This window comes from Bemisia tabaci, chromosome 9 (assembly GCF_918797505.1).
Source record: "Bemisia tabaci chromosome 9, PGI_BMITA_v3".
NCBI classification, from domain to species: Eukaryota; Metazoa; Arthropoda; class Insecta; order Hemiptera; family Aleyrodidae; genus Bemisia; species Bemisia tabaci.
In genome coordinates, this window is record NC_092801.1 from 1,388,844 (window position 1) to 1,457,412 (window position 68,569).

At 41.0% G+C, this 68,569-nt stretch overlaps 3 protein-coding genes across 4 annotated transcripts; all 3 read right to left on the reverse strand.

Moving 5' to 3' along the window:
• Window positions 1–954: 954 nt before the first annotated feature.
• Window positions 955–24,524, reverse strand: LOC109038245 (uncharacterized). 2 transcript variants are annotated; one of them, XM_072304636.1, is made up of 4 exons: window positions 24,162–24,524; window positions 20,704–21,169; window positions 11,434–11,767; window positions 955–4,237 (listed from the first exon to the last, which is right to left on the reverse strand). In XM_072304636.1, exons 2-4 carry the CDS (start codon window positions 21,143–21,145, stop codon window positions 3,820–3,822), a joined length of 1,194 nt encoding a protein of 397 aa, XP_072160737.1. In that variant the 5' UTR covers window positions 21,146–21,169; window positions 24,162–24,524; the 3' UTR covers window positions 955–3,819. The 2 variants fall into 2 exon arrangements, with proteins under 2 accessions (XP_072160737.1, XP_018908794.2); XM_019053249.2 differs by lacking the exon at window positions 24,162–24,524 and adding an exon at window positions 21,730–21,915 and having other exon boundaries at window positions 20,704–21,167.
• A 537-nt stretch (window positions 24,525–25,061) lies between these two features.
• LOC140225505 (uncharacterized) lies at window positions 25,062–36,515 on the reverse strand. Its single transcript, XM_072304639.1, has 4 exons — window positions 36,046–36,515; window positions 34,777–35,240; window positions 32,336–32,669; window positions 25,062–26,756 (listed from the first exon to the last, which is right to left on the reverse strand). The coding sequence occupies exons 2-4, from the start codon at window positions 35,216–35,218 to the stop codon at window positions 26,354–26,356; spliced, it is 1,179 nt and encodes a 392-aa protein (XP_072160740.1). The 5' UTR covers window positions 35,219–35,240; window positions 36,046–36,515; the 3' UTR covers window positions 25,062–26,353.
• Window positions 36,516–40,907: 4,392 nt separating this feature from the next.
• Window positions 40,908–58,004, reverse strand: LOC109038225 (uncharacterized). Its single transcript, XM_019053211.2, has 7 exons — window positions 57,909–58,004; window positions 54,616–55,044; window positions 51,525–51,941; window positions 50,542–50,763; window positions 49,703–49,982; window positions 44,700–45,113; window positions 40,908–41,376 (listed from the first exon to the last, which is right to left on the reverse strand). Exons 2-7 carry the CDS (start codon window positions 55,001–55,003, stop codon window positions 41,001–41,003), a joined length of 2,097 nt encoding a protein of 698 aa, XP_018908756.2. The 5' UTR covers window positions 55,004–55,044; window positions 57,909–58,004; the 3' UTR covers window positions 40,908–41,000.
• Between the last annotated feature and the right edge of the window lie 10,565 nt (window positions 58,005–68,569).

The following is a 68,569-nucleotide window of genomic DNA, read 5'->3' on the forward strand; positions in this document are numbered from 1 at the left end:
CTCGTTCCGGTATCCGGTAAATCTCTGGACTGCAATTTAGTTGGAACATGAGGCGTCCTGATCCAAAGCAAATGATCTTCCTCTGTGATACAACATAGCTGGTGTTTCTCCCAAAAGAGCATCAACGCCACAAAAGACATCATTTGAAGGTAAATGTCTTGATGAATAATGATCTTCCTGGCCGGGGCGTTTGGTTATAACGTAACGTCGTCTGGGAGGTTGTCCAACAGTTTTCAAACAATAGGGGATGGTACTTGAAATCAAGGAAGCAGGTAGTCCATCTCCAAACGCGCAAATGTGGAGGGAGGGAACATTTTAGGGGCCAAAAGTTGAAAATCAAAGGGAAACAGGAGAAAAAGTCATATTTTTTAGATTTGTGGGAAACTTTGAGGAAATCCGATGAGAAAAGTGTTGAAAGCCAGCTGGCGGACGCGGAAAAATATGCGGAAGCTTGGAAGATTCTGCACCCCTGGTCCCGATAGGTAACCCCTCTCTTGAACTTGTGAAAATCCCAATGAAAGTAAAGCTTGCAGTATTTGAACGCAAAATTCCGTCTACATTTGAAAGGGTCGGATGTCACTTTCCTTACATTGTCATCCTCGTTTGATTTTTTTTAATCATCTTGGTGTCAGAGGTTATGCACCTTCGAATGGGTCAGTTACTACTAAAATTTACCTTCATCCTGCGTAAATTAACGTCTCATATTATTACTAATTTGTTCCTACATGATGTCACAAACTAGTTCTACTTTTTCTCAATTAAAAAAGTAACTAAAATCTATCATCTTGCGTAAATGAATGATTTGTTACTAATTTTTCTTTCCAGAAACGTACATCTTTTACAAACTATTTTTGTTTTTGCTTCTTAAGTATAAAGGGGAGCTAAAATTGACCTTCCCAGTGTTAAAATCAACGTTTCTCTGGAAAAACTTTTCGCATCAACGTACATTTTCTAAAACAATTTTTACTTTTCTCTATGTGAAGGAGAATTTAATCTATAGGTACCTTCCTTGTGTAAATTTATCATACATATACACCAGTGAGTCAATTGCGATGGTCAAAGAATCGTATTTTGTCGTTTGATCCCTGTCGATCAGCTTAAAAGAATAAGGTCCGTCCAAGCAGCAAATTTCTACGTTCAATATTAACCGAGGTATCGCGCTTTGAAAAATTCGGTTTGTGACGTCATTCAACGCGGTAGTGACGCCCTTAGTTTCTTCGACCTGGTTTTCATCCAAGTGACACGTTGAGTAACCAGAGCAAATGTGTGTTTCCCTGACTGATGTAAGCAAAGTGGAAGAAACCAAGGATGTCACCACCGCGCTGGATGATGTCGTAAACCATATGTTTCAAAGCGCGCTTTCTCGGTTAATACCGAACGTAGAAAGTTACTGTTGAGACAGATCCCATTATTATTAGCCGACCAACAAGAATCAAGCATCAGAACACAATTCTGTGACCAGGGGCAACTGACCCGTAGTGCCATTGAGGCTTGAGCTGAAAAATTTAGAGATGCTCTTTGTACCTTTATTTTGGTTAGACACACTCCTGCCGATTCCATTAACACTAATGCCAGCTCTGCCTGTAAAGACTGTCCCGAGTCTTTGATACTTACTTTCCAAATTTTTAGACATGATTTCTAAATTACCAGAATCAAATTGTTTTGATGTACGTAAGCGGTATCCTGACGAGTATGATACCTATTTATGCGGACTGTATACTAATAGTAAATTCAAAATACTTTATTGTTAAAGTTAGTATTGTCTGATCCACTCACAAAACATGTTTCTCTGAAGAATAATTTTGTATGTACAGATAATTTTTGAAAATGTTTTGTTGTGGAATGTATATGTGATAAAATATTTGTAAATATGCTGGCGCGTTTTAAACACTTGTGATGTTCATCCATTTTACTCTGGTTTCGTTGCCGTAATGTGCAGAATTTTCCACAAATTGTTGTTCATTATAAATTCATACGCTTAAATACAGTAACAATGATTTGTCAATTTTTTGTTATTTTTTTCAGCATGATTTTACCTCCTTTCTTAAATTTGAAGAATACGTTTTGAAATGAAGAAAAAATAGGAATATAGGCACTCAAGCCTTAAAGAATCCACCAAAAGATGAATCCATTTAAGCCCTTAAATAGAGTAATATGTGGTAATGATGATAGAGAGAAAAACTTAAGTTTTTGTAAGGAATACGTATGTCTAGACCAAACGTATTCCCAGTTTGCATTCCAAGTTGAATTGCGGCTATACTTCGCAATAAAGTTAAGCCAAGAAATAGAATTCTTGCTTGAACACTTGAACAGTCTCCTTGCGAAATTCTGATGACTAATCATGCAACAGAATGCACGATATCGAATGTTCTAAGAAATAGGTCTCGATAGAGGTATCAAATATCGGAACTAATTGTCGGGAGACATCTGTCCTAAAATTTTTACTTCGCTTTATTTCCAAATGAATTTGGCAGAAATGTTCCATGCGGCCAGAATTGACGAATCTCGACACTCAGTTTTAATCAAAGTTGGACGAGCCGTTCAATTTTGATCAAAGAAGAATGTTGGATGGTGACCAGCAGTCATCAAATGGTTCATCAATGGTTTAGATCGGAACCGGTTTGAAATTTGGACTTAATTTTTCAATTAGGAGCTTTAATTTCTAGCTCATCTGTAAAAAAAAATTACGTGCATAGGGAGACCAATGGTACACACGTTGTTTCTAAACTGAACCAGAAATTGTAGTTCCGAAGTACAAAATGTAGTCCATTTGATCTCTATCGAGGCCTTAATGCTGTCACAATATCCACTATTAGGTACCTATTAAGAACGTTTGATCACCGATTGCTTAATTTTTGTCCAAGATTGCGAAAAACCATTCAATATTTCATAGACCATAAATTTTTACTGACAGAGGTGCATCATCAGATATAACATACAGAGTGATTCAAATATCCCGCACCACTTTTTTAAACCGTGGGGTTCTTGCACCTTTCAGGGTACTTAGTCCCCCGAAATTTAAGGTCCCAAAAACCTGTTTCTTCGGACCTGGTAGCACTCAAAAACGTTTTAGTCTCTATCTCAATTTGCTCAAAGGTTACAGGGGTGATAACCGGTGCTGGCGATGCAGGACTTTTGGATCACCCTGTCTGAAGAAAAATCGAAAATAGATATCGTCGGTGTAAGTCGGCAATCACATAACACGGTTTGCGACGTCGCAGACTTCCTGTCATACTTTATTTTTTAAACGGAAAACGACTCAACGGCACTTCTTTAAAAGTGCCGTGATTTTTCTTCTCTGTGCGAAGAGAATCTGCAAAAACTTCAAGGAATGATGTCACTTTGTTCTCCTTTAAAAGAACAACATAGAGGCGGAGACTTTCAGACACCGCAAACGAGGTATGTGATTGCGGACTTACCCCGTCGAGATGGTTCCACCCAAATAGAGTCTTAGTCAAATAGCGAGAATAATGGGTCTGATGAGTTTTGTTTAAACTCATAAAATCAAGTTAACACATAATTTGTTTAAAAAGTAAAGTGGATTACATTGAAATTAAGTTAATAGAATAACTCAATAAAAAGGGATTTACAAGTACCTAAATTAAAATTAAGTTTTAACAACAGGTTTTTTAAGCATAAGTTCGTTGTTACGGTAATTTTATTGATACTTCATCACTTAAATTTTACCTCTTGGAAATGTTGCCTGAGAAGGTATCAAACCAGAGGTCTCCTTTTCTTTATGTTAATGTATCATTTTCTTTTATTCTTTTTTGAGAGAGCTCTCTTTTTAAATTCATTTTTTTAAAGCTTATTAAACATCTATTGCTTCCTGGGTTTAAGTCCCACTCCCTCTGAACCAGGAAAGCCCCTAAAGTAACTTCTGGCCATCTTCGAATCGAACCCCGGCAGCTGCGAGCAATCGATTCCAAGCGTCGAGTTGGGGAGTGCTCCAAGGCCCCCATTGATGATATCCAAAATTGCGGCGACCGTTTGTTCCGTGAATTTTGGCGTCATCTTCAAAAGCTGGAAAACGAAGCAAGCGAAGTTGTCCCCTTTGGCCAGGTCCTGGAAGTTGAGCACACCGCCGGTTAAGTCCGTGAGGTCCGCGCCTGCGAAGGAATCGACTTCGCCAGTGTTGCCACCAACTGAAAGGAACTCGGGGTGTTTGGCGGCCATTGCCAGAATATCCAGCAGGAAGGGAACCTGCCCGTATTCGAATCCCAGCGGGCGTCGGTACCTATGAATGAACCATGTAGAAATTAGTGCCCTGAAAAAATCGTCACCTCCAGGCAAAGTATCACAAGCGCCATGCGACGTTTAAAAATTTCCGCCGCCATTTTATTTTTTTACAGAGAAATTGTTCAACGAAGCTGTCCGAAAATTTCACTGAATTTTCTTTGTGCTGCCGATAAAATTTAGTGAAATTTCCAAACAGATTCAACCAACAATTTCTCAGTAAAGAAATAAAATGGCGTCGGAAATTTTTAAACGTCGCATGGCGCTTGTGATACTTTGCCTGGAAGGTGACGAAATACTCCAGTCGTGAAAGCTGTATTTATGGTAGGGTGTCCCTTATTTCTGAAAGTTGAGGCAAGTTAAACTTCCCTAGGTCTCAAAACGTGCTACGAGGTGTAAAAATAAGGAATGTTTTTTGAAAAAAATTTATAATTTTTTTAGAGCCCTCTCAAGTGCCTTGAAGGGAGCACATATAAAAATAAGCATTTTGGTAAAAATAGTGTCGACATTTTTGCCCCAAATGATCGCAATTTGATGATTTCCATACAAAAACGACACTATTTTTGCCATAACACCAATTTTTGTTGTGCGCCCTTTAGGACGCTCGAGAGCACTCCAAAGGAATGTTCTAAACGAAAAACATTCCTTATTTTTACACCTCATAGCACGCTTTGAAACCTGGGGAGCTTAACTTTTCTCAACTTTCAAAAATAAAGGACACCCTTACCTCAGTGGCGTGCCGTGAGTGATCGATTATCGATATTCCCCCATTTCAAGGCATGGTAAAGAATCGATTATTAAGGTGTTCACAATGAACACCCTGTTCATCGATTCTTTTCCATAGAATTACATGGCAGATCAATCGATTTATCGAAAAGCACGCCGCGCCACTGCCTTACTTACGGGCCATTTAGACATACCGCCCGCGTTCCGGGTTCAGAGGCCGAAAGCCCCCGGCGTAGCACCCGAAGTAATCACAGCTACGGCTCCAGCACCCGAAATGTTTGGCCTCTGAGCCTGGAATGGACGGTATGTTTAAATAGCCCGTAACTTTTCTTTTCAGCGTGAGTAAAATGGGACAGTACCTAGGTAACTGGACCAGGTTCAGCAGAAAGGAACCAAGCCACATCAGCTATTGCACAATGTAACTGGACAGTTAAATTTTTAAAGGAGAACCTTTGCGCAGATGCCTTTGAAAATCGGGGTTGCCGCAGTCAGGGAATACCGGGAAATGTTAGGGAAAAATTTTCAAGTCACCTTTATCTCCCTCCTACAATGGGTTTGATGTTCCAAACAACCAATTTCGCCTGAAAACCATTTCAAATTACGTCTTTTTACGCATCCAGCACATCATCAATTATTTTCAGGGAAAATGGACCACTAGACAGGGTATGAAATTCAGCATTCTGATACATGTTTCTCAGCCAAAATTTTACGTAGAATACGTTGCGCACAACGAAAATTACCGAAATCAACTCCTTACGAAGATATTTATTGATTCTTGATGCGTGAATTCAAACCACCCGCTCATGAAAACTCAATGCTCTACGTGATTCACATCGCGCGCTAAACGTTATCATGACAGTCTCTGCGATATAAAAATCTAGCGACCTCAATCTTGACGCTTTGGCTCAGTTATAGCAAATTGCTAATAATTTGAACAACACATGGTGGGAAATGAACATTGCTCGATTGAGGAGCTTGCTGAAACCGTTGTAGTGGGCGATTTGACTCACGTAGAGCTTTGAGTTTCTTGTGAGCGGGCAGTTCAAATTCCTCGTAACCAATGTGAAATAAAAACGTTAATATCTTCGTTAGGAGTTGGTTTCAGTAATTTTCGTTGTGTGAATCATTTTCTACGTGAAATTCTGGTTAAGAAACACGTATCAGATCGCTTAAATTCGTACCTTGTCTAGTGGTCCATTATCAAAATGCAACGGAGAAATCAGGGATATGTCGGGGAATTTCATTTTCTAAATTCTGTGGCAACCCTGGAAAATTTCAAGGAATATTTCCTTTGTGATATGCAGAAAATTGGCACAAAAATCTGCTTAACTGTTTTCATGTACTAATTAAATTGCCCAGGTAAAATTGGCAACAACTGACGTGGCTTGGTTCCTTTTTGCCGAACGCGGTCCAATTTGCCTGCGGCTGGATAAAAAAATACCTTACCTGAAGGGGCCTATCGGCGAAACTACGTGTAGTATACTTCAGAGGCGGATCCAGAAATTTGGCAACACCGGATTTCCTTCATTTAAACCCATGCTGAATAATCGATTCTTGTCGGCGCACCTAGCCCCTCCAAAAATCGATACATTTCCACTGGCTTAAATTAAGACAAACAATGTTGCCGATTTGCTGGATCCGCCAATGGTGTAGGTACTTTTAGAGAAGAAATAAGGAAGACTTCTTCCTCATCAAAAGTTAATTCCATGAATGATCCTAGGAAGAGCCTGGGTCCTCCCACTTTCGGGGGAAAAATCGTTGTAATTTCTAAATTTTGTGAGGGTTACGAACCCAAAACTGAAATGGACCTCTTTTAATTTCTAGTTCAAGGAATTATGTCAAATACGACAAAATCTAGGAATTTTGCTGCGGAACTTTCTTCCTTCCATCGAAAAGTTGCAGTTTTTCGTTTTTAAGGTACTTCGCTCTCAGAATTATCTGTGATAACATTTTTTATCTGCAACCGTGCCCAAAAAACGGAAAAACCAGGAAAGAGTCAGGCGGGTTTTTTATGTTCGAACAGTCGGAAAGTCAGGGAACTGTTAAGTATAAAAAATTCGTTATCTTTTAAACAGCGATGATCAATTTCAGTTGTGATTCCGATCGTCCTCAGACGACTATCCTGAAAATGGCACTGTTTGGCAACGCCGCGCCGTGCGGCGAAGCACGCAAGATGGTACAGACTTATTGTGATACGATATTTACTTCCAAGTAAATTAAATGAAAAGATTCAGAAGAGAGTCAAGTGTGTAATTGGTAAAAGTAAGGCGGGTAATCAAAGCATGAACAGTCTCCATTTTATTTATATATTAATGATCAATATACGTACCTATTTCTTCTTTTTTAATTTGATTGAATACTCTGAAAAAAAAACACATTGGATCTAGAGTCCAGGCTCTTAAAAACATCGACAAGAAAAAATACTCTTGACTCAATCGGATTTTTCCTTAAATCAAGAACCAAGCCTCTTAATTTGAGCGGATTTCCTTTTGATTTAAGCAAAAATCTGATTGAATCAAGAGTATTTTTTCTTGTCAATGTTTTCAAGAGTCTGGATTCTAGATCCAATGTGTTCTTTTTTTTTCCCCAGTGACTCAAACCGCCCTATTTTCGGGCTAAGACGACGCACAAATCCAATGAGTGACACACTGACACATGGACTTACTTCTGTCAAATGGAACCATGTGCATAATGACGTGATCCCTGTTATGTATACATTCTTATGGGTCTCAGGGCTCAAGTCTAAATGCACTTAGTTCCGTTTGACAGAAATACGTCCACATCATCACAAGCAAGCGGAAAAATTGAAGGCGCCGCGGCCTTCTGCAACTATTCGTGTTCTCGGGGTGACCGTGTTGCATACACAATCTATTCCAGGCGCTTTGATTCTCTTATAAGCAAAACTTCTGGCTGCGATCGTTGGTTCTCAAGGGTTTCCTCACCTCAAGGTTTTCCTGGGGGGGGGGGGGGGGGGTTGGGTTCAAGGGTTTACAATCACGTTCAACAGATATGACTTGTTTTTTGTTTTGTTTAAATTACCTACCAGTAATAAATAAATGAAATGGAGGTTGCTCGTGCGGCAATTTTCCCTGAATAGAACAGCGATTTCACACACTTGACCTTCTTCTGAATTTTCTCGTTGAATTTACTTCGAAATAGATAATGTGAAACCCGTACTTTATTAATCATCGGTTATCTTTCGTGAGTGCAGCGTTGTCAAATACTTCAGATTGCGGGACCTTTATCCTTTATCGCCAATTGGACAGCGTTAAACAGAAAGGAACCAAGCCACAACAGCTATTGCCAAATTTAACAGGGACTTTTCATTTTCTACGAGAGAACGTTAGTGCGGATTTCTTTGAAAATTTTCCGGAATTCGCTTCGCACTGTGAGGAAAGTCCTCTGAAATTTGCACGAAAATCCGCACAACCGTTTCCATGTAAAAAATTAAATTGCCCCGTTGAATTTGGCAATAGCTGATGTGGCTTGGTTCCTTTCTGTTCAACGCGATCCAATTGACCTTATCGTCGCTGGTTTTAGGGTGAAAAGTTTTCTCGGATTCAAAAAATCCCTGACCTTTCCATGGTTTTTAGTGTTTTTTTTTTTTTTTTTTTTTTCTGGCATTCACAAAAAGGTGATTCGATGGACGCCATATATTTTGTGTCAGACCGGCATGCGATATATCGCATCAATTGGTTCCATCTTTTCAGCTACTCATCATTTTTCTCCAATTTTGAGATCGCAATTCTGTTGTCAGGAGACTTAAGCACTCTTTTACCAATTTTGACCAAGAAATTCAACGTAATAAGGGCGTGGTTTTTTTAGAGAGAAAATATCGCATTCGAGTGCAGTTTCGATATTAGTATCGAATGCGATGTTTTCTCTCTAAAAAAACCACGCCTCTATTGCGTTGAATTTCTTTGTCAAAATTGGTAAGTAAGTGCTTTAGTCTCCTGACAACAGAATTGCGATCTCAAAATTGGAGAAAAATGACAAGTAGCTGAAAAAATGGAACCAATTGATGCGATATATCGCATGCCGTTCTGACACAAAATATGGCGTCCATCGAATCGCCTTAAGTAAGGTTGAATTATGTTCGAATTGGGTGAAAAAAATACAATATTTTCTCCCCTGATTCGGCTACTTACCTATACCAGCCTTTTTTGACAATACCCTTTTCCATCCACAAGTATAGCAAGGAAATGAAGAAGAAGGATGAATAAAGCTTCGGTTCCGTAGTCAGCTTTCGACGTGAAAGAGGCCGTCGACTCACCCAACGGCAACGTCAAACTGATCAAAATTTCCCCCTCTTCGAAGCCGCAACTCGTCAATAGACCACTGGACAAGGTACGAATTTAAGCAATCTGATACACGTTTCTTAACCAGAATTTCAGGTAAAATACGATTAACACAACGAAAATTACTGAAACAAACTCCTAACGAAGATATCAACGTTTTAATTTCACATTGGTTACGAGGAATTTGAACTGCCCGCTCGCAAGAAACTCAAAGCTCTACGTGAGTCAAATCGCGCACCACAACCGGTTTCAGCAAGCTTCTCATTCGAGCAATGTTCATTTCCCACCATGTTGTTCAAACTATAGGCAATTTGCTATAGCTGAGCCAAAGCGTCAAGATTGAGGTTGCCAGATTTTTAAATCGCAGATACTGTCATGATAACGTTTAGCGCGCGTTGTGAATCACGCAGAGCATTGAGTTTTCATGAGCGGGTGGTTTGAATTCTCGCATCAAGAATCATTAAATATCTTCAGAAGGAGTTGATTTCGGTAATTTTCGTTGTGCGCATCGTGTTCTACGTGAAATTTTAGTCACAAAACATGTATCAGAATGCTGCAATTCGTACCTTGTCTAGTGGTCCATTTCCCATTTAAATGCTACGTACCTTTAACGTAAAGGCGAAATTTTATTTCGCCTCTTTGAGCGTTGTGCGCCGGGTAAAGAGTTTTCTTTTTTACTTTCTCGCTCCCCTAGTTTTCTTTTGGAAAGGTTAGCTCTAACTTAGTAGAGGTTAGGAACCCCATCTCACAAATTAAGCTCGTGACGAACTTGAAAAAGTCATCTCTTAAAATTCAGCTGAAGCCTAGTATAGGCAATGTCTGTGACAACGGACAGGTTTCAGTAAATGTAATTAAGATAAAAATCGATACAAGTCTAAGAACTAGTTAAGTCTAATGTCGGTTTTTTTTAGGTTAAATTCATATTAAGTAATGGAAAAAAAAAACCGGACAGGTTCGAAAACATTGCACCTGGTTGTACTGCTAGACATCTCGGGCCTTCTGCCGAGCTAAGGAAAAACGCCGTATAAACTTTCACGCTTTGCTACATTTCCTTTGATAAAGTACAAATTTACTATGGAAGTTGAGAATATTTTTCTTCCAATTTTTCGGACAATATTGTTTGCAATTTAATCTAACTCATCTGAAAATTTCAAGGAAAAATATGCATGACTTTCCTCCAAATGACCATTTTATTGGAGGTAATTTGGCAACTCTCGCATGTCCATACGGCAATTTTCCTTAGCACGGCAGCTTTGATGTCTCAAACCGTCCGAAATATTAGGTAGGTATACACTATACAGGCAGGCCCGCCACAAGGGGGGGGGGGGTATACTGGGTCCCTGGTTCTGCCGACCGCAGCTGAACGCACTGTGTTGGACGCAAAGCGTGAAGTATTTACGCAGTCTTGTAGGCGCTAACCGTTTCACGCTGACCGCACTGTGTTTGGCGCAATGCGTGAAGTATTCATGCATTCTTGTAGGCGCTAACCGTTTCACGCTGACCGCACTGTGTTTGATGCAATGCGTGAAGTATTCGTGCAGTCTTGTAGGCGCGAATATGTGTTACATGCCGATCGCCGCGCCGAGGGCTTCTCCTTTTCATCTCAAGCCCGCGTTATTATTTCTCTCTAAGTCGCGCCGTTCCAGGTCGAATTGCGTGTTGGTCTCTCTCTTAACTGGACTTATTGAAGATGCTGTCTCTTGTATCACTAAGATACGAAAAAATTAGAAATTACTATACTCTCAGCTGAAATGAGAGTTTTTGTCGCTTTTTCTCGTTTGTAATTTTGTTTCTATAAATCCGATTTTTTTTTATACCTACACTTTAAAAAATTGCAGATTTTTGCCGCCATGGGCCACGGCCCATGTGACCATCCCCTTAATCCGGCCCTGGATATAACACGACTTTCCCGGTAAACTTATGAAGATTTTTCTTCCAATTTTACGGATAATTTTGTTCGCAATTTCACCCAAAGTCCCTGAAAATTTCGGGGGACTATAATCATAAATTCTCTCAAAAATCAACATTTTAGTGAAGGAAATTCGGCAACTCTCGAATGTTCATACGGCGTTTTTCCTTAGCACGACAGTACACGTGTCTTAACTCCCATTACAAAAGGGCTCTAGCGCTGCTCAGCGTCGCGCGCTGTCTGTGGAACCGTCGCTTGAAGTACCAATTATCAGGGATCCGCTCGTGGCCCTCGGTGTAATTGTAGGTGCCGTTGTCTGTCTGTTTCACGGCGAAAAACTGGAGCAGCACCTCCCGTGTGAGGTGACCCTCGGGGTGTTCTGCGCTGTGATTGGCCATCAGCCGGGGCATGAAGGCAAACGCCCCGGGATTCACCAAGAGCCCTGAGAAGGGTCCCCAGAAGAAATACGGGTTGGTCTGTACGCTGTGGTCGCGCCGATCTACGCGGAACTGAGTTATGATGTCGAACGTGTAGTTATTGTCCGGTGATCGATCCAGAAACTGTTCGAATTTGTCAACATGAAGTTTGTCTACATTGCCTTTATGAACAGAAAGAATTGATTATTGGATTAGGTTCATGGGCAGAACTATGAAGCCAGGGGGCGACCCCTTCCCTCTATTATCAGCTGCCTCCCCCCCTCCCCCGCCCTAGGAATTCTAGATGGTGGAGAAAAAACCTTTTTCAAGGACAAGTCTCTATCTCGGTGGCCCATACTGCCGTGCTAAGGAAGAACGCCGTATGAGCGTTCGAGAGTTGCCGAATTTCCTTCGATAAAATGTTTATTTTTGAGGAAAATTATGAAGATTTTTCATTGAAATTTCAGAAGTCGTAGACAAAATTACAAACAAAATTATCTGAGAAATTATTTTCCTGAAAATTATATTGATTTGCCAGGGGAAATTTTGCAACGCCTAGAGGCTCATACGGCGTTTTTCCTTAGCATGACAGCATAAGGGGCCGTTCAAATATTACGTAAGTCGTCTTTGTCAACTTGTTGACCCTCCCCTCCACCCTGTAAGGCACCCGTAAGAAATCTCTGACACCTCTTTTGAATTACGTAAGATTGGCCGGGCACCCCCCTCCCCCCTCCCCATTTTTTCAGAAAAAAACGGAGAAAGTCTGGTAAAATAGCTGGAATAAATTGAAGGCTTTTGTACAGGTATTTTGATGAAAATCGGCAAAAAAAGCAAATAATTGAAATTTAACTGTCGGGGCGTTAACAATAACAAAACCAAAATTGGGGACTTTTAAGGGTGTTTGTTTCACAGCGGAAAGATTACGGAAGACCCGGCTTGACCCCCCTCCACCTTCGTCAGGCTCCATAAGACAAGCTCGGACCCCTCCCCTCCTTAGTGCCTCACGTAATACTTGGACGGCCCCTAAGAGAATGCGTATCCGTCGAATTGGAGGAAAAAGTTGATAATTTGTTGCAAAGTTTTCCAGAGAACGCGACACTTAGTAGGGTAGGATGGGGTCAGTCCGCCACTTTTTTGCCCCAAGATTTTTCCTGAGTTCCCTAATTGATGGATGAACTTGTTTGAATGCTAGGAGTGATCTTTGGACCTTTGACTATGCACAAAAAAAAATTGGATACTTTAGGTGCATTTTCCCCCCCTTTTTTGAACTTTTTTTTTTTAAAAAAGAAAGTGGCGGAGTGACCCCACGAGTAGGGTCAGTCCGCCACATTCTTAGGGTCAGTCCGCCAGTAGCAAATGAAGACATGAGAAGTGCTGGAAAAAACAATTTAATTAAGAAAAATGAAGGAAAACAAACATATCTGAACTCAGAACTTCAGTCAGTACAAAAAAGTCTATAACTATAAGAACGAAAAGTTAATTTTAAGGGTCTAATAAATTTCAAAATTTGAATTTTTTTTTTTTTTTTAAAAAAAAGTTAAAATATTAATAAAAAGTCGGTGGTTTTGAAATTGAACTACATACATATAAAGGACTAGCCAGTGTAGCAGCACCTAAACCTAAAAAGGGGTCACTTAGCCAGTAGCAGAATGACCCTCGGCGTCACTGGCGGAATGACCCCATCCCGGCTTCGCTGCACAAAATTGTTACCTGACATGACAAAAGTAAAGATATTTCAAAGATCAAAAACGGAATCAATAGCCTTGAGTGAGTAGTTTACGATGATGTACTTCCCAAATTTCGATCACCAAACCACCAAAGTCCAGACGAAAAGTTCCAAAAAAGAAAAAAGTTACGATCGGGAGCAATTTTAACACTTGCGCCTGTAGGTTAGTTGTAAACAAATGAATCATGCCTGGAACAACATATAGTAGACGAGCACTTCCAACTGCTTACTCCCATGCTTTGAATTTCCCAATTCGACCACCGCTAGGGGCGCTACGGTCGACTGGCGGACTGACCCACCCTGGCGGACTGACCCCATCCTACCCTACACAATAGGATACGATTTTTACATACTTCCAAGTAACTAAACTAAATGGGAAAATCAAGAAGAAGCTGTCCAGTGCGTGATTTCCAATAAAGTCGAGCAAGTACTTGTCGCATGAATGGAGATGCTGCATGTGTGAGGGATTTGCGATTTGAATATTGATTCTTTTGTAAAAGTTTGCGAGAAACACGATGGTGCCACTGGTTTTCTATGAAATCAACTCCCAAGCTCAAAAAAAGCTCTCAAGTTGAGGCCAAAATGGAGGGGATATCCCACGCTATCCTGAGAGTCCACCGCTACATCAAGACAAACTCTCCATGTAAAGAAAAGGAGCAAATACGTTAGCAGTGATGCCGTGTTTTCAGTTTTAGAGTCCCCAAATAAGGTGGCAGCCCTGTCAATGTATTTGCTCCCTATCTTTGCATGGAGAGTTTGTCTTGATGTAGCGGTGGACTCTCAGGATAGCGTGGGATATCCTCTCCATTTTGGCTTCAGCTTGAGAGCTTATTTTGAGCTTGGTAGTTGATTTCAGAGAAAACCAGTGGCACCATCGTGTTTTGCGCGAACTTTTACTTAAGAATCAACAGTCAAATCGCAAATTCCTCACATGTGCAACATCTCCATTGTCTTTATTTTATTCATATATGTACTATTAGTTTAGTCATTTCTTCTTCTTTTTTCAATTTGGTTAAATACTCAAACTGCCCTATCTTAGTGCAACGACGACGTATGAATGCAATGAGTGGTAGACTTGGTTATCACAAGCGGAAAGAATTGAACGCGTTCCAGTTTTTTCAATAGCTAGGTCTAGATGCAACAATTCGATTTCCCAGGACGTCCGTGTTGCATACACCAAAAATTGCGGGCGTTCTGGTTTTCTCAGACACAACGTATGGCTGCACTTGTCGTTCACAAGGGTTTCCCACGTCGTGTTCACCGTGATCTCCTTGAGATTTGGAAGAATTGATTCGGATGTAACACCACACCATGACAGCAAGCAAAATGGCTACTCTTCATTGGAGAATTTGCATGCACATTTAGGACGTATTTATACGAAAGGGAACTAAGCGCCAAATTTCCAAATTTCAGTTTTTAACGGATCTGGATTCTCCATGTAATAGGCTGCTCTCACACGTAAATATGCCCCCAAAATACTAATTTCATCCCCTGGAATCAGCCCCTGAAAAATCGCAAAACAGGGAATCAGCGATTACGAATAAAATCAAAAGGAACTATATGTAATTCCCTTTGATTTAATGCGCTAACCCGGATTCCGAATTAAATCAAAAGGCGCTATCTCCACTTGAATTATTGATTGACGCGCGCGCGGCGAAGCTTGGTGGAAACTTGGTGAAATTTAGTACCGGGGGGTATTTTTGGACGGGAAACTCGAATTTCGGGTCAAATTTTGAAAATTCAGAAATCCAAGATGGCTGGACATGGCCTAAAATGCTATCTCGGCCCCTGACCAGCCGATCTTGGTGAAACTTGGCATCGGGGAGTATTTTCGGACGGGAAACTCGAATTTCGGGTCAAATTTTGAAAATTCAGAAATCCAAGATGGCGGACATGGCCTAAAATGCTATCTCGGCCCCTATCCAGCCGATCTTGGTGAAACTTGGTATCAGGGGGTATTTTCGGATGGGAAACTCGAATTTCGGGTCAAATTTTGAAAATTCAGAAATCCAAGATGGCGGACATGGCCTAAAATGCTATCTCGGCCCCTGTCCAGCCGATCTTGGTGAAACTTGGTATCAGGGGGTATTTTCGGATGGGAAACTCGAATTTCGGGTCAAATTTTGAAAATTCAGAAATCCAAGATGGAGGACATGGCCTAAAATGTTATCTCCTATTTAAACGCGCATCGCCAAAAAATCCCAGATGTCGTCCCCAGAGTGACGGTCACATATCGACCGTGCGTTCCCTCTGGCTCGATCGATGTCAGTGTGCACTGACATGGACAAGGGGCTTTTAACGAGCGAACAAATTAACGAACCCATCGGAATCACTTAATTTTCATTAAAATCACTGTTAGGTACTTTATTGGAATCGGAACAGTATTTAGAAATTCATGAGTATTAAGAGCGCGCTGGAAGGATTACGTGGTCAAAAGCGTGACCGTCACCTAGGGGTTCGTCAGGCCCCATCTTGACTTCCTCGGAGACGCGAGTTTAAATGGGAGCTCAGAATACGCAACTTCGAACTTGTTTTCCGTGGGTTAATAATGTTTCAAAAAATCGGAGAAAATTCCAGCGAACTGTGCGTACTCAATCCTCCAAAAAAATGCAAAAATTAAAAATTACTGAATAACCTCATTGTTAAAATTTTAAACTCCGATATGGCGGATGTGGCCTTCAACAATAGCTCAATGCCTGAATCGTTTGTGTGAAGTTCGGTATTAGGGGCTCAAAATGACAACAGAAACTGTTTTATTTAGATACGAAAATTTTAACATAGGTAATCAGCACATGAAGGGAATTCACGATCCGACGCTGCTAGGTAAACCACGCACCTCGACGAGGCGGTGTATTGTGAACGTACACGGAGAAAAAAACTTCGTGCGTGGGACCCGAAGTTTAGGTCATATGGATCTGTGAAGTTTTCGGATTGAGCATCTGAACACTTTCGGTCCAGCTGCTGAGGTTTTGATCACACATCTGAAACTTCAGTTCTTACATCTAAAGTACTTCGGTTTTCACATCCGAAAATTTCGGTTCTCACATCCGAAAAACTTCGGTTCTCACACCTGAAGACTTCAGACGTAAGAACTGAAGTTTCAGATGTGTGATCCGAACCTCGACAGCTAGACCTAAAGTGTTCAGATGCTCAATCCGAAAACTTCAGAGATCCATATGACCCAAACTTCGGGTCCCACGCACGAGTTTTTTTCTCCGTGTAGAGTGCCATATATTTAAAGTTTACAAACGTGGAAATTTCCACATCTCATCCACATTGGCAAGATGCAGCGGGAAAGCAGATTGAGGTTAGGTAGGTATATTTGGGCTCCCACCACCTCCGGCCTTCACAACCCGGCCCGTGCGCTTTACGCAGGTTCATTGGCGGCCATTCTAGACGTGTAGTGCGTTTGTTTAAGAAATAGATATCATTTTAAGCCACATCCGCCATCTTGGATTTCTGAATTTTCAAAATTTGACCCGAAATTCGAGTTTCCCGTCCGAAAATACTCCCCGATGCCAAGTTTCACCAAGATCGGCTGGACAGGAGCCGAGATAGCATTTTAGGCCATGTCCGCCATCTTGGATTTCTGAATTTTCAAAATTTGACCCGAAATTCGAGTTTCCCGTCCGAAAATACCCCCTGATACCAAGTTTCACCAAGATCGGCTGGATAGGGGCCGAGATAGCATTTTAGGCCATGTCCGCCATCTTGGATTTCTGAATTTTCAAAATTTGACCCGAAATTCGAGTTTCCCATCCGAAAATACCCCCTGATACCAAGTTTCACCAAGATCGGCTGGTTAGGAGCCGAGATAGCATTTTAGGCCATGTCCGCCATCTTGGATTTCTGAATTTTCAAAATTTGACCCGAAATTCGAGTTTCCCGTCCGAAAATACCCCCGATGCCAAGTTTCACCAAGATCGGCTGGACAGGAGCCGAGATAGCATTTTAGGCCATGTCCGCCATCTTGGATTTCTGAATTTTCAAAATTTGACCCGAAATTCGAGTTTCCCGTCCGAAAATACACCCTGATACCAAGTTTCACCAAGATCGGCTGGATAGGGGCCGAGATAGCATTTTAGGCCATGTCCGCCATCTTGGATTTCTGAATTTTCAAAATTTGACCCGAAATTCGAGTTTCCCATGCGAAAATACCCCCTGATACCAAGTTTCACCAAGATCGGCTGGATAGGGGCCGAGATAGCATTTTAGGCCATGTCCGCCATCTTGGATTTCTGAATTTTCAAAATTTGACCCGAAATTCGAGTTTCCCGTCCGAAAATACTCCCCGATGCCAAGTTTCACCAAGATCGGCTGGATCAGGAGCCGAGATAGCATTTTAGGCCATGTCCGCCATCTTGGATTTCTGAATTTTCAAAATTTGACCCGAAATTCGAGTTTCCCGTCCGAAAATACCCCCCGGTACTAAATTTCACCAAGTTTCCACCAAGCTTCGCCGCGCGCGCGTCAATCAAGTGAATTCAAGTGGAGATAGCGCCTTTTGATTTAATTCGGAATCCGGGTTAGCGCATTAAATCAAATGGACCTACGTGCAAAAATCCCCTATATCTCGCTTAATATGCATTTTTTCCTAATTTTGGCAACGTACGTAATTAGAGGAACTCTTCAGCTTTCAAACAAGCTAAAGTAAACCAAAATCGGTCCATTAGTACGGAAACGCCAATTGTTTTAGTCAAACTTGCTTTACTGAGAAGTTTGGAAATGGCGTTTAGCGCCTTTTCGCATAAATACGTCCATTTTTTCTTGCATCATCTGTAAGTGCTTAAAGAGGTGATTTCACAGTTTTTATCATAATTCTTTCTGATATGGGAAATAGTATAAAAATAGATTTAAAAGTGAGAAAATGCACCGCCTAGTGACGTCGTCTGGCGGCATTTTCCATTTAAACACACGTATTCTAGCAGATTAGATCAGTTTGTCATATCTCCTCCAATAATTGCTCAATTCATGAACCGAGGGTATCCTCGTAGTTCAGTTCACTCAGTAGTTTCCACCCAACCCCGAAATTCATCAAATTCCAAAAACCTCCAAATTCTCTGTTGCCGGAAATTTATTTTGAGACTTTGACACGCATGCCTCTGTGGAAATGCCTACGGTGGCGGAAAATTTTCACCATTTGGCAACGCTGCCGTGATGCAGCACGGCTCACCCGAGCTAGGAGAATTTTTTGTTGAACAAGATTGTAAGTGTAACATGGAAAGCCCTTGAGAACTAACAACCGCAGCAATACGGCGTGCTTAAGAAAACCAAAGCGCCTGCAATCCATGGTGTATGCAACACGGACATCTCGAGAGCACGAATAGTTGTATCCAGACCCAGCTGCGGGCCGATTATTGAAATGGATAGACAAAGCTATTGACAAAGATGACAAAAGGGATACGGAGGAAACCTATTGGTGGAAGCGGGTGGTTGCAATGGACAAAGGCAGTAGGTTATAGACTAACTAACGGCAACTCACGAGAAACCCAACAGCTACTCCGTATCATTTTTTCCTTTAGTCTATAAGCGCCACACATTTCAAGCAATAGGACCGCTCCATACCCCCTATTTCTTCTTTGTCTATCAATGTCAATAATCAGCCCGCTGTTGACAAAGCCGCGCGCCTTCAATGTCTGCCGCTTCTGATACGAAAGTGTGTGACTCATTGCACTTACGCGTTCCCATACCATCGTGCTAAGGAAGAGCGCCGTATGAACCTTCAGACGTTGCCATATTTCTCTCAATAAAACCTAATTTTTCTGGAAACATTTTGCATTTTTTCCCATTATTTTCAGACAATTTTGTTTGCAATTTAATTTAAAATATCTGAAAATGTCAAGCAAAAAAACGCATAACTTTCTTTAAAAATACATGTTTTATCAGGGGGAATTTGGCAACTCTCGAATGTTCATACGGCGCTCTTCCTTAGCATGGCAGTATAGCGCGAAATCAGGATGGTTTGAGCATTTAATCAAATTGGCAAAAAAGAAATGAGTACATCAATCATGAATATATAAATAAAACTGAAATTACAAAAGCGGTAATTATTCGCCCGTCTTTATCAGCATAGTTAAACGCATGGCCATATTCTGAATCTTCTCATTTAATTAACTTGGACATAATTGCATGTAAAAATCGTATTTTATTATTTATTGACTATCATCCGTATGTGACAGCGTTGCCATACAGTGCAATTTTTTTGTTGGACCGTTGATGGTAAGAACGAGCGGATTCAACACGTATCGTGATTATCGCTGTTTGCAAGAGACAAATTTTTTTGGATTTAAAAATTCCCTGACTTCTAGCAATATAACCTAGCTACGACAATGTAAAAACTCAAGACAGAAGCAGAATTATGCCTGATTGTAAAGCGTGAGTTATTGATATATGCCGGCGAGGCCCGGAGACTCAGGGTGATTTTAACGCATGAGTAGAAAAGTAGACCATGGAGCTGAATCCATAAAAATCTGTGATATTCACTAACTTTTGCACTAAATCCAAAGCAGCTCGATGAATTGAGTGGGTTCGGGATTAAGAACATGGCTAGCCATCAGACATAAGAATTGAACAAAAGGTTCCTCTGGAAACAAGTCTTTAAAGAGTTATGGATTCAGCTCCATGGTTTACTTTTCTAGTCATGCGTTAGAGTTGCCGTAAGTCTCCAGGTCTCACCAACATATAGCAGTAACTCACGCTTAACAAGCAGGCATAATATACTGCTTCTATCTTGAGTGTTTTCATTGGCGCAGCCAGGTCACTTGCTACAAGTAAGGGAATTTTTAAATCCATCGTGATTTTCGCGGTTTGCAAGAGACAAATTTTCTTGAATTTAAGAATGGGTAAAAAGGGTAAAAAAATTCTTCAATCGATTTCCTAACTTTTTTATGAGAAGAATAAATTGATTTTATCTCTTCGCGGATTTACACTCTGAAACCCTACAGCAGCGTGGTGAAAGTGGGCACGTTTGGACATGATGAGGTGGGTGTGGAAAATCTGTCATAACTTCGCACAACGTGCATCTTTTAAAAACTATAGCTTGTTAGAAAGCTGAAGATATACCTGTTTGAGCGCTGGTCTGCTTTTCTTTCTAACATAAATAGTTCTTGAGATCTAAAATGGGTAAACTTACTTAATAGTCCACCCTCGTATTAATTTTAACATTATCTAATGCAGTTCATCATTCCAGCACGTTCCAACGTATTGGAAATGACTGAACGGCCTTACTGTGACCCATTGAACTTGAATCTACAGCCCGGCAGTTTAACCGAGGAACACCCCGTGCATATGAATACAATACACCCATGTACAATGTACACAAATACAATATACCCATGTACAATGTACACAAATACAATACACCCATGTAAAATGTACAAAAATACTGTATACCTGTAGTATATCGATCACCCCGGAAGGGTGAGCTGTCCCCTTCGTAATTGTTGTGACTGCCTGAGAGACCTCCGGAAGTAGAGAAGATCAATTTGACCTTGTCTGTGTCCGCTCCGATACTGAATTGTCGAGAATCCCCATCCAACAGTGCTCCGTATACAGAGAGAACAGTAGCTATGATGGGGCCCAGTCCAAAGATTTTCACGGTGGCAATTATGAACTGTCCAATGGTGGCGACGCCGTTGTGCGGCAGGTAATTGTGATTGGCCAGTGCGTTGAGCCCTGGGCACGGACCCCTCTGATCGCCGGCCTCAAAATTTGGGGGCACGAATTCATGTTCACCAGAAGTGCTAATTAGTTGGGCGTCTGCGTTGAATGGGAGTGATAGGGAAAGTGCCTGGTCCGCTAGGGCCAGTGTCAGTGCAGCAATGTGGGGCTTCATGTTGGAGATATCAGACAACGCCCTCTATAACATACGGTTCACAATTTTATTTCTTTGGCTCAGGCAAATTAAAATTATTAAAACACGTATCTGAGCTTGTCTCGCTTTGCGACGTTGCAAATCTCCTGTCACATTTGAATTGTTGAAAGAAGGCCTGATCATCAGTTTTGCCCAGCATTCCGTTCGATTTGTCTTTGTTCAACTATCGTCTCTAAAAATTTCGCGCAAAAATGGTCAAATGGAAAAATTTTTGTACTGAACTAAGCCTAGTATCTATAATTTTGAGGTTTATTTCCTGAAAATTGAGTTTTCCCCGGAAAACCCTCTGTTTTACAAGAAAATTGAATTTCCGGAAAATCCCGATATTATGGAGCGGCTTTGCATCATTTTCGGACTCATCGTCAAGAAACACCCCAAAAAAACATCCGTCACATGTTGAGGTTTATTTCCTGTATACTGAGTTTTCCCTGAAAAACCTTCTATTTTACATGAAAATCGATTTTCCGGAAAATCCTAATGCAAAAGAGAAAAAAATGGATAGCATTTTCTGACTCAGCGTAAAAAAGTACATGGTGAACACCTACCATATGTTGGGCTTTATTCTCAGATGCAGACCTATATAATTATTTGAGATTTATCGACGTCATTTTAACCTTTTTAAGCGTTTCCTAGATGTTTCAGTTGTTTCACAGCTATAACGAGGGGTAAACATTTTTTTTTGAGGTGTCGAATGCACCTGTCCTACTCAATTTTTCCTGCTAAAGCCGAGTACGACCTCAGATTTTTTCTAGAATTTGAACATGTTCCGGGAAATAGATTTTACTGAAAACAATTTTTTTTCGATGTAAAATCCCATGTTAAAAAGATGACTTTGTCGGTACGGGTTAATATTATCCGATTTGGCCGGAACTTGGCAGAGAGTGTTTTGTGATCAAATGGATCAGTTCTAGGGGGCAAGAGGTAAGACCAAAAAAATTCGCAAAATAAATTCTGCCGTGTATAATTCTGCCTTGCTAGGGAAGAATGCCGTATGAAACCTTAGACGTTGCCAAGTGTCCTTCGATAAAAACCGAATTTACGGGGGAAATTGTGAATATTTTTCAGACTATTCTGTGCGCAATTGAATCTAAAATATCTGAAAATACAAAAGAAAAATTTGCATAAATATCGTCAAAAATACATGTTTTATCAAGGAGTAGAATCAAATAAGTGTTGCTCTTGGAGCCATCGTTTTTTAAAAAAGTGACTTTAGTTATTTTAAAACTTCAGCATGTTTTCTGAAGTCCTCATACTCTTGGAAAGTCGATTTTAATAGTGGTCAATATTCGTTTTCAACAGAAATTTTTTTTTGGCCTCTTTTATCACTGGAAGTTAAATTTTTTGTCCGTACCGTAGACCAACTAAACAGGCTTGTTTTCCTATCAATACGTGCGATAATAAAACCGTTTTAAGTTTTTTTGCACTCATAGAGCTATATTCTTGTAGAAAAATAAAACAAAATATCCTTCAAAGTTTTTACTTTCAAAATTTAGCCCCCAAATTGCTCTAAAGTGCGATTTCTAGAATTTTGCGCCATCATTTTTCTCCTAAAAAAGCCAGGAAATGTAATTAAACGCTTAATTTTAATTATTTTTTTAGAACTAACTTAGTAATAAATTGCTATGAACTTCAGACGAAAAAGAGGACTCAAAGTTCTAAAAGAAAAAATGAAAAAAATAAAAAGATGGCGATCCTTATGCAATCATCGAAAAAAAAGCCTCCTTCTTCTAAGTCGCGTCGTACTAAAAAAAATACGTTTCTCTTTTTTTTTAAATTCCAAATTTTGGTGATGGATAAAATAAAGTAAAGTGGGATGATCTATCAAACAGCGCACAGATTTTTGGATGACTTTCGCATTTTGTCCGTACTTACCGTAGACCCGGCCGCATCGCGCGTCAGCTACGGGCTACGGTACCGGACGGCTACGGGCTACGGTACGGACGGCTACGGTGCGGACAAATCGTGTGATTATTGGCAACGGTTCTCGGGCATATTCACGCATGTGCTTGAAATTCTGGATTTGAGGTTAAGATATCAGAGCGTATCAAAAAATACCAAAATTCGAGAGTTTGAAGTGATTTATGCATTTAAAAGGTAGGTATACGGTAAGGACATCCTAGATGGTCGTTAAACCTAGAAACTCATAAAAAACGGTCAAAATTTACTGTTTCATTGCGGTTTTTTTTCCTCTGCTCGACATCAGCGTGTGATAGTCACGATAACACAAAAAAAGTAAACAAAGTTCATAAGTGCTGCACTCTAACGGACGAAATGATGCTGAAAAAAGGGGGCTACGGTACAGGACGCAAATTCCGCAGACAAGGCTGCTTGACCCTTGACGGTCAATATTTTCACTTATTTGGATGAATATAACTGAAAATAATAAGTTAGGTACAAGTTGAGTGTGAATTTACAGCAGAAGTGGAAGTATTTAGATGCAAGATGATGGTTATGAAGCGTTAAAGTTGCGCACTCGAGTCGCAGACAGGCTACGGTACAGGACATTTCAGCTGTTTAGGGCCAAAATTCTGATATTAAATGGCAAAAACTGCCTAAAGCGATGTTGGGACCTGATTAAGCGTAAAATTTTGAACAAATTTTAAAAAAAAAAAGGTCAGATTTTTCCATTTTGAAGGGCTAAAAAGTCGGGAGACATGGTAGAGCAAAACTTATTTGATTCTACTCCAAGGGAAATTTGGCAACTCTCGAATGTTCATACGGCGTTCTTCCTTAGCACGGCAGAATTGGGCCACCCTAAGGCCTCAATCTCGTACGTGCTGGGTGCGGGTGACCCCCCCCCCCCGGTCCCCCTTTCAGCCGATTTTGAAATTTGGCAACACTGTTTTTCCTCCACTTAAATCCATCGAAACTATCGATTATAGATGAGGCAGCGTAGAAATATGTGTTCGAGCGAATACGGTTTGTTTCAAATTTTACTTTGATCTGAGTGCGGGCACTCGTCTAACCAACAACTAACCTGAAAAATCCAAAGGTTCTCCGGTGGAACTATACATGTAAATAAACAATTCAGATAAACTGAAAGTCATGGCCTGATGAACTGAACTTGCACGTTACGCGCCGCACTGGATATTTCACCGTTTCGCACGAACGTAAGATTTTCCTCGCTTCAAAATCATGGTCATCCCGAATCGGCACGCCCACGTTTACCGTCCAAACATGCATCTTCATGAAAAATATCAACTTGTCCACCCACGCAAATTTTCAAAGCGCCCTCCTTAGGTCCTCATTCTTTGTTTTTCGCTGAATGCGTGAGGAGTCGATTTTCAGATCACGCGTCTCGCTTCAACCCTACCCAAGGAGCATTTTTGGCTTGATCCGCGCCAGAGTATGCCCCACACTATGCAGCTTGAATAATGCCGCAATCAGACGCTGAATCTAGCACCTGAATGTGGAGGTCAACAGTCATCGCCCAACGGCTGAAATGTAGCAAATTCGAGTTATTTTCATCCAGATGTGTATCAAATCTACTCGAATAGTTCAGACAAATTCAAAATTGGTCCGATGGTTGCTGAGAATCGTTGCTGAATTTTGCGCGTCACGCGCAAAATTCAGGCATCGGGCCGATGACTTCCACATTCAAGCCACATTCAGCTCCCACATTCAGCGTGTGATTGCGGTGTGTAATGTCCAAAATTGTTCCCACAGATTATGGCGGAACATAACGAGGCTCCCTTTAAAAAAAACGTATGAGCCATGAGTATACTCTTATGCAGATGTGTGCTTTTATGGATGCAGCATTGCAGCGTTAATAGTATTTCCTTATTACAAAATGTAGTGCAATTGATTGAGACTACAGCCACAGGAGCTCACCTGCATGACGAGTTTTGAAAAACCACGAACCAATAGCTAAATGAGGGGAACGGTCAGTAGGTATGCAAATTTTAAAAATACTCCGTTTATTACTGTTTTGTTTCCGCACAAGTATAGACAAATTAAAAATTTTAACCACCAGCCGTAGAATGAGTCACTTGCGCTGGTCGTAGAATCGTGTTTTGGTAGTTAATTCTTGTAGATTAGCCAAAAATAATCAGTCCAAACCGCAACTGTCTACGTTCAATATTAACGGAGATATTGCCCATTGAAAAGTCGGGTTTTTGACGTCATCCACCGCGGTAGTAACATCCTTGGTTCCTTCCACCGTGGGTTCATCAATCAGTAATAGACACATGTGCACTGGTTGCTCGACTTAAAACACGGATATAACCAAGGTGGAAGAAACCACGGGTGTCACCACCGCGATGGATGACGTCAAAAATCCGACTTTTCAAAGGGCGATATCTCGGTTAATGTTGAAAGTAGAAAGTTGCGGTTTGGACAGATCTTATTATTTTTAGCTAATCTGCAAGAATCAAGGGTGTCAACCGGTCCCCAATGTCCCCAACTATCCCCTGTTGTGGAAGGGTGTCCCCAATTTTCTTGTTCAGGTCCCCAAAAAATGACCAAAATCGTCGTAAACACCGGCATTTTCAAATTTTCCCGCCAGCCGCGGCGGCGCGGTATAACCAGGAATAAAAAAAACTGAAGTGTTGCTTCGTTTTTTGTATGTTTCCATCGGTTTAACATGACTTGTAAAATTAGTCTTATAAAATACGCCTTTCAACGCTCTAACTATAGCTCCATTTCTCTTACTTCTTTCGGAAAAAAGTCCCCGATTTTCTTGAAAAAACACCCTTTAAAGTCGTCGCAAGTTCCCAGTGTTCTTTTATAATTGGTAGACACCCAAGGTAGATTTACACAGGTATGGAAAAGTTGAAAATTTCCCATGAGCCTCAGTACGTGTCACATGACTACGTGACGTAGGTTAAGGGGCCCGTTTTTTAATTAAAGTACAATCAAATTAACATTCAAACGTTTGTGCGTTTAAACGTTAAAATTAACATCGCATTATCAAAATTGTGCAAAAAATCCCACAAAATTTTGACAAACGATAAACCGAACATAATAAATCAAAATAATCAAAACATTCAAAATGGCTGACGTTAAGGGGCCGCTGGAGAGCCAATCAGAGGCCAGTTGTTAAGTTCTGTCCATACCTAATGTGTCTAAATCTACCTTGGTAGACACCCTGGAATCGAGCATCAAAACACGTTTTTGTGACGAGCGCAACTGACACATAACCACCGCCACAGACAGTTACTGCTACTTTAGCTACAGTCCCGATCCCCTTCGACCAGGGAATCTCTGGAAGTAACGTCTGGCTATCTCCGGATCCCATTTCGGCAACTGCGAACAATCGATTCCGAGCGTCGAGTTGGTGAGTGTTCCAAGGCCCGCATTGGTGATATTCACGACTGCGGCGACCGTTTGCTCCGTGAATTTCGGCGCCATCTGCAACAGCTGGAAAGCGTAGCACGCGAAGTTGTCGCCTTTGGCCAGGTCCTGGAAGTTGAGCACGCCGCCGGTCAAGTCGGTGAAGTCCAAGCCTGCGAAGGAATCGACTGTGCCGGTGTTCCCGCCAAGTGAGAGGAACTCGGGGTGTTTCGCGGCCATCGCGAAGACATCCGAGAAGAAGAGGAATGTCCCGTACTCGAAGCCCAACGGGCGTCGATACCTACAATCGAATCGCACAGAAATAACTGAGGTTAAAGAAAATGTAATGGAGAATTTGCTTGCAAATTTTGTATTGCCTCATCTGAAAGTGCTTACAGAGCTGCTTTCGCAGTATTTTTACTTTCTCGCTCCCATAGGGTAGAGAGGAAGTATTGTCATCCTCCAAGAAAAAAAAAAAAAAAAAAGTTGAAATTTCATCATTTCTAGACGTTTGAAGGTCCCAGGAGTAAAAATAACCATACTTGAAAAAATGTGTGTCCGTCCGTGTGGCGTCCCCCAAATCTGTGTACAGCGATATCTCAGAATCTATCTGTTCGATTTCATTCAAAATTGGCACAGGACACCATATCTATGGTCTCCTTATGCACGTCCAACGATTTTGAGGTACGCTAAAATTTGGGGGGGCTACGCTCAATTGTCCATTTTTAGCAAAATCACACGGAAAGCTCATTTTGAGGGACTGTAAATTTTAAAAAATGCCTTTAATTCTTTAAAATTGGGCATCAAGCACATCACCTGGGTCATTAATTTAAGATCCTAAAAGATCTTTGGACTAAACTCAAAATTCAAGGGATTACAAGGCCCAAAAGTAGGGCACTTTGCTCCGCGACATTCCACAAACAACTCATTTTCAAAGACTGTAAATTTGAAAAAAAATGCCTTTCATTTCTTCGAAAGTTGGCATAAGAGCACCACCTGGTTCAATAATGTAAGTTCCTATGAGGTCTTTGGACTAAACTAAAAATTGAGGGGTTGCGCGTCATATAGCGAGGAGAGCACTTCGGTCACACGGAGAGCTCATGGACTGTAGATTTTGAAAAAAATGCCTATAATTCTTTGAAAGTTGGCTCAAAAGCACCATCTGAGTCATTAATTTAAGTTCCTAAAGGATTCTTGGACTAATCTCATAATTGCAGAGGGGCCGATAGGAGACGCTCAATTCTCTGATAAATGAGTCGGAACGCTTCTAGATAATAGCAGCAAACGCTTTGAGTCAGGTGAAACCTAGGAATTCAAATGCATTATATAATGCATCATATACTATTTCCAAAATTACTCCGTAGGTATACACAAAGCAAAATTAGACAACTAATTAGGTACATACTCACATTACAAAGGTTTTTTTTTTTTTTTTTTTTTTTTTTATTTGCACAAAATAAAGAACAATGTACAAGAAATTGCTATTAGACTTACTTGAGTCTTTTAACAGCTTATTTTAAATCTTAGTGGCTAAATTATACTATGAATACAACACAGTACAATGAATCATCAAGCTAACGCCAAGAACTGACACTTAGATCTTTATTAAAAACTAATATGTTTGTTGTTAATGAATTTAGAATCCCGGCAGATTCCATCTTTTGCGGTTCCTTTTTACGAGGTACTAAGCACAAATATAATATAATAATTCGGCACAAATATGACTGATTTAATGCTTGTTAATAAAGGAGGTTATAATTGTTATAACCTGTTACCTGTTCGTTGACGTTTGTCGACCAGCAAGGAGATCGCGCGCAGCGCTCTCTATTGTTTTCGCTTTGAATTACGGGAATACGCGGTAAGGAGATGGCGCTCCTGGCGGGCAAAAGGTGAACCTTCCAGCAGGTAGATTCGCCCGCCAAATTTAAAATTTGGGAGATGCTAAGCGAAAACCGTTTAGTTTTAAGACTATTTGAACATCGAATAGTCATTCTACCCATTCAAGTAGATATTTGATGGCTTTTGACCGTGCTTAAGGAGAGATTATAATATAAAATCGTATCTGAAGTATGATGTCAATGAATCTAATGGATCCTAATGAATCGTAGAAAAGCTAAGATTTTTACGGATCGCCATCTTTGACAGGAGACTTTGTTAATCAATTACATATTTAATTGAAGATGCCTCATAAAATCAACAAGTCGAGTCCGAATATATGAATTCATCACATATCGCGAAGACATTTACAATAAAGTTCAGTGGTTTGAATAAAAATTTCATAACTATTATCCTGTGATCAAAATTCCGATCAAACTTTATGATTTTGTAAAATTGGCAGTATTTTTCTAAATATTCCAGTAAAAGTGTCTATGCCGGCGCGAAGCGCCGGCTCGAGCGAGAAAGTCCCGTGCGGTCTCCGCACCAATCCGCTAAGCGGATGGGGGGGCGAAGCCCCCCAAATGCCGGCGCGTAGCGCCGGTACGCGGCGCGAAGCGCCGCGCATAAATTGGCCGGAGGCCAATTTTTTATTATCTTTTTCTGATATGGGAAATAGTATAAACATGGATTTAAAGAAGAGAAAATGCACCGCCTAGTGACGTCATATGGCGGCATTTCCCATTTAAACACACGTATTATAGCAAATTAGATCATGTTGTCCAATAATCGTTCAATTCATGAACCAAGGGTATCCTCGTGTTCAGTTCACTCCGTAGTTTCCACTTAAACACGAAATTCGTCAATTTTCAGACACCTGCAAATTCTCCATTGGCTTGTTACAAACTCCAGCTAGAGTAGAAAGGAGAGTTGTTTTTTTATGGAAAATTCCTCAAAAAAAAAAAAAACAATGAGCGCATCGAGAAAGTCTGGAATACACTCTTAACTTCACGATCTGCGTGAGAAATATGCGTTTTTTAAGCTTCCCGCTTCCAAAACTATACTACGACACAGGTGAGCACTTTGTCAGAGGAGTCTTTCCATCTAACCCTAGCGCGCTAGGATACTACACAATAATCATCATTGCTGTCGCTTTCACGCGCAAATCGTCCTGAAGCACTTTGACATTTATCAATGAAATGAAAGCGTAAATATAAACACGCCGGTTGATAAAATACCATCTCGTCACGTGTGTTTTGGCGAGTCAGTGTCGGTCATGTTGAATTTTGCATAGCATCTTAGTGCGGATGGAACGACTCCAGGGCCGGATCTAGGGGATGGCCACATGGGCCGCGGCCCATGGCGGCAAAATGGGGCGGCAAATGTTGTAATTTTTTTGATATGGGTATAAAAAAATCGGATTTAGAAAAAAAAATTACAGACGAGAAAAGGTGACAAAATCTCTCATTTCCTGAGAGTATGGTAATTTCTAATTTTTTAGTCTTTCGGTAATACAAGAGACAGCACCTTTAATTAGTCGAGTTAAGGAAGAAACCAAACACGCAATTTGGCCTGGTACGGCGCGGCGCAGAGAGCAATGATGACAAGGACTTGAGATGAAAAGGAGAAACCCACGGCGCGGCGGTCGGCATGTAACACATATCAGCGCCTACAAGACTGCATGAATACTTCACGCATCGCGTCAAAAACAGTGCGCTCAGCCTCAGCTGCAGCGGTCGGCGTGAAACGCATAGCGCCTACAAGACTGCATGAATACTTCACGCATTGCGTCAAACTCAGTGCGGTCAGCAGCGGGCGGCGTGAAACGCAAAGCGCCTACATGACTGTAGGAATACTTTACGAATTGCGCCAAACGCATTGCGGTCAGCGCGGCGCGGCGGCGAAGGTTAAAATTATTAAATCACATTTACGTTTGTTCCTCCGTAATTTTTTCGCTCATTTCTTTAAATGGAAAGCCTCGTCCACACCCGGATAGGTATACGGAACTTAACTTTTACGCAAAGTTCTGTGAACTTTTGCTAGTAGTGTTGACAGGGTTTTCGCAAATAATGTGTCCAACAAGAATGAACGCGTCTAATGCACCCTCTCCCTTCGGCACGTTCGCTTGGTGGTTTTTAATGATGTTTCAAAACGAATGATAAGAATGCGGCGAAATACAGGCGGCCCATGGGCGGCAAGTTGGTAAATCCGGCCCTGAACGACTCCTCTAACAAAATGTTCACCTGTGCCGTGTTTAGTTTTTGAAGCGGAGAGCTTAAAAAACACATATTTCTCACGCAGATTGTGAAGTGAGGAGTTTATTTCAGACTTTCTCGATACGCTCATCTCGTGATTTTTGGGCAGTTTTCCATAAAAAACAACACTTGTTTCTGCTCTACCTGGAGTTTGCAACACGCCCATTAAGAAATCTTGGGCCGTAATTCCTGGAATCGTCAGAAAGATAATACTCTTCATCACATTTTATGTAATTTTCGATGAAGGCTCTCCCGGATTCCTTTCCTCCATTCCATCTCTCATTCCGTTTCATCCTCGACTCAAGCCTTCATTGGTCCATTCTAGTTTTTGCTTTTTGCAACTGGCGAAAATGTAATATCCGTGAAACCATGAAAGCTTTAAATTGAACCGTGTATAGCAGAAAGGAACCGAGCCATGCCAGCTGTTTCCAAATTTAACTGCGCGATTTAATTTTTACGAGGAAATGTTCGTGCATGCGGCACGAAAAAAGGCAAAAAAAGGGCAAAAATTGAAAATTGAAAGGCATTTGCCTCGCACTATTAATTGTGGCGACGGGTCAATGCACCTGCGATGTCTAATCGACACTCTTGGGGGAATAAATCTGTCTACTTCTCTCTCAAAAGCCGAGCGCTCCACACCAGCCCTCATTCTGCCGTGCTAAGGGAAAACGCCGTATGAACCTTCAGGCGTTGCCAAATTGCCTTCGATAAAATACGAATTTCCTAGTAAATTTTTGAATATTTATCTTCCGATGTTTCAGATACTTTCGCAATTTCACCGGAAAGGTCTAAAAATTTCAAGGGAAAATATTCATGGCTTTTTATTTTTCTTAAGAAATGAACATTTTATCGATGGAAATTTGGCAACTCTCGAATGTTCATACGGCGTTCTTCCTTAGCACGGCAGGATTCAACACCGTTCCTAGCGTCGTGAATTTGAGAGAGGGTTGTCGACGTGGAAAATATATGAACGTGAATAAATGAACGGAATAAATGGAGAAAAGAGAATCAAGCAAAACCCAAAACTCCCTCTCATTGAGAGGTCGGTACCGGACTGTCAGACCACAGTCCGATCCGCGCCGGTCGCCAGGAAGCCCACTATGTGCAGAAAATTCAATGAAATGAGCACAAAAACCCGCACAAGCCCTTTTTATGTAAAAAATTAACTGCTCAGTTAAATTTCCCAATAGCTGATGTAGCTTGTTTCCTTTCTTTAGCGGAGTCCCAATAAGGAAACCAATCATAAATGGATTACATTTTGCAGCAAGGAGCCGCTATTTCTGGCCCATTTTAGAAACGACATACATGCCATTGGTTTCCCCATGTAGATAGGTGCTTTTATGGAAGAGCCAGAGATAGTGGTTCCTTATTCCAAAATGTGATCCGAATATACTGCCGTGCTAAGGGAAACGCCGTATGAACCTTCAGGATTTGCTAAATTTCTCCTAGCCAATCACTAATTTTAAGGAAAATTGTTGAATATTTGTCTACCGATTTCTCAGCTAATTTTGTTCGTAATTTGATCTAAAACTTCTGAAAATATCTAGGAAAAATATTCATAATTTTCCTCAAAAATAAACATTTTATCCAAGGAAATTCGGCAACTCTCGAATGATCTTACGGCGTTCTTCCTTAGCACGGCAGTATACTCCGCGTATCTTAATTCCCAGTGTAAAGGGACTCTAGCACTGCCCATCCGCGCGGCCAATTCCGCGTCGCGCGCTGTCTGTGGAACCGTCGCTTAAAGTACCAATTATCAGGGATCCGCTCGTTGCCCTCGTTGTATTCGTAGGTGCCGTCGTCTCTCTGCTTCACGGCGAAAAACTGGAGCAGCACCTCCCGTGTGAGGTGACCCTCGGGGTGTTCTGCGCTGTGATTGGCCATCAGCCGGGGCATGAAGGCAAACGCACCAGGACTCGCAATGACCCCGGGAAACAGGCCGTAGAAGAAATACGGGTTGGTCTGTACGCTGTGCTTGCGCCGATCTGCACGGAACTGAGTTATGATGTCGAAGGTGTAATTATTGTCCTTTGATCGATTCAGAAATGCCGTGAATACGTCGATCAGGAGTTTGTAGTTATTGCCTTCGTGAACAGAAAGAATGGATTACAAGACAATGTCGGAGCTTAAGTACTCGCTATGGACTGTATTCGATAGTGGTTTGATATATCGTTTGGTTCAAAACAATAGAACATAACCTCAAACAAAAATTTTAGGATTTCAGTTGGAAAAGCTAGAAGTGCGAAATTTTTTAACAATTATACACTTTTCATTGGCATTTGGTACTCAAAAGAATAAAAATTGTATCTCAGAAGTCGTTCCCTCGGATTTCTAAATTTACTTTTGAGGCTGTGTTTACATGTTGAACCAATCGATTTCGATATAATCTCACCTGTTTGATGTATCGAATACGATCTTTAGTGCCTCGCCAAGGAAGAACGCCGTATGAACCCTCGGGCGTTGCCGAATTTCCTTAACTAAAGTATGCATTTACATGGAATCTCGTGTACATTTTTCTTTCAATTTTTCAGAGAATTTCATCCACAATTAAATCTGTAATACTTGAAAATTTCTCGTGAAAAAGTTGAAAAATTTACGAAAAAATGCATATTTTATTGAGAGGAATTTGGCGACAGACGAATGTTCATGCGGTACCTTTCCTTAGCACGGTAGTATGATGCACGTTTCTGCCTTGAAAATCAATTTGGAATCCATATTGAGATATTCCTAACAATTAACAAGAGTCTGTAATTTTAAAAAATAAAATCTCCATCACCATGGACCATCAAACCTAGAAAAATGTTAAGGAACGTAGAGTAGGTAGTAATCATAAGATTTGAAAAAAAAAATCAATTTTAAGATGTAACAGTAACTCAGCGATTTCAAGCATTCCATGTGCTCAAGATTATTTGAAGGGTTGAGAGTACAAAAAAAAATAAGGAACCATCTTTGAAATAAGTAGAACGAATCAACGATATTTTTGAAATACAAATGAGTTGTGACATTTGACCATCGAGTCATGCATTTAATTAATTGCCTGATATGGATGTTTTTGAAGGATTTTTAGAATGTCCCCGGGTCAAACCACCAGACTGCAAGATCGTATTCAATGCGTAAAAATAAGCCTTTTTAACTCAATAAAGGTTTTGCCCCCCCAAAGTGCCCCCGATCTGGGGTATAGCCTCGGCATTAGTGGGCGGGATGTGTTTTTTTATCCCAAAAGTTCCAAGACCTCCTAGATATACCCCTTTAATATGACCTTTTAGTAATAAGGGTACTCATTATCCATGAGTTTTGGTGCGAATCCGTCGTGAAAATTCAGAAAGACCGATGATTTTATAAAAATTTACGATTTTCCAAAAAAAATTGACGGGAGGGAGAGGCGTTTTGCCGACTATAAATTTTATTCTATTTAACTTTTCTACCTCGCGTTAAAGACCCTGGAGCAGCGGAAAAGATACAATATTCTCCTTCATTTTGTGAGCATGCAATTTCAACTGCTTGGAGGTCGGAATAGTTGTATCACGCGTTTCGCGTCATCCAACTTTTCTACTTTGCATTAAAGTCTCCAAAGCATCTGAAATGAGACCATCAGTGGCGTGGCGTGCTTTGCCACATATCGATTGATCTGTCATTTAAACCCGTGAAAAAGGATCAATTAAGGGTGTTCGCAAAGAACACCTTAATAATCGATCTTCTACTATAGCTTCAAATGGGGAACTATCGAAAATCGATCATTAACGCCTCGCCACAAGAGACTATATTCTCCTTCATTTTGTGGATAAAACTATGTGCAGAAAGATAGTCCTTCTTCGACGCACACGGAAAAAATTAAATTGCTGATTTAACAGTTAAATTGCTAAAAAAAAAAAAAATGACGGCAATGTTTCAATGTAGATTTTACAACAAAAAGATGCTACTTTAATCATCCCCATGGTTAAATTAGCTTACAATAGTGGTTAAAGTAGCATTTTTGTATGAAATCTACGTTGAAATATCGCGGTCACTTTTTTTAGCAATTTAATTGTTAAATCAGGAATTTAATTTTTTCCGTACACGGAATGCGAGCCTGCGGTCTGTTGGTTTAACCTAGGAGCTCTCTATGTTTATAAATATATTATAAAGTATATATATCATGTTTATATATATCTATATTATATTATATGTTTATAAATATATTACTTCAGGTACCTGTAGTATATTGGTCACCCCGGAATGGTGAAGCATCCCCTTCGTAATTGTTGTGACTGCCTATGAGACCTCCAGGACGAGAGAAGAATAAATTAATCAAGTTCGTTTTCCCTCCGATACTAAGCCGCTTATAATCTCCGTCGAAAATCGCTCCGTACACAGAGAGGAAACAAGCTACAATCATGCCCAGTCCATAAATTTTGACGGTCGCAATTATCAACCGTCCAATGGTAGCGACGCCGTTGTGCGGCAGGTAATTGTGATTGGCCAGTGCGTTTAGCGCTGGGCACGGACCCCTCTGATCGCCGGCTTTAAAATTTGGGGGCACGAATTTGTGTTCACCAGAAGTGCTGATTAGTTGGGCGTCTGCGTCGAATGGGAGCGATTGGGAAAGTGCCCGGTCCGCCAGGGCCAGTGTCAGGGCAACAATGTGGGGCTTCATGTTGGAGATATCTGACAACGCCCTAGACAACACACGGTTCACAATTTTATTCCTTTGGCTCAGGCAAATTAAAATTATTAAAACACCATCTGGGCGTAACTCGGTTTGGGACATCTCCTGTCACATTTTAATTGTTCAAAGAAGGCCTGTTCATCATTTTTGCCCAGCATTCCGTTCGATTTGTCTTCAATGTACAACAATATTCTCTAAAAATTTCGCGCAAAAATGGTCAAACAGAAAAATTAAATTTTTGTGCTGAATGGAGCCTAGTATCGATAATTTCAGGCCTACCATAGCTGAATTTCTTCAACTCGACGATTTTTCGCCCATTGAAGGTCTATATTTTACGGAATGCGTCATGATTTGGTAAGGTTATGTTTTTTTGTTTTTTTGTTTTTGGGGGGGGGGGGTGGCTTAATACTGGCCTCAGCTTGGGTCGGAAGGTCGATTTTTGCGCCACTAACGCCAGTGTCAGGGCAACAGTGTGGGGTTTCATGTAGAAGACATCTGATATTGACAAAAATGGTCAAATAGAAAAATTAAATTTTTGTGCTGAATGAAGCCTAGTATCGATAATTTTAGGCCTACCATAGCTGAATTTCTTCATCTCGATGATTTTTCGCCCATTGAAGGTCTATATTTTACGGAATGCATCATGATTTGGTAAGGTTATGTTTTCTTGTTTTTTTTTTTTGTTTTTTTTTGGGGGGGGGGGTGGCTTAATACTGGCCTCAGCTTGGGTCGGAAGGTCGATTTTTGCGCCACTAGCGCCACTGTCAGGGCAACAGTGTGGGGTTTCATGTTGAAGACATCTGATATTCACTTACCACAGAAATTAATACCGATTCGAAAAATTCAACCTGAGAAATCATAAAGTTTAAACCGAGTGAAAAATTTCGTTAAACAAAGTAAGCACTGACGCCATTCTCGAAGAAAGCCATCGATCGATGAACTGAGCTTGAGCTTTACGTGACGCATTAGAAATTGCGCTGTTTTTGCTCAGATACGTGATTTTCCTCGCTTTTAAATCATGGCTATCCCCAACTGTCACGTCCGTGTCAGTGGCGTGGCGTGAATAATCGATTATCGATATCTCGCCATTTGAAACTATGGTAAAGAATCGATTACTAAGGTGTTCGCTGCGAAAACCCTGATAATCGATCTTTTTTCATAGGTTTAAATGGCATAACAATCGATATATCGCAATTCACGCCACGCCACTGGTCCGTGTTCTATTACTTGTATTTTCGCGAGTGGATTACTGCCGTGCTGAAGGAAAACACCGTATGAGCTTTCAGGCGTTGCCAAATTTACTTTGACAAATCACTAATATTCAAGAAGATTTGTGAATAGGCGTATTTGTCTTCCAATTTCTCAGGTAATTTTGCCTGTAATTCGATCTGAAAAGTCTTAAAACGTTAAAGAAAAATATCGACACTTTTCCTCAAAAATGAATATTTATTCGGAAAAATTTGGCAACTCTTGAATGTTCATACGGCGTTCTTCCTTAGCACGGCAGGTTAGAAAAATAGAGCCGCGCTGAGCACTAGAATCTGCACCTCAGCACCTGCGGTGGATGAAGATTTTGCTTTACCATTCCAATCCGTACTTCGGCACAGCCGGCGCACAGTGGACCGAGTCAATTAGAGAGGTCGGACATGAAATTTTTGACTAAAACTGCAAATTTTAATTTTTGTATCGCCGCATTTTCAACTTCAAGGGGTGCCTCTCGAAGAAAATTTCACGAGGAAACCGATGAAACCACTTTCAGAACTTCAAAGCTTTGGATAAACGGAGTTAAAAGCGTTTAAAGTTTCCAAATTTTGTCCAACCTCTCCCATTGACTCGATCCATAGTGCGGCGACTGTCTTCAGTACATTCCTCCTGTACTTTCTTCCTCTACTAGGCGCCATGTTTCCCTGCACTCCACCACATCTGGTGGAAGTTAATCTTGCTAAAAAGGACGAGTAGGCTATTCAGAATTCGGCAACTCACATGAGTAGAACTTCCTATTTATTCATTTGACAAGAAGTTCTACTCATATCACGATATTCTACTTGTAAGAGTAGAAAAGTTCAACTCATATGAATTCAATTTTTTTTTCATTTTTCAGAAGTGTGTTTCTGACCAGGAGACACCGGCATAGTATGTAAATTTGAAAAATAAAAATGTTCTTATGATTTTTTTGATGCGGTGACTAGTTTCTGAGATATCGGACACGGTAGATTCAACGCTGAACTCATGTGAGTTGAAATCTCTAGTCACATGAGTTGGCGAAAACTGGATGGAGAAATTCTGCTCATATGAGTTCAATTCTATTCATATAAGTCGAAATTCTATTCATATGAGTTAATTGAAATTCTTTTCATAAGACTTTGATTTTCTACTCATTTGTACTCACCATTTCTAGCAGGGAAGCAAAGTTGGTGCTCAGCGCTGTTCTATTTTTCTCCGTGTATGGTCAAATTTTTGAATTATACTGTCAGCCTCGGTTACAACAAAACGAATTTCCCTTCGTGTGCGCTTACAACATTTGGTTTTCATGCTGCCAGCAATGACGACTCCATAAAATATGGACCAGTACCGGTAGACAAGGTACGAATTTCAGCATCCTGATATCTGTTCGTAGTCAAAATTTCACGTAAGATACGATTCGCGCAACGAAAATTACTGAAATCATCTCCTAACTTAGATAATACATATTTTTAAAATACACTGATTTATCGAGTATTTTGAATTTCCCGCTCTTGAAAACACACAAATATGGGTGAGTCACATTCACATCGCGCGCTACAACAGTTGTCTTAGTTGTAGTGGTACTTCAGGGCATCATAAGCTACACGGTCGTCGGAGATAGGGAAGACGTAATTAAGCCTTATTTTGCAATTTCACTCCCGAATCCGAACGACTCCTCATTGGCAGCATAGAGCGAAGCATTGCGAGTTCACGCCTCGCGTTAAAACGCCTTCAATTTTGCAGATGCAACATGGACATCCATCAAGCACGAATAGTTGTATCCCTGCGCAGTCATCCACGGGCGTCATTTCCCTTGCTCAGTTTCGATCCCGTGTTGGTTCCGTTTGTCTTACTCATAGTGGTGCTTCAAGGGCTACGCGAGCAACACGACATTCGAAGATAGAAGAGACGTAATCGGGCTTGGTTTTTTAACTTTTCTCCGGAATCTGAGCGACACCTCATAATCTCACTGGCAGCATATGAAGAAGCATTGAGAGTTCACGCCTCGCGTTGAAACGCCTTCAATTTTGCAGATGCAACCCGGACATCCATCAAGCTCGAATAGTTGTGTCTCTGCGCCGTCATCAACGCTTGTTGTCTCTTATTCTTAAAATTTGAAAAAAGTTAAGGGTAAGCCTGCTCAAAAAATGCAATATTTTGTCTGAATCAGTAATCATCATGGAAAAAAAAATTAAAAATGTGTTGAGTGGTCTCTCGACTGTTCTAAAGAGCATAGTTTAAAACACGCGTTTTCAAATTTCCTGCGCCTGGGACAGTTTTCTGTTCACCGGAAACGAGACAACGGCAACTTCAAGCAGCCTTGGTGGTTGCCGGTAAATGCCGAAAGTTGCCGGTTTCTTGTTTTTTCATCGCTTTGTTTAAAAGCAACACGTGACGTTTTGAAAGTGGTTCATGCATTGAGTTGTCACAGTGTATTTCATCGATCTGTAGGCTATTTTTGTTTTATATTATGTTTAGTTTTGTCAGCTCTTGTTATCTCAAGTTACGGTTGCTTGTTTTGAGATGTTATGACTGGAGACTTTGCCCTTAGACGCGGGAAATTTGAAAAAGCGTGTATCAAACTACAAAAATAATTGCTCACTAAGGGGATGATCTCTGACATTTTTCGATTTGACAATCGTGATTTCCTTGCTACTTTATCCCTTTAAAGTTTTTTCACGTGGCTGTATCTCTTGCGCTTGCGTGCAGCAGGCCCAGTTTAGTAATTTTTGTTGCGAAAATCGTGTTTTGAATGAAATTTTGAAGAGAAATCACATATCAGAATGCTTAATTTGCGCCTTGTTCAGTGCTATCATGGCCATTCCTGAGACCGCTCCTTTTCACAGGAAGCTTCATATATGTCTCCTCCCTCTGATACGAGGTACCTTTAATCTTGTCAAAAAAAAGTTAGGATAAAGGAAAATTTTTCCATCGTAAAATAAACCGAAATGTTAGTTTAGTGCTCGAATTGACTCGAGCTTAACAGTGTTTTTTTTTTTTTTTTTTTTTTTTTTTTTTTTTTTTTTTTTTTGCGCGAGCCAAGAAGTGTGAATTACCGTAGACAAGGACCTACATTTACCAACTTATCAGTTGATGGAAAAATTTGTATGCATCATTTATATTCTACATATAAATGTTTTTACAGAAACATATAGCTTATTGTGATGTCTCATTTTGTAACCTGCCTGGTCCATTCAAATTTCCCACTGCCTAAAAACTAGAAAATTAACTCGAGTCAAATCCGCCCCTGAAAGTGACCGCTTCGTCAGAAGGGTTCAATCCAGAATGGTGCAGTTCTTAGGTATACTAGCAGTCCATCTCTTAAATTCTCAAACACAAGTATACGCCTTGACTTCATTTTACACTATTACAGAGTCTCGATTTTACTCGCTTCGGTTTATCCACGGTATCTCTAGGTGGAATTTTTTTCTTGAGTCATGAAAGTACTTCTAAAACAATAACATTTATGATAAAGTTAATGGTTTGATGTTTGCCAAGATAACTTTTTTCCAGGTGAAGTTCATTCAATCTCAACTAATAATTACATTTCTGACCAATAATTGACGAGTGCTAAATCGAGCATTTCAAAAATACAACTTTTTAGATTATTTATCCGTAATTTTCATTAGTTCCGAATAATCTGCGATTTTTCATTACACGCCGCACAGTGGATTGAGTCAATCAAATAGGTCGAACATGAAATTTCTGACTAAAACTGAAAATTTTGACTTTCATTTCGCCGCATCTTTAAATTAGAAGGGGTTTATCTAGAAGAAAATTTCACGAAGAAATCAATGTAGGCACTATTAGAACCTCAAAGTTTTGTATAAACGGAGTCCTAAGCTCAGAGTTGCTAAAAGAAATTTCATCGAATAAAATTTCGTGAAATTTCACAAGAAATTTCATGAAATTTCTTCTTCCTCATTTTGTACCAAGAAATAAGGTGAAACTATTAGGGGGTACTAGAATTCTTTATAGTCAAGAAATTTGTTTTGTTCCGAGTATGAAAGCTAACGTTTTACTTTATCCGTAAAATTTATTTTGGTGTTCAACCAAAATTTGAGAAAAAAAATTCAAAATTATGTTTTTGCTGTTTTACTCAACTTTCTGGACATTTCTAAAGTTCCCTTTCACAGTTTACCACGTGTGTATAAAGAGACCTAAGGAGATTCATAAGTTTCTAGGGTTTAATCCTGAATTCTGTGTGTTAAATGAAATTTCTTGAAATTTCCTCATGAAATTTCTTTTTATAATCTTTCACGAAATTTCTTAACTCTGCCTAAGCTTTTAAATTTTCCAAATTTTGTCGGACCTCTCCCATTGACTTGATCTACCGTGCGTTGTAGCTGCGGTCCGAATCATCGCGGATAATCGAGGCTCTGTATTGTAATTTTATTTTGTAATCTCATTTTATTTCGGGGAGAGAAAGTCGAAACATTTTTTAAATCTTTGGTAGTTTATTTTAAAAAGGAGAATTAATGATGACATGAGGTTACTTTAGTTTTTGATTATGGCTCAACAAGTTATTAGACTTCAGCCTTAGTCTCTACCCCTTTGAATCTGTAAGTTTCAAAGCTTTCTTCTTAGAATCTTGAACTTTCTTTTTATCATCTTCGATTTCCGCCTTTGTGGGGAAGAGACGGTCGTCCTCGCGGAAAAGTTGATCCAGCTTTTTGTTGCGGGCGAGGAGCTCGAAGGATTCCGGACTGGCGTGGTAGACGAGATACGCGCCGAAATAGAAATGTGCCAGCTGCTGTTGCAGGTCATGCCAGGCTTTCACGTCCAAGTCGATGATCTCCGAGTGTAGGATTCCTCCACCATTCGTCCCTTGTTTCGCCAGAATAAAAACGCATTCTTTCACGCGACTTATCGCCATAGAACCTTGCACTTGGTAATAGTACTTCGAGCTTTTCCTCAGCCACCTGTTGAAATCGTAGGTAAAAGTTATATGAAACTGGGAAAGTTGGCACACTGTTTTCCCTCCATTCAAACTTGTGTAATGCCGCAATCACACTCTGAATGTGGCTTGAATGTGGAAGTCATCGGCTGAATTTTGCGCGTGACGCGCAAAATTCAGCAACCATCGGACTAATGTAGGATTTGTCTGAGCTATTCGAATAGATTTGACACACATCTGGATGAAAATAACTCGAATTTGCGAAATTTCAGCCATTGGGCGATGACTGTTGACTTCCGCATTCAGCTGCTATATTCAGCGTGTGTTTGCGGCATTAAACAATCGATTTTAGGCGAGGCAAGTTGCCACGCCTGGAATCGATATTTTTAGTGAATTTAAATGGAGGAAAATCGATGTTGCCAACCACAGAGCATCGCCACTGGCCCACCCGCAGAGAGCGCTTCGTTGCGCTTTCTATGGTCTTTTCACGGGCCCTTGTAAGTTGATCTGAATAAAGCGGGCTCATGCAAGGACTGTCTCCTATCGATAAAACCGGGCTGGTTGGTACATCTTAAGGGCGAAAACAAAAGTTGAGCTATTAGCCGACTTCACAAATACCCCACCTATAATCCCACCTATAATAGTTACCCGACCTATATTGTCAATTCTTTCGTTCACGATAACTACCGTTAGATTTACGTTAGCTGATTCAAATTTTGTAATTTTGTCCATTTTGGTCTGATGAAGAACTGTATAGATTTTCGGTTAAATCGCATTTACCGATTATAAACGGTAATTAACGTAAGTGCCCTACATACGCTGTTTTCCACTGATCTGTTTTTATGAAAGTTCCATTCCTTGGTTTCCTTGGTAACCTTTGTTTGCTATCAGCTGATGTTTTAGTTCAATTTCTTTTTTTCATTTTTTCAATTTTTTTTGTTCTGTTAATAAATCATTGCTAGGTTGATTTTAATTTTTTTGCCAGCATTTATTCTACCTCCTCCTCTCCCCCCCCCAGCTCATTTTTCTAGCTCCATCACCCTCTTCCCTCAACTCATTTTTCTATCGATTTTATCATTTTTTTACGGCATGTCTTGCTCCCCTACCACCATTTTTTCGGGGTTATAGATATTTTAGCGGCCTCTAGACCCGTGACTGCAGTCACGAGCATTTCGCTGGTATGCAATAATTGCGACTCGAGGAAACGACACTTGGACGTATTTCTACCAAACAGACCTATGTGGAGGTGAGAAATATGGGGTGTGCTCTAGGAAGCTGCATAAGAAGCAATGTGGTCAGTGGGCGTGATTCCTTTTGAAGAATTGGAAAAGCGGGATTTTACATTCTATCAAAGAGACCTATGTGCCAACTGAATGCGGAACTCATGAGCCACGGGCACGGCAAGAGAGCGTTGTGCACAGAGCTCATGAGTTAAAGAGTCCCACCAACGACCCTCCCGTCGTTCCGGAGCTCCTTCGTTGCCGCTGACGTCACTGGCGCACAATTATTCTCATTCACTCTTACGCAAAGAGAACTAACGAGCACACCCCATATTTCTCACCTCCACATAGGTCTCTTTGGTAGAAATACGTCCACTTGTCGCTCCTCTGATGTTAGGGCGTTTCTCTATTTCCGTATGAGCCCCGGGAAGCATAGAGTTGTACGGAGCACAGGGCTCAAGTGTAAAGTGAGATACGTCCTTACGTCAGAAGAGCGACGACAAGTGTCGGTTCATCGAGTCGCAATCCTTGCATGGATTTGTAGCTCAAATTTTGTTTTCGCATTATGAGTAGCCGGAAACCGAAAAATCCTCTTGAGGACGAACAGAATTGTGACAAAAAAAAAATATGAAAATTTACATTGTTTGAATGGGAGAATTCACGACTTCTTCACGTGATGTAAAAAACCCGAGTCATTTTCCCAAAATCTGAAAAAATCCTGAATCTAAGGGACTGTCACATTTTGATAGACGCAATGACCACGAAAATTGGGTCAGTAGAATGATTAGGAGGATAGGGGACTATGGCGGCTGGGTGTTGCAGAGCGCTGAAGAGCACTATGAAAGCGGCATGTATATGTAGAATGATTAAACGAACTGAGGCAAAAAATAAAAAACTTAGGGAGTCTGAGAGCTTGTACCAATGATCCATTAATGATGATGGGTTCTGATATGTTAAAGTTCACGCAGTTTATACACGTGAGTGTACATGTGAAGTTTAACGGCACTTATCTCTATGATATTTTACGTGCAAAATTTTATCTGTACCTAAGCCGAGGACCGTGCACTTTGCACTAGAATTTGGAGTCTCTCCTCAACCAAGTTCTTCCGGTTTCATATGAGTGCTATGAAAATTGCTGTGTTCTAAGATGTACAATATCACCGGGTTTATACCTGTAAAGTTTCACGCGCGATGACATTTATTCGCGAAGTTTATTCTTATGAAATTTCATTTGAGGAGCCCAAGCGCCTCGGACTTTCAATGCTACAAGACTTGCATTTTGTAGCACTATTTGGGGTCTCTCCACGAAAATAAATACAACATGACATTAGATGAGAACCAGACAGACGAGGCGTGAATAATCAATTATTTAGGTGTTGGTTGCGAACATTCTGTTTTATGGGTCCCTTTCCATAGGTTTCAATGGCAGATCAATCGATACATTGGAAAATACGCCACGCCATTGGACTCAAAGCGACGTTTGACATCCTTCTGGAAAAAAATAGGTCAAATGGAGAATTTGTAAGGGTCTGAAATTTGATGAATTTCGCGTTTAAGTGGCATCTACTGAGTGAACTGAACACGCGAAGATACCCTTGATTCATAAACTGAGCAATTATTAGAAGAGATATGACAAAATAACCGATTCTGCTCAAATATATGTGTTTAAATGGGAAATGCCGCCAGCGGGCCGATTATTGAAACTGATAGACAAAGCTATAGACAAAAACGATAAAAGGGATTTGGAGAGATCCTGGTGGAAACGGGTGGTTGCAATGGACAAAGGAGGTAGGTAATAGACTAACTACCGGCAACCCACGAGAGACCCGACAGTTAGTCTATCATTTTCCCCCTTAGTCGATGAGAACCACCCATTTCAACCAATAGGATCGCTCCGTACTCCCTATGTCATCTTTGTCTATCGCTTTGTCTATCAGTTTCAATAATCGCCCCGCAGATGACGTCACAAGGCGACTAATTTTCCCACTTTTAAATCAATTTTTCTCAAATTTCCCATGTCAGAAAAAATCATGAAAAAGACTGCGAACTCAGCTCATTAGGCACTTCTACAGACGAAGCAATATTTGTGGGTGCAAATTCTACCTTGCAAGAATTCCGTACTCATTACCTGTTTCCTGCTTTATCAACAGAAGAAGATAGGATCGTATTCAAGTGCTTTTCATCCGCGCTGTTCAGGATAACAACTTCGAAAATGACCTTCTGCCTCTTCCTCTTCGTGGGTTTTTGTGGTGAACTTCCAGGTTTCTGAGAATCTATTTTTATTGCCCTATTGCTCCTGGGTCGGGAGCCATTACTACGAGGTTGCGGCGGCTGCGATAACTCGGGTTGGGAGTGCGTACCTTCCAAGCTGTAGACTTCGAATCCTCTGGTGCTCCTTAATCGAGTGTTTATTTTGCCAAATTGAGGCGTCGGGCGGATACGGACTCCAAAGGCGGTAGGATACGCCGCCAGGTACGGCATCGCCCGGTCGATCATCAACCCACCGTCTTCGATATCCCACCCGGGGTTCGCAGCTAGATAACTGTTCAAAATGGAAATGGAAGCGGTTTTTTTCGAAATTAAGTTGCTGACGGAAAAGTAATGGACCACTAGATAAGGTACGAATTTCAGCATTCTGATACATGTTTCTTAACCAAAATTTTACGTAAAACACGATGCACACAACGAAAATTATCGAACTCAACTCCTCCCGAAGATATTTAATGATTCTTGATGCGTAAATTCAAACCGCCCGCTCATGAAAACTCAATGCTCTACGTGATTCACATCCCGCGCTATACGTTATCATGAACGTCTCTGCGATAAAAAAATCTGGCAACCTCAATCTTGACGCTTTGGCTCAGCTATAGCAAATTACTTATAGTTTGAAAAACACATGGTGGGAAATGAGCATTGCTCGATTGAGAAGCTTCCTGAAACCGTTGTAGTGCGCGATTTGACTCACGTAGAGCTTTGAGTTTCTTGTGAGCGGGCAGTTCAAATTCCTCGTAACCAATGTGAAATAAAAATGTGAATATCTCCGTTCGGAGTTGGTTTCAGTAATTTTCGTTGCGCGAATCGTGTTCTACGTGAAATTCTGGTTAAGAAACATGTATCAGAATGTTTAAATTCGTACCTTGTCTAGTGGTCCATTGAGGCGGTTTTTTTTCGAAATTAAGTTTCGGACGGAAAAGTAATTCTTAGGCCTTGTCTCGACGGGACGTTTTCATGGGATATTTCCCAAGTTCGAATAGCAGGAATGAAACTTCTGGGATTTTTCCCAGTTACCGTCCCCACGGGACAAGGCTCATACGGTCCTGCGACCCCTGGTAAAAATTGGCGATAAGAACTGCGTTTCAAAATACCATACGAATTCTTATAGCCAGCTAAAGAAGGCTACAGAAAATCAAATAGCTGGCTGTAGAATGCGGAGAAAATCATACGGCCGGGCTATACGAGGCGATAAAAAATTATACAGGCGGGCTATAGCTCCTATCGCCGGGCTTGACACTTTATCGCCTGGCTGTTGCTTTTTCGCCATCGATTATAAAAGGCTATAAGATATTGTGTAGAAATTCGTGTGCTTTGGAAATCATTAAGTTTGATACGGAACCACCTTAATATTTACAAAACACACATTATATTTTCCTTTAATACATATCGACGGTGAAACTACCAAACCACGTATCTCGGTTTGCGACGTCGCAGACTTCCTGTCATACTTTATTTTTTAAATGAAAAACTACTTAACATCTAGTCTTGAAAATTTCTGTGATTTTTCCTCTTTGTGCGGAGAAAATTCCGTGAAAATTTCAAGGAATGATATTGATTTGGTCTACTTCGAAAAAATAAAATGTGAGCGTAGATTTTTAAACACCGCAAACGAGATACGTGGTTTGGTAGTTTCACCGTCGATATTTTCTTTCATCAATTAAAATGAGAATAATCCATACAGGATGTGCAAACATTTCAAAATCATGAGTTGAATAACGCTGACTCCGCCAGATTAAATATTAGAGACTAACACAAAGCGGAGCGGCGACGCGCTGGCGCCTACAAACCTAACAGGGATACTTCACGCGTTGCGCACTAAGTGAAGTATCCCTGTTAGGTTTGTAGGCGCCAATGCGTGTTTCGCGCTAGCTGCCCGCCTGCCACGGCGCTTGAAGCAACTATTTCACACCAGAGGTATTGCACAGTATCATACGAAACTGAAGGCGCTCTAATATATTGGTAATGGCAGGTATCCATCAAAATTACGGAGCTTTCCTCGCAAAATAAATCAAGATACTACGGCCCAAAAAGAGAGCAGTGGTCCAAAAACTCACTGAGTCCTAGCATCCGTAATTAGTAACGTTTAGCATACACTTTATTGCCTGGCTGTTGCTTAGTCGCCATCGGCTATAAAAGGCTATAAGAAATTGCGTAGCCGGCTATAGAAGCTATTGGAAGTCTTACAGCCGGCTGTAGGTCTATGGTATTTTGGAACACAGATTCTACTGCCGATTTTTACCAGGGACTAGTTTGCGCGGGAAGATAACTTAGTTAAAGTTGAGTATTTAACCGGGATCAAAATAATAATTGCACTCAATTGACGATTAGACACATTATTTTAACTAAACAAACATGAACAATGGAGTAATCGACGAAATATCGCACAGTTCGTTTACACTACTTCTTTTCTTCTTCTTCTCTCAGTGGGTTCTAAGGGTAAAAGGACCATACTTGGTACTGGGGAAAATATTGAGTTAATCAATATTTCCAAGTACCAAAAATATTAGTTAATCAATATTTTTCCCAACTTCGTAAGTTGGATTGTCCCTTGGGACACATCTCGTGAAACGGCCCGTGGAGACAAGGCCTTAGGAGTAGTCGCACCTACACCCAAGGGGCCGTCCACAAATTATGCAAGGTAATTAGGGGGAGGGGGGTCAAAAGGTGCCTTAAGAATGCCGTACTGGGAGGGAGGGGGGATCAAGCGCTGCCTTACTTAAGCTGAACGCTTATTATCGAGAAGGAGGGAATTTCGTTAATATAAGAACTGACTAGTCCAAATTTCGTTTTTTTTAGACCTAAAATATTTTTTTGTTAAAATGTAATTTTTTTGGAACTTTTTGAATTTAAAAACTGGTCATTTTTTCAATACAACTGTTATTATTTATGATCTCCTACCAGCGATTGATAATGTTTGAAACAATACAGATTTTTTTCAACGCCATTTTTTCATTAAATTATGCATTTTAACGATAGAAAGGGGGTTGGAGGAGTCTGGCCAGCTTTACGTAATTATTCAGGGGAGATCCAGGCTAGCCTTACGAGTGCCTTAAGGAGGAAGGGGGGGGGGGGTTCTAAAAATCGGAAGAAGTGCCTTCCGTAATTTGTGGACGGCCCCCAAGAGGATATTTCGAAATGGGCTTGTTCCAAACTTTTGTCATAGCAAATATAAGAGTTGCTTCTCATGGTAAATGTCTCAAAAATTACGATGAGCGCATTGGTGAAGTTTAAAGTGCTTTCCTAAACTTCACAATCTGCGTAAGAAATTTGCGTTTTTTTTTTTTTTTTTGTATTTTTTGATTCCCACTTCAAAAACGATACTACGGCACAGGTAAACATTTCGTAAGAGAGGACGTTCCATCCAACTCTTGGGCACTAAGGCGCCACGTAATATTCAACATAGCCGACGTTAACCAGCCAAAACACACATGACGAGACGGTATTTTTTCAACCGACGTGTTTATATGTACATTTTCCTTGCTTTGATAAAGTCCATAGTGCTTCCTGACGATTTGCGCGCGGAAGCGTCAGCCATGTATGTCATCCTAGTGCACAAGGGTTGGATGGAAGATGGAACGACTCCTCTTACGAAATGTTCACTTGTGCCGTGGTATCGTTTTTGAAGGAGGAAGCTTAAAAAAACGCTGCAATGCAGATTTTAGAGTTGGGAGTACAATTCAGAATTTGCCGATCCGCTCATCGTGATTTTTGAGACATTTTATTTATGAGAAACTCTTATTTTTGCCGTAGCAAAAGTTTGCAACAGGCCCATTGCGATCGAAAGTGCGTCAAATAACAATAGCTGTCAGCCGTTTACAGAGACAAGAGACACCCCCCCCCTCCCCCTACTGGCCTCTTGGCGACAGGTGGAAGCTTTTATTACCTTCGAGGATTCAACACTTCCTTATGGACAATACAGGGAGCATCTTGCCTATAAAGCAAATGATGAGCATCGGATGACGTAATGAGCTAAACATGTTTCCCAACTTCTGTTTGTTTACAAAACAAAATTCTCAACACGTCATTAACCAACCAACAGTTGAAGGTTGGAGTGTCGAAAGTAAACGCAACATTGTCAAGATACTAGTGGAGGGTTTCTTGTCTCTGACCATTTGTTTCAAAAAGGTTCTAACTCGTCATCAATACATATAAGCTTCGCTATTTTCATTTTGAGAAAAAATTTCACCATCTCAATAAAAAAAAAGGAGAAAAAAAGTAATGAAAAAGGGAAAATTTTTCGATGATATTTTTCCCAAGACATTGACCAATTTTTATTTTTCTCGAGCTTTTTTGTTCAGTTTGTTTGTGTTAAACATAAATAATACATATGTTCAGCTTTCTATATTTTTGACACAAAATTCCAGCACCTCAATCTCATTTTCTTCGAAATGGTAACGAACTCTGAAAACTTAAAATCCAATATTTACAGTAAAAAAATATGGCAGGCGTCCTGTAACTGTTGCACCAACAAAGTTTTTTAATGCTATATCTCCAACACCAATAACCTTTATATTGTGTTAACTTTCCTCGCTTCTTGAGTACCTAGTTCTAGTTTTCCAAAAAAAAAAAAAAAAAAAACAAAAAAAAAAAAAAAAAGTTTTCCAGAGTCGGAACCTTATTGAAATAAATGCTTCAATCAGAAAAAAGGTTGAGGGCGTATTCGTCAAGTAACTATCCTTTCTCGTTAAGGTCCTGTTACTCTCCCTTACACCTCAACTGTACAAGCTTTTTTGATCTTTGGAGTCAATTTCAGAAAAAAAACTGTGTAACCATCGTGTTTTAGCGATAAAAAATGAGAAACATTTGAGTCAATGGAGTATCCTTACTGCACGCAAGGACTCTCAACTTGACCGGTACCTTTCGAGGAACTTCTTTCTGGAACTCTGCTCGAGATTCCAGCTTTCTCTGGACGAAGGATAGCCTTTCAAGATTTCCCTCACTCTTTCTCTATTCCGTATTGCGGGATCCATAACGAGATAGTAATGTTCGGGCATTATCCGGACACGAGATTCTGTCATCAATACGTCATAGGCGCCTGGACCTTTCGTGTTACTGTAAATTTCCCGAACTCTCTTATTATCCAACGCGCTCAAGACAGTGTAAACAAGTTTTGCCGCAAATCGTACATTCTGCATATCTGAAAACCCCGGAGAGAATCTGCATTTTAAAATTATTCAGATAAAAATTCAACAACTTTGCAAATCTCACTCTAATATGTACGGTGACGTTTATCGAGAGTGCTATTTCAAATTTTCATTAGACAAACAAGCAGCGAACTCTTGAATACATCTTCGTCTCAGACTGGCAGTAACATGATATCAGCTTGGTGCCAACATGGTACCAACTCGCTCAAATTGATCCATAATGGTACAAAGAATAATGTTGAGCCCGCGATTTGATACCATACTAGCACCATGTTGATATCGTATTGCTTCCGTGTTAGTGTGGAGTACTCATCCCAACTCGAGGTTTGGGTGTTTACTCGGAATCGTTCGTTGTTCCTTCAAATTCATTCCTATACCTACCGTTCGAGCTATCTGTGGCTCCCAAACACAGATTGATGGACCTAATCTTCTCGTTTTTAGGAACTGCCCCGAGAGGTGACCGTTTTAGCACCATGTGGGTGCCATGTTAGCACCATGTTGGTCACAACATTATCGTTTTTAGAAGGTCAAAGTAGTGTGAAAGAAACTTACGAGGCAACATTTCTTCCGACAGTTTGGGTAGTAGTGTCGTCTCGTAGAAATTCACGATCTTGTCCAACATGTTCTCAATCCAGAACTCTTCGTCTCTCTGGACGGTGACGTATCTTATGTGTCTCCGGGTGACAATGATAAGGATACATTCCTTGCGTTTCGTGATGTTCAGAAGCCCTTGAATTTCGTAAAATATCGTACTGCTCTTTGATACCGCATCACCTGGGAACAAAAAAAATTGAATCACGACGCACCTGTAAATTTCGGTCTTCTATCCGGATTACCTAATTACCTATCTAAGATCAATTGATCGGGGATCTCGCCATGAGAACTTCCAACCTCATATTGAAGGAGGAGGGGGGGGGGGGGTGTCGATTAAGAGGTTATGGGCCGAATTTTTTTCATTCTTCCACCGCACCTAAACATACTGAAGGCGAGTTTCGAATGAACTTTAAGTCTTGCTTAGCACTTCTGCTTAACCGGCGCTGGGGTTTGGACTCATCTACGCATGTTGCATTTCTACCGATGTAAAAGAACCGACAAAATCCTGCCTAACTATTCAGGATTTGACCCCACTCGCGGCCACTCCTCCTCATCCCCCCCTTCCTCAGGCTCCAAGCTATCTATCCCATCCACCCCTCTCCTCAGACTCCTCTCACCACTCTTCCCTCCAGCCCTTTCACCTTCCATTTTCTCCTTACCTCATATCTGCCCATAATCCCTCCTCAAACTCCCACCACTCCTCTTCTCCTTCCCCTCCTCTCCTTTCCTCTCCTTTCCCCTCCTCTCCTTTCCCCTCCTCTCTACTGCCCCCTACATCTATTCCTATTGATTCCCTCCTCTTAACTTTCGTGCTTATTTTTTAACCCTACCCCATCCCCTCTCCCTCCCATCCCATCCCGTTCCTGTCCTCTGCGCTTCCTTCTTTTCCTTTCTCTCCCTTTTTCCCGACGGTTTCTCCGAAGGGATGAATGGGAGCTTACCTGCAATGGCCTCTAGGCGTCCGTTCCTTCGTGGTCGTTGTAAGACGTGGACCTTGACGATGGCATCGTCCGTCTGGACGACCCCGTCGGGGAGCGCGGCCAAGTACCCGCGATCTCGATCGACGACGAGGCCGGACATGGTGACCACCTTGTTGGTGACCTTGGAGAGGGCATGCACGGGCCAGGCCTTCAGCGAGAGGTCCGGGGGGAGGCGCGGCGAGGTGAGGAAGATCCCGAGCGCCTCGGGGGCCGAATACAGGCAGATCGGCCCGAAGAGGTCCGGCGTCAGCCGAGTCTGCAGCTCCCTCCGGAGTCGCGCGCCGTCGGCCCGGGTATCCTCCTCCAGCTCGTCGATCTGCTCCCTGGTCAGGCTCATCGTTTCGATGACAACTGTCTTGCTCATCAGCACCGGTCCATCTGCAACGATAATAGACGAATTTAGTGGTGACGTCACGGAGCGATATTGTTGGTTCGATATCTCGAAAGTCGAAATGTGCCCCAACAAACAAACATAACCTCCAAAATGAACAATTGACGAAATAATGCTAAAACTGCCTGAAACTAAAAAATTGCTCCATGGGACTTTAAAATCATGAAAGCTAGCCATTTACAAAAACGTTCGAGATCACAATCACAAGAATTGATTGTATAATAAGCTCAGTGACAGTCATAAAGCGAATCCTCCTACCCCCCCCCCCCCCTGCCTAAATCCCGCAGATTCCTATATGTTCGTTTTTTGGGGCACGTTTCGACTTTCGAGATATCGAAATTAAATCAAGATGTGACGTCACACTAAATTCGTCTATGTAATATTAATATCAATTTTCAAGTCCTCCGAGTCGAACAAATATCAGAAACAGGGCCAGATCGAGGGGGTGGCCACATGGGCCGCGGCCCATGGCGGCAGATCTAGGGGGCGGCAAATTTTGCAGTTTTTTCAAACGTAAATATAAACACGCCGGTTGATAAAATACCGCCTCGTCACGTGTGTTTTGGCGAGTTAGCGTCGATCATGTTGAATTTTGCATAGCATCTCAGTGCGGATGGAACGACTCCAGGGCCGGATCTAGGGGATGGCCACATGGGCCGCGGCCCATGGCGGCAAATGTTGTAATTTTTTTAATATAGGTATAAAAAATCGGATTTAGAAAAACAATTACGAACAAGAAAAGGCTACGAAATCTCTAATTTCCTGAGAGTATAGTAATTTCTGATTTTGTCGTCTTTCAGCGATACAAGAGGCAGCACCTTTAATTAGCCGAGTTAAGAGAGAAACCAAACACACAATTTGGCCTGGAACGGCGCGACTTAGGGAGAAATGATGACGAGGACTTGAGATGAAAATGAGAAGCCCTCGGCGAGGCAATCGGCATGTAACATACATTAGCGCCTACAAGACTGCGCGAATACTTCACGCATTGCATCATACACAGTGCGGTTATTGTGGTCAGCGTGAAACGGATAGCGCCTACAAGACTGAGTGAATACTTCTCGCATTGCGCCAAACACAGTGCGGTCAGCGTGAAACGCATAGCGCCTACAAGACTGCGTGAATACTTCACGCATTGCGCCAAGCACAGTGCGGTCAACGCGGCGCGGCGGCGGAAGTTCAAATCATTGTACCAAATTTTGTGTTTGTTCTTTCATAATTTTTTCGTTCATTTATTATGAATGGAAGGCCTTGTCCATTAGAGATAGGTTTACGAAACTTGACTTTCGCGCAAAGTTCCGTGACCTTTTGCTAGTATAGTGTTGACAGGGCTTTCCCAAAAAATGTGTTCAACACGAGTAAACCCGTCTTATGCATCCCTCCCCCGCTGGCACGTTCACTTGGTGGTTTTTATTGATGTTTCAAAACGAATGAGAAGGGGGCGGCCCATGGGCGGCAAGTAGGAAAATCCGGCCCTGATCAGAAATACGCGATTTAAGGTTTATCTACAGCTCCGAGAAGTAAACAAATTCTCCGCGCCGAGGCGCCACCGCTGTGTTTTCATTTTGCGGCTCACGCCATGTCACGCCATTAGAGTTCGTTCAGAATGATTTGAGTCCTTGAGCTAATATGGAAATTGAAGGAATTTCTGTTAAAATTGAAGAGTCACAAACATAGAGTATAATAGAGTCGCAATGTTCTGGAGCGCCGATGAAGTCTCGTTTTGAGGCTGTTTTGTCCAGTAATCCTGAGACTAGCGTGCTACTGGCGATGCCGTACGCGCGGGGTCCCAGCTCCGGTCTTCGGCTCAGAAAATACAGGTATGAAATTTATTTCATAAAAACCGGGAGTGTTGTACATTTTTTTATTCGTTTTGATTTCCGAGAACACAATTCGCGGAAATAATGATTGATTTAAATGAATAAATCCCGAAAACCACTCGCAGCCCGCGATTCTCCCACGAGCCGCCGTATAGACCGTATTCGATGGTGGTTCGATGTATCGTTTGGTTCAAAACAATAGAACATAACCTCAAATCTATCTATTAGGATTTAGGTTGGAAAAGCTGAAAATGAGAAAATTTCTAACAATTTCACTTTGCATTGGCATTTGGAACTCAAAAGAATAAAACATCTCTTACAAAAGACCCGTTCCCTCCGATTTCTAAATTGACTTTTGAGGCTATGTTTATGTATTTTGAACCAATCGATATCGATACAATCTCACCTGTTTGATGTATCGAATACGATCTATTAAAAAATGCCGAACGGTTGTTAGATGGTTCCCGCCTTCCGGCGAACAAGGGGCTCGGAATGGCCCGTTCATGGATTGACTTTATCGGCGCTCCAGTACATCGCGACTCTATTGTACTCTGTGGTCACAAGTTCTAGCAGTAGCGTTCTTCTTCCTTTTGCACTAAAAAAGATAAAAAAAAGTAACCCCTGAAACTTTGTAACTTGATCCAAGAAAAAAATGGGGCTAAGCAAAATGACCTTAACGCGACCAACCACAAGTGATCTCTCTCAGCAGAGCAGATATCTCTCTCCCACCGTGAAGTATCCCTCTCGCATTTACAGGTATCCCACCAGATATTGCCATAACTAATTGGGCAATTTTGGCCCCTCTCTGGTGAATGCAGTCTATTTATGGCTAGCTCCTTACCTCCAGGCAGGGCCTCGAGTGTCACCTTCACTCGTTGGAATAAATATTTGATATTTTCGATGATGGATGGACTAACAGAAGAGAGCCAGCCTCCCATTGTGGATATGATCCCGGCCCGTCGTAGCAAATCTTCGTCTTCGGGGTCGAGTGTCACGCTGTTCATCGGGGAAAGAGGCACCTTCTTGGAAGGACTGAAATAGTTGATGAGTGTCTCCAGAAAATTTTTGGACGAACCGCCACGCTTGAAGCTACGGTTCATGGACTGTATCCAACCAAATTTCTTGCTTTTGCCTTCTTTTGAGAGCTGGGGGGATCCCATCAAGCTCACCTCTGACATCATAAACATTAGTATGATGCATGTTGCGACGAAGGAGGTGCTTAAATGCATGATTCAGGCTGGCTTCGCGTCTCATACATGAGCGTCAGGCACTATAAAAAGATAGTAGATATACAAATGTATAAAGATAGTATAATAGTCAAGTCAATAGGGGGTAAAGTAGAGACAATTTCTGAGGAAACTTTCTGATATCTTATTCCTATGTATTTTTCATCGCTGAATCCGAATTTCATATTTGCGAACAGATCTGCGGCGAGCCAAAGCCGCCATCTTGAAAAAATGGCCGAAATCTGCGTTTTTCGGCCAAAAAACCGAAATAACTCGTATATTACGGAAATTACGGCAAAAGTAGTTATTATCTAAATTAAAGTACATAAAATTTCCATTTAAACAATTCCAAGATGGTTAAGATCGGATGATAACAAATGCCGTTACAGCGTTGCAAAGTTTCAGGCAATTATTGAAGTTAGGCAATTTTCGTAACTCTCCCTGCAAAAAGAGAGTTTTTAAGGCAATTAATCATTAAACCGTAGTAAGTGTAAGTATGAATGATAAAAGGAGTGCAATTTTGAGTTCTTGACTTTCAAGAACGCAGTGGAGGGGGGGGGGGGTGGGGGTCCGTATAAGCGCAGCTGCAGGGTCCTCCGTTCCTCCCCCATTTTCATGGCCCGGGTGCGGCCGGTCGGCCTTCGTTCTCCGGGTTAGAAGTTCAATATTGTAATCTTCCGTCGCATTTCTAAGGCGCAATGATACAACTATTCCAAGTTCTGATATCCAGATAATCGTCTTTCATAGTTCAGATTATTATTATTATTATTATTATTATTATTTTTTTTTTTTTTTTTTTTTTTTTTTCATTTCTAACCACCTGTTTATTTGTAATCCTCCTTTAAAAATTACCCACTTGCTATATACAACTCTAGCTGGAGCGCACTTCAGCTATGCATTCACGACTGCAAAATTGTCAAAGGAAATCGACAAGCCCAGCGTGTATGAAGGATATTTCAATTGTGATCTTCCGTCGCATTTCTAAGGCGCAATGATACCACTATTTGAACTCTCCGGAATGCGTGAGGTATCACGCCGCGTTTGAAGGCGTTTTCAAAACAGCCAAGTTCCGATACTCGGATTATCGTTTTGCATACTTCATATTCTTTTGTTATATTCCGTACCACTTGTTTGTTTTTAATCCTCGTATAAAAACCACCCATTTGCTGTATACAATTCTAGCTGGAGCGCACTTAATCTATGCATTCATGACTGCAAAAATGTCAAAGGAAATCGACAAGGCCAGCGTGTCTGAAGGCTATTTCAATTGAGGACATCGCACCAAGAACAGCCTATAACTGGAAACCGTGTTTTGAGAAAAACGTATTTAAAGTTTTGTTTTTGATGTTTTGCGCAGACTTTTCTATGCAGGTACCCTGTTTTGGTGTTTTTGGGTGACCTAACCCTTCTATTGAAGGATGCCGGGTAGATGCTTACATGCGCATGCGCAGATGTGCGCAATTGGGACACACGGACTCATCGATGCGGGTCGGTGCTAACACTCATCGGCATGCAAAATTTTAAAAGTTGTCATGCCTTCCGTAACACAGGATGCACGGTCTACTTGAATGAATGTCGTCAGTAGTGCCCAAAAAATTTGGGTCCAGGGTGTTTCTCAGCGGTGACGGCATAAAGCGAAAGGGTCGCACTTCGATGCCATGCCTCTTGTCATATACCCATGCGCACTGCTCTTAGTACATTATTAGAGTGGTTATGTGCTGTAGCGTCATTGAATTCAAACCTCGCACGAAAGGGTTTTCAGCCACAACGAAAAAGTCTAAAATCCACTCTAAAGCAGACAATCCGTCTCATTTGTAACAGGCTTTCGTAAATTTCCCAGAGCATACCTAACCCGACGCAACAAACAATCTCTTGCGTGCAACAAATCCATTTACGAATTTTAGTGCAGCTGTACCTCTGTAGGTTAAAAAACGAACGAAACCGATCGCAAATAACTCTTCACAGTCAAAGCACAGATTAGGGTTTTCTGTCGAATCCGAGAGACCGATTTCTACATCCAACTCGACCAGAATCGCCTACCTACTGAAAATTATTTCTTCGCGGACCGAGACCCTTTTCCCTCTAATGATCAAAAATAAAGATTTCATTTACAGAAAATAAAAATTAAAAAAATATTAGACCGCAAGGCTGGGCTATATTATTTTGCTTATAACGATTTATAGTTGGACGGATTCAACCAGAAATGGTCTAACCACAACCGATGTTGCCTAATTTTTATTTTTTTCTCGTGTTAATTTTTTCAACAGATAACGAATCTAAATTCTGATTTGAAATTTGTGAGTGTTTTATTAGAGAAAGGGACATAGACTGGGCGTAATGTTGTCTGTTTCTTTATTGAAAAAGTAAGACTGTAAAGGAAATATTGTACCAACCGTGAAATGCAGTTACCCACGCGGAAAAAATGATATTGCTGATTCAAACAATTTTGTAGTTTAAAAAAGTGTCCAGTATGTTTCAATGTAGATTTTGCAATAAAAAATGCTAATTTAACTACACCTGTGGTTGAACAAGTTTTTCTTAATTGTAAAATGTGAATTTGAAACATGTTGGACATACTTTTTAACAATATAATTGTTAAATCAGCAATCCATGTTTTTCCACGCAGTTATTCAATCATGCCCAGAACCAAAAGGATAAGGATACGCTGATTTTTGTTAAATCCGTCTTATATCAAATTTCATTTGGTCGTTTTCATGCCAAAAGTGATGAACTGCGTAGGCTTGGTATGTAACATATTTTTATTTATTTTATTTTATTTTCCTTCTCAAAGTGTTAGATGTCATTTGATTTTCACATTAATGATATTTGGATATGTGTTTTCACTTTTTTAGAAACATTTGCCGCAACTTGAAAAGAAAAACGCAGAAATATAGTTTTTTTGACGTACCTCATTATTTTTCGATGATTAGAATCCCACCATGACTACCATATGCGTGCGATGCGCGCAACCGACTGATGCTTGTAGTGCGGGGGAAAAACCACATACACCACCGCTACGACCGAAAAAAAAAATGAGACCCCTATCATACATTACACAGGCGCGTAAAAGTTTCGCGAGATGAAAATGATGGGATTGACATGTACCTTACTTACATTGAAGTGCATTTACAACCATGCCAACTATTTTCGACAGGAGCACTTAAGGTGATTCGTCAAGCTCTGCAGTGGCGTGCGGTGGGTTCAGTGACAAGGCAAGCTCTAGCGTTCGCCATCCGGGGGGGGGGGGGGGGGGGGGGGTTGTTAACGTAGCCTCTTTTCCTTCCCCCTCCCCCTAGCCTCCCTAGAAAATTCTCAAAATTTTACTCTATTTGCTCTATTTTTCGGATGAAATCTGATGGAACGTAACGTCTTGAAAAACTGTATTTTATTTTTTTCTCTCTTATTTATGATTTCGTTTACTCAACTTGTTTCGAATGTTATTGAGCATTGGAGGACGGCTCCTTACTCATAAACTCCTAATTTTGCCACTTATTTGAGGTATTATAGTCTTTATTCTACAGCATTTAGAATTTTTTGAGTTACTTAAATTTCCCCCAAAAAAAGGCTTTCTGCATTAAAACATGATTGAGAATTGTTTAATTCATCACCAATTAGATCCAAGTGAGCGAACTTTTATAGAATATAATGGCATTTGCTCCGGAGGAGCAATTACAACCGCGACGGAAAGAGGGAACAAGATAGCGCATCGGAGGCAGAAGCAGCGCGCTGCGGTGACGACGTGCCAAGAGATGGCCAAGAGAAGCGAGCTGCGATCGCGCAGCGAAGGGCTCGGACTCGGAACGTACCGCGCGCCCCGCCTGCCTTGATTCCGCCGCCGAGCAGTGGCGCTCCGCTCAGCTGGTCGCAAGCGATTCTCCAGCGCATGAGTTGGCCCGTGTTCAGGCCGCGCAGCGCGCTGCGCCACCTCCATCCGCTCTTCTGCTTTCCTACTTTGGTGGCTCTATACGTATTTCTGTCTCCCTCTCTTTCTGTTTTTAATGCAATTTACTTACTGAACGCATTTTATAAATTATATTTGCTAAAATGTAAAACATTTAATAGGTGTAATTTTCTTCTTTCTTTAGAAATCTTTGGGCAAGCAGTGCTTGCCTTGCTTATCCGGACCGCACGCCACTGAGCTCTAGTGACGTGGTCGAACTAGCTTGCAATGTACCTATCGCATCGATTAGGTCAAAAGTCTCGGCAGATTTCGAAATTTTAGCAGAAAAAATGACGGTAGCTACTGCGCGTGAGTCGTGAGTCTATAGAATCATTTTAAACAAAATAATTGGCAAAATTCAGAGAAATGAAAGCAGAATAGTGTCAGGGAAAAAACCTCACATTCGATACAGAAATCGATAACTGTGTCGAATGCGAGGTTTTTTCCCCTAACACTATTTTGCTCTCATTTCTCTGAGTTTTGTCATTTTTTTTGTTTAATATGATTCTCTAGACTCTTGCGCCGGGGCTATCGTCCTTTGTTTGACTAAAAACTTGAAATCTGCCGAGATTTTCTATCTAGTGGATGCGATTTGTCGCATGTCGACCACGTCAGAGAGTTTGAAATGGCAATCCCAAAAAAAGACGCTCCGCAAGGATTCGCGCCTCTGTAAAAGGAAAAAAATTTCCACGAATCGATCTTAAAAGCAGGTTGAAAATTCGCATCTAGGCCGCCCGTTTAACTTGCGTCATCGAAATACCTCGCGTAGTATGTATCTTTTTTTGAAATGCGTGCGTACACAGATCAGAGCAAATGTTTCGCTAACTGAGGAAGATAAAAAAAAAAAAAAAAACTTAACACGACAAGTGTGCACCCTAGACTTGAAGGGCCCCTAATGACTTGGGTTGGTTGCTTGGCCTTGGCTGGCTGAAATTTTGAATTTTCCTTTTGGAATTTCCAACTTTTTTCGTGGTGACCTGGTGAATAGATAATCGGACGTATTTCTGTCAAACGGAACTAAGCGCCAATTGGACGTATTTCTATCAAACGGAACTATGTGCATTGAGATATGAACCCTGAGACCCATAAGAATATATGCATAACAGGGTGCACGTCATGATGCACATAGTTCCGTTTGGCAGAAATACGTCCAATTTAAGTTCCTTTCAAGGAATTTAGAATCCCGGACAGCGCGCTCTGTCAAACGGACCTAAGCGCCATGGAAAAGCATTGCGAGTATAGGACGGAACGAGCAGGACGCGACGCCGGTTTCGCCGATCCAAGCCCCCCCCCAACCCCCCCCCCACCCCCCCCCGCACCGCCCCCCCCCCTCCCCCCCCTCTATCTAGCTCCCTCCACCCTATGGCGCTTAGTTCCGTTTGACAGAAATACGCCCATTTAGCCTCTTAAGACCCAGAGATTCCACAATTTTTAGAGGGCTTCAGTCCCGAGCCAACTATAATTCTCATCCGAAAAAAATGCAAAAAAATGGATTTACAACGTTGTAGTTAAGAGCCGTATCTTAACGTACGGATGTGAAGTTTGGCGGCTGAAGAAATGGACAGAGGATATCATATCGACGGTGAAACTACCAAACCACGTATCTCGGTTTGCGACGTCGCAGACTTCCTGTCATACTTTATGTTTTAAATGAAAAACTACTTAACGTCCAGTCTTGAAAATTTCTGTGATTTTTCCTCTTTGTGCGGAGAAAATTCCGTGAAAATTTCAAGGAATGATATTGATTTGGTCACTTCAAAAAAAATAAAATGTGAGCGTAGATTTTTAAACATCGCAAACGAGATACGTGGTTTGGTAGTTTCACCGTCGATGCTAAGAGCAACGGAGATGGATTTCTGAAGGAGATCGGCAGGAATTTCTAGGAGAAATCGGGTCCGTAATGAAAGAGTGCGTCAGATCATAGAAGTCGAAAATGACATCGTGGTCGACGTCATGACCGAGCAGCTTGTCTGGTCCGGTCATGTTAACAGGATGACGGGAGAAAGGCTGCCAAAGAAGTGCTTGATTGGGGTCCTCCTGCGGGCCGATTATTGAAATTGATAGACAAAGCTATAGACAAAGGAGACAAAAGAGATATGGAGAGATCCTATTGGTGGAAGCGAGTGGTTGCAATGGACAAAGGAGGTAGGTAATAGACTAACTAACGGCAACCCACCAAAGACCCGACAGTCAGTCCATCATTTTCTCCCTTTGTCTTTAGGAACCACCCATGTCAACCAATAGGCTTGCTCCATACTCCCTATGTCTTCTTTGTCTATAGCTTTGTCCATCAATTTCAATAATCAGTCCGCTGAGAGGAGCCGAAAGGGACATCCAGTGCTGCCGCGCTAAGGAAGAATACCGTATGGACCTTCAGGTGTTGCCAAATTTCATTTAGTATATCATGAATTTTCTGGAAAATTTGCAAATATTTTTCCTCCAATTTTTCAGATAATTCTATTTCGCAACGGACCACTGGACAAGGTACAAATTTAAGCAATCTGATGCATGTTTCTTAACCAGAATGTCACGTAGAAGACGATTCATGCAACGAATATTACTGAAACCAACTTCTAACGAAGATAGGTATTAACGTTTTTATTTCACATTGGTTACGAGGAATTTGAACTGCCCGCTCACAAGAAACTCAAAGTTCTACGAGAGTCAAATCGCGCACTACAACAGTTTTCGGCAAGTTTCTCAACCAAGCAATGTTTATTTCCCACCATGTGTTGTTCAAACTTTTAGCGATTTGCTATAGCTGAGCCAAAGCGTCAAGATTGAGGTTGCCAGATTTTTATATCGCAGAGACTGTCATGATAACGTTTAGCGCACGATGTGAATCACATAGAACATTGAGTTTCCATGAGCGGGTAGTTTGAATTCACGCACCAAGAATCGTTAAATATCTTTCGTAAGGAGTTAATATCGGTAATTTTCGTTGTGCGCATCGTGTTTTACGTGAAATTTTGGTTTCGAAATATGTATCAGAATGTTGAAATTCGTACCTTGTCTAGTGGTCCATTGCTCCTAAAGTTCCTGAAAATCTTAAGAACAAATATTCATAACTTTCCTCAAAAATAATCATTTTCTGAGAGGAACTTTGGCAACTCTTGAATGTTCATACGGCGTTTCTCTCCTTAGCAAGGCAGCGTGATAGCGTGGCCATTAGAGGAAATGAGGGATTGCCAACCCCTGAAGGGCTTTGAGAGGAAAAGGGAATTTGGCGGCTAGGTGTCGCAAAGCGCCATAGAGCGCTGTGAGAGCGGCTTTTTATGTATGTAAGTTTTTTTACACCCTCCTGAGCAAACCCGACTGTCAGCGGCCGAGAACAAATGCAATGCAGTGTATGAGTGGAATTGCGCGGTGCGAAATGCTCAAATCGTGCTTTGAGGAGCAGATTTCAGAGATTCCTGGTATGTTCGTCGTGATTTCACCTACTGAATGTATACTCGTTGATCGCGTATTTTGATCTCAACTCAGTTCATTAGGGCTAAGCTTCATGCGGCTCTAAAATACGTCATTCTTCACTTCTGAAACTCTTTTTTCGACCTTTCCTCGAAATGCCCGACTACTTTCGTAGCCTTCCCCTCACGTGGAAAAGTACTTTACGTTCTGAATCAACAGCAGACTTTCCCAACAACGTGTCTCGAATTGCGGCTTCGCAGAACTGCGCGCCAATTCTAATTCTTTCAACGGAAAATTATTCAGCCTGCTTTCTTGAAAACTATCGTGGTTAGTCTCCTATGTTAGAGATCTGCCGTGCTACGGAAGGACGCCGTGTGAACCTGCAGACGTTGCCAAATTTCCTTTGATAAAATGTTTATATTTGAAAAAAATTATGAATATTTTTCCTTGAAATTTTTCAGGAACTTGAGGTGAAATTGTGAACAAAATTAGCTGAGACTTTGAAGGAAAATATTTATAAGTTTACCGAGAAATTCGTGTTTTATCAAAGGGAATTTGGCAACGTCTGAAGGTTTATGCGGCATTTTTTCCCAGCACGGCAGAGATGTTCTGTACCAATTTTGAAGTAGAATAATATTGATTGATGTACGAGGTTCGCCTTTAAATTCGCCGCGTAGGCAATAAATATTTTGAGGAGCGCCAATAGTATCTGTCCGACTTTACGCTAAAACGAACCATATGAATAGAATTTTCGTGCAACATGGTTTCTTTTAGCATTAATACATTCAGTTTGGTTTTAACTGAGATGCTCTTAAGGTTAAGTCAATGCACTGAAAGAATTTTTCCGGCTAATAATTCTTAGACAAGTATTCTCGTCGGGTCAACCGGAAATCTCTTTACTGTGACAGAGTGTCTCTTTGGTATAACAGAAGAACCGAAAAAGAAAAAAGGAAATTTTCTACTGACTCAACGAGAATTTTTTGCCCGGGAATTATTAATCGGACTTTTTATCGATCAAACACGAAATTTGCCCGGGCAAGGATGTCTCGTTGCTATATACAGAAATACCGTCTGCATGAAACAAGATCTTATATTAATTCAACAAAAATTCTCACCCAGGTTTAATTAATTGGACTTTCAATTGATCCAACTTAAATTTTCCCATGTAAAAATAAAATTGGAGCAACCTCCACGGTAGCATAAGCAAGAACGGAAAAATTTGAATAGAACAGTATTCTGAGAGGTCCAGAAACATCTCATCCGAACGCAACTGAGTTTCGGGTTTGCCTCGGAGAAAATCATACATGAAAATTGCTAAAAACACCTACCTTCACTCCTGACTCAGTTTCCGCAATGATTACCAAGGGGAGTATATCGTATTATCGTTATCTGATATTTCAGTTCCTCACACTTTTTACAGGCCGTGGTCTTCCGCCACGTCTTCTTTTTCTGAGAGTGACGACTGAAAGAGGACTGTAGGAAAAGTACACTGTGTGGAATGAAAAAAGAAAAAACAAACGATATCCACACTCTGAAAAATTCACGGTTTCAATTGGACTACACATTGCAATTCAGAACTACAATTTTTAGCTTAATATAGAAACAACGTATGCACCATTAGTTTCCCTATGTGCATAAGTATTTTTGCGGAAGAGCCAGAAATAGTAGTACTAATTGCAAAATGAAGTCCAATTGGACGTTTTTCTCCTAAACAGAACTAAGTGCATTGAGACATGAGCGCTTAGGCCCATAAGAACACGTGCATAACAGGGCTCACGTCATAATGCACATAGTCCTATTTGACAGAAATACGTCCAATTTGTCGTTCCCCCGACGTAAGAACGTAACTCCAACTCAAGGTTACAATTTTTTTTTTATCATTTATTTTCTCCACACGAAATCGACAGTGAGCCCGAAATTTCGCTGCTCTTCGGCGATAATCCGCGGAGGAATCTATGCGATTTTCAATGAAACATTTCCAAGAGGCTCCGAGCAAAAATAAAGGTAGGAAAAATTCAGTGGCGTGGCGTGAATAATCGATTATCGATATCTCGCCATTTGAAGCTATGGTAAAGAATCGATTACTAAGGTGTTCGCTGCGATCACCCTGATAATCGATCTTTTTTCATAGGTTTAAATGGCATAACAATCGATGTATCGCAATTCACGCCACGCCACTGGAAAAATACATTAGGCAACGTTGGTTACCTACGTCCTTACGTTTGAAAATCAACAAATCGTCAATCCATTAACAAAGGCTGTGAAACACGCACATTGTGCTGCTGATGCTCGCAATGGCGTGGATATGTTTTTTTTTTTGTTTCCTACTCTGACGCAGAAACCCGTATTCATTTGAGTGCTTGTGTCCGGAAATAACTTTCAATTTTAAAATCAAGCTGCGTAGAGGTTAAGTCACGGGGAAAGCATTTCGTTACACGGCGCAAAAAGGCACAGTTGGTGCTCGTGCACGATGCACGTGAGTACGTGTGGAATTGGAAATTTAATTACTTTTTCCTGCGTAAAATACGATGGTGCTGGGCCACTCTTTCCTCTGAAACGAACTCCAAAGCTCAAAAAAGCTCTCAAGTTGAGGCCTTAAGAAGGGAATGTCCCTCGCTACCTTGAGAGTATACCTCTGTATAAAGTAAAAGTCTCCGTGCGGAGATCCCAAGTAGCAGTGATGGCGATAAATGACGATTTTATCGGTCAGTTATCGCGATTATATCCGTGGGAATATATTGAGATATTATAGCAGTAAAAATTGCGATTTATGGCGATTAAATTACTATATAATCGTTACACAATTTTTGGTTAAATAGTCATTTATCGCAACTTTTATTTCGAAAATATCGCGATAAACTGTCGGGCGATAAAAAGCACAATTTTATCGCGATAAGATTGAGGATACTCGCTCAGATGTTGGTGACCCAGGCGATTTTATCGCCGATAAAATCGCAATATTCAACGATTTTTCTGTTGAAAAATGCTACTAGGATAGTGAGAAAATCGTAGACAAGAGACCCTCCACTGGTATCTTGGCCATAGTGGGAGCTTCTACTTTCGGGACGTCAGCATTCTACTTTTGACTTATTAGAAACAAAACAAGTGAAACAAGGCTGAAATACATAAAAATACCCGGGACGTTTCGGTGTCTCACGACATCATTATCAACCGCTAAAAAAGTACGAAAATAAAAAAGAAATAAAAATCAAAAGAGACCGGCACGGCGTTACATGGTGTCGGTGTCACTATTCCCGTTGTGGGCCGCCTGGGTATTTTTATCTCTGTTGACTTACTCCCTACATGGCTGATGTTTAACAACGTGTTGGTAGTTTCGTTTTGCAATCAAGCCGAAAATGGCCAAAGTTTGGGAAACTTGTTTGGCTTATGGCCTTACCCGAAGCTCATTATCCACCATGTTGGTATATGTTTAGGGTTTACATACCATAGTATATCTCGGGCAAAATTAACCTTAAATTTATCCCGGGATTCAAAAACAAGAGGCATCTAGTGTAAACGCGATACAACTATTCGCGCAAGATGGAAAATGTAAGGCGCAATGGCGTGAGTTGTGAACTAGGGATGTTCTGCTCTTTGCTACCAGTTTGAGGCATCATATTACGAATAAGACAAACGGAAACATACAGAGTATGGAAATAGAGGGAGGGAAAGGATGCGCTTTTACGACGGCGCAGAGATACAACTATTCGTACTTGATGGACGTCCGTGCTGCATCTGAAAAATTGAAGGCGCGATGACGCGAAGCGTGAACTCTCTGCTATATGCTGTCAATGAGGTGTCGCACATTGTCAGATTCGGGAGAAAAGTTAAAAAAGAGGCCCGAATACATCTTCCCTATCTTCGGCTCTGTTACTCACTTAGTGCTTGAGGCACCATTACGAATAAGACAAACGGAAACATACACAGTATGGAAATAGAGGGAGGGAAAGGATGCGAAAAGGAGGGAAAGAACATTTTTATTTTGAAATCTTTGAAGTTTATTTAGATGTTTATGAAGTGTTGAGAAATTTTGTTTTTGTAAAATCTGTAAACGAATACTTTTTGACAGTTAATGGCAAGAATGGCATTGAATAATGTTTGAACAGTCCTAATTTCAGAATCACCAGGCCGGTTCTTCGATGAGAAATACCTAAATTATAAAACAAGAGAACGAAGTGACTACTTAATTAGTCCGTGAGGACAAAATGGTTCTCCTGTATGCAGTTGTATACTTTCGCTCTTTATCCTAAAATGAATCCAGTTTTCAATGATAAGTTGCTCTCTGCCTCTGTGCCTTCTCTTAACCTCATTTTCATCAATTGAAAGTATAGAAATTGGTGGGTTCTTGTTTGAAACAGCGAAATACGGTCCGAAATTTCAAAACGGGGTTTTTGAGTCATATGTTTTCAAAATGAAGACATTGTTACCCTTGTCATTGGGCGATTATAGTTAATAGAGATGCAGGTAGGACTTCTTATAATAATGATGTACTTTTAGGGTTCTAACTCTTCAGTCAGTAGCTAGGAAGTATAGCTGTTTAGAAACGCACTTCCCCCCAGTTAGGCGTTGCAGGCACAGTGCTATTCTAGAAAAACAATGCGCTATCCAGATCCTCAATGGAAAGACGAATTTATCTGATCGCTACCTTACAGGCGGCCTGTATTTCCCTGGCTGTTTTCTCTGTCAGGATCCTTATGGTGGAAAGAAAGTTCAAACTGAATTTATGATGCTTTCCTCAAAATTGAAATTCGGGAGCCAATTTTTCACAGATCATGCATTAAGACTTTCACTTGAAATCATTAATACCTCAATTTCCCCAAAAACTGCACTTATGCGCCTTGTCCTCCAAGCCCCTCATTTTATAATTTAGTTCCCGTAATTACCAAACTTTTAAACTAATGGAAAAAAAGAGAAAAACGTGTATTTAAAGCAAAAATGGCCAACTGAGGAAAGGAGCTTTTTAAGGAACGATCATGAATGAAAAGTTGAAAATTGAAATGTTGTTAGGGGTGTGAGGCTCCGTATCTACGGGTTCTTGACTTTTTTTCATCGCGCTTCGCCACCAAATCAGGCGTATCAAAAATACTGCCATTCTCTCATTGCCGTTAAGTTATATAAATTTGTAAGTGACACGAATGCCTGCCAATCTTACCAACATATTACGCATACTGCCGTGTTACGGCAAAAAAACCTTCAGTGCATTTTTGGGCGAGCCAAGGTTAGCACAATCTTACTCCCCAGTTCTTGCTACCCTTTTGCTTTGCATAAGCTTTTCAATTTTTTTTTTTTTTTTTTTTTTTTTTTTTTTTTTTTTTTTTTTTTTTTTTTTTTTTTTTTTATCTTTATGCCAGCAACGCTGCCCTATAGGCCCTCGAGCCTACGACTGAGGATGATCTGAAGTAAAATTCTTAGCTGGGAAGTGACAAAATCCATTGATTTCACTATCAATCCTAACTCCTCATATTTTTTAAACAAAAATCCGTAGATTCGGCAAAAAACGACATTTTTATCGAAGATTCACGATGTCATTCGATTAATCAATAATTTTTTGCAGAGTCGAAGCGAAAATTGAGAGTGAATGAGCTGTTTTTTCCTTAATTTTACCTTGGCAGGGTGGATCAGAAGAATTTCTGGAAGATCCCTAAAAATGCTGGAAAATCCCCAGATCTGTAGGGATAAATTCCTAGCCTTTGGATCACTAGCGATCAATATCAGACTCTAGGATCTTTCTATGCTTATTTTTGCGTAAATAAAGATAGTGCACAAATAATAAGCAATGCAGTCCAGCTTTACCCGTTCGTTTTTAATTTACTCCTACCCAAGATGTCAAATGGTTAACTCCTCAGCGATGAGCTTGCCCGCTACATAGCCACCTTACACGGCTCCTCAATTCAAAGAAGAGTCGATGATTGTTAACCCAATTCTTCTGAAATATTTCTCGGGAATTTCAGAAATTTATGAAATACAAGAAATTTGTAATTGAGGATTGAGTAAGTGTTAAAGATCTAGCATTTAAGTGCGGGTTGCATACCTAAGCCCCTGAGAAATACGTCTCAAAAAAGGTTATTGATTTCACAAGTTTCACGGTTGATGGTCATTTGCACAAAATTTGTGGTCATTTGCATAAATTGTACGATGCGGCAACACAGCATGTTATAGATGATTGAAAAATGTCAACTTTTTCCAACAGAGGGGCCCTTGCGGTAAAAAAAACATCTTCA

Bases quoted from the DNA above. Each gene is read 5' to 3' on its own strand.
- LOC109038245 (XM_072304636.1), bottom strand. From the start codon at position 21,145: ATGAAGCCCCACATTGCTGCACTGACACTGGCCCTAGCGGACCAGGCA. The intron at 11,768-20,703 runs GTATACAGTATT...CTGTTCATAAAG, and splicing joins GGGTGATCGATATACTACAG to GCAATGTAGACAAACTTCAT. The intron at 4,238-11,433 runs GTACTTCAAGCG...GTTCATTCATAG, and splicing joins GAGCGGATCCCTGATAATTG to GTACCGACGCCCGCTGGGAT.
- LOC140225505 (XM_072304639.1), bottom strand. From the start codon at position 35,218: ATGAAGCCCCACATTGTTGCCCTGACACTGGCCCTGGCGGACCGGGCA. The intron at 32,670-34,776 runs GTACCTGAAGTA...CTGTTCACGAAG, and splicing joins GGGTGACCAATATACTACAG to GCAATAACTACAAACTCCTG. The intron at 26,757-32,335 runs GTACTTTAAGCG...ATTCGATTGTAG, and splicing joins GAGCGGATCCCTGATAATTG to GTATCGACGCCCGTTGGGCT.
- LOC109038225 (XM_019053211.2), bottom strand. From the start codon at position 55,003: ATGCATTTAAGCACCTCCTTCGTCGCAACATGCATCATACTAATGTTT. The intron at 51,942-54,615 runs GTAAGGAGCTAG...TTATCGTTGCAG, and splicing joins ACTCGAGGCCCTGCCTGGAG to ATGGACCGGTGCTGATGAGC. The intron at 45,114-49,702 runs GTACCGGTCAAG...CATTTTGAACAG, and splicing joins AGAAAGAAGTTCCTCGAAAG to TTATCTAGCTGCGAACCCCG.